General features: G+C 40.8%; 1 protein-coding gene across 5 annotated transcripts; it reads right to left on the reverse strand.

The window, feature by feature from the left end:
* Positions 1–6,073: 6,073 nt before the first annotated feature.
* On the reverse strand, positions 6,074–56,675 carry epb41l2 (erythrocyte membrane protein band 4.1 like 2). 5 transcript variants are annotated; one of them, XM_084560111.1, is made up of 23 exons: positions 56,650–56,675; positions 39,374–39,612; positions 39,065–39,250; positions 38,062–38,316; positions 34,209–34,313; positions 34,004–34,046; positions 30,385–30,460; positions 28,939–29,035; positions 28,700–28,824; positions 28,002–28,089; positions 25,457–25,609; positions 25,183–25,280; positions 24,616–24,788; positions 23,516–23,589; positions 18,567–18,626; positions 16,802–16,969; positions 15,143–15,211; positions 14,091–14,765; positions 12,882–13,010; positions 12,540–12,638; positions 12,256–12,336; positions 10,863–10,977; positions 6,074–9,958 (listed from the first exon to the last, which is right to left on the reverse strand). In XM_084560111.1, the coding sequence occupies exons 2-22, from the start codon at positions 39,596–39,598 to the stop codon at positions 10,873–10,875; spliced, it is 3,084 nt and encodes a 1,027-aa protein (XP_084416237.1). In that variant the 5' UTR covers positions 39,599–39,612; positions 56,650–56,675; the 3' UTR covers positions 6,074–9,958; positions 10,863–10,872. The 5 variants fall into 5 exon arrangements, with proteins under 5 accessions (XP_084416237.1, XP_084416236.1, XP_084416238.1 ...); XM_084560110.1 differs by lacking the exon at positions 56,650–56,675 and adding an exon at positions 55,629–56,125; XM_084560112.1 differs by lacking the exons at positions 18,567–18,626; positions 56,650–56,675 and adding an exon at positions 55,629–56,125.
* Between the last annotated feature and the right edge of the window lie 4,273 nt (positions 56,676–60,948).

Here is a 60,948-nt window from a genome sequence, read left to right on the forward strand (position 1 = left end):
GTTTGGTCTGAAACGTTTAACTAAAGTTACAGCTGCTCAGAGGAGATTTTAAACTTTCCACAAGAAACACAAATAAATAATGTAGTTGCTTTTGAGTATTTCTTATTTATTTTCTCCATTTTATTTTGTCACTGAACATTTTCAATAACCGACAAGTATCAAGAAATCATCATTTGAATGACTTCAAACCATCCCCTAGCTAATTAGCCCTTCAAACATCAAGCAGAACATACTTTAAGGTCTGCAAACACACTTGCAGAGCGATGTGTGTGAACTTTCCAGTCGATCCGAACAAGCGCTCGGGCCACATAAACACACACACACACACATATATGCACTTATCCTCCAAAAATAGGCCCATTATGCCCTGATCAATCAGAGAAACAACAAAGCCAATCAATTGTATTGATCATGATGACAGCATCAGTCAATTAGAAAGCCCTTCTCACCAGTCCAGGCCAAACTGCAGCTGGGATTTCATCACCTAAGGCCGTCTATCTCTCCCACGAGAAAATAAAAGAGTGCTGGTTTGTTTAAATGAGCCGATGCTGAGGTCTGAGTAAACAAGTGTCAAACTGCACCGAGGGCAGGGGTACTTCCTGCTTTGCCAAGTGAGAACAAAGATGTGTTGGCTTCAGATATAAAACAAGAGTGCCTTCAATTCCCTGTGGAGACTATATCTAATAGTGACTTCTATTGATTTAATGGCAGCGTGTTAGCTTGTTAAGAAATGCTCAAATCTGATTTAGGAGGTAGCGTGCCAGCGTCTGAGGCTGAGCTGCATTTCAATATTAACATTGGGACTGGCTGCCTATGACTGGAGGAGAAGAAATGGAAGCTAAAGTTGGAAACGAATGTATCACCCTAAGCCACTTTTCTTTATTCATACGGTTCAATTGCATTTTATTTTTAGAATCAGTAACAAACCCCCAAACTCTTTTTTAACAGAAAGAAACCTAGAGCAGAACCCAGATCCTCTGGCGGGACCGGCCAGGTAGAGAAAGCAAGGAAGGGGAGGGAAGGTAAGATCGAGACACATAATGAATGACAAGCCATAGCAGCACATGAAGCCATGGATAGTGAAAGATCGGACAATAACGGATAAGTGTTCAGTGCATCATGGGAAGTCCCCCAGCAGAATAGACCTGTAGCAGCAGTTTGCTTGATAGAAATAACTGTTGTAAGAGCCAAAGACCAGGGGCCGGCTGGCTCCACCAGCTGGAGTAACACCTGGTCATAAGAGTGGACTGGATGTAAAATAGGATTTAAGCCTTAATTAATACCACCACCATGGTATAGTGCTCCTGACCAGTTTTCATGGTGAAACATTAAACCGTTCTAATATACAGACATCCCTTTCTTACAAGAATCATCAATCAACGTGCTAAATACATAGCTAGCTACCCTTACTGCTTGCTAGCTTTCACAGCTCTCAGACTGTATCCTTTTTAGTGCTCAACTACTATATCATACGGTTTGTTGATCTAATTGATTGAAGCTAGCTTGTGATAGACAAAAGTATACTGCCTACCCTATTACAGTTTCCTAGCTTCTCATACGGTTCTGTGGAACAAATATCAGGTTCTAGTGTTGGTGGAGACTAAAACAGACGATATCAGATGTTACATACACAAAATTACCAAAGAACTTCAAATAGTGTGTTCATCTTACCAAAAACAGATTGACATGTGAGTCCATCCATCAGCCAGTGTCACACTACTGTTTGGATCAAAGCGTCTGTAATAAACTGCATGTTGACTGTTGTAGGAATTCAGTTAAGGTTGATGCCGTCAGTTCTGTTTTAAAGTAATTGATACTGTCACCATTGTTGGTGAAGATAAACCAAGACTAGACTAGACGGAGAGGGAACCATCTGTTTGTGAGTTTTTTATAACACAGTGAGATAACACACACAGGTCTAAGGTTCAATGATCAAAACATTACTCAAGGTCTCAGTGCATGCACACACTACATGACAGCCATGAAATGGCTAACTATTTTTTACTAATTTTGATGCTTTGAGGACGCTGAACCTTGCAGCGCCCCCAAACACACAATCTCTCTATTAACACACACTGCTCTGGCTGGTATAGCTAATCTTCTTACTAATCACAAGGTTTGACTGTTGAAACAGAACAAAGGTCACATCGTCAACAGCGGTGGTATTTATTCCAATGAGACAGAGTCAGGAACTGACAGGAACGGAAGAGAAGACGGACATTAAAGAAGAGACAATGAGACAGAAGCTTTTCCTCTGGACTTCAGTGGTCATGTCTAACTGTGGAATTATTATCTAAAGTTTTTCCTTGCACCATCTTTCCCCAACGTCTGTCGCAGAAACTTGATGTGACAGTGAACTGAACTTGAAAGGTTCCTTTTAGTCTTCGAGCTATGTGACCGCAATCACCGGCCTTCATCCTTGACCTCCATTAAAGAATGGAGACTTTTTAACATCAGGGAGGATAACTGTCAGGACAACTATGCAGTAGTCATCGGTAATATTTGGCAGCCACCTGCAGGTTATTTCTACCTTTGAATCTGCCTGTTGGGGAACTTGAAAACGGTAAGAGGACATTCTCTACCCATAGTATCTCTGTCTGATAACTGCTGTGCATTTCTGTCTATCTGAATCATTTTCCTAGCCTTTAGCTTTTGTGATTTGTGTCAACAGCTCAGTTTTCTAGCTGCTGCTGCTGCTGCTACCTAAGGGATCACCACAGTTCTGTGTCCCTTAAACTCAACACAGTTCAAATGATACCCTAGGGCCATGGTTAGTTGAAATCACTATAATTTGCAACAACTTCAAATCAAGTTATTACGTAAATCTCACAATGGGGGGTCTTGAAACTTTCAGCCTAAATTATCAATAATGTGCTGGTCTGGGACGCAAACAAGATAAAAGTGCTGCATGTCTGGAGATTTTTTTTTATTCTAAACTGCGATTCTGAATATTTTCTATACCTACTAGGTGTGGTTCACCACAGCTCAGAACAAGTTAAATAAGACTGAATTCAATAGTAAGATGTGAGGCACATTCTCAGTATGATTTAGATCCTCATGTTATTTTAAATCACTGTTGAAAATAATGCTCATATACGGTAGGTATGTAACTTACTATTAAGAAAAGTATTGACATAGTCTGTTTTTAGAAATGTTCTATATAAAATATTTTAGTACTTTAGACCTGCTTTGCATTGAAATATAGCTTTTACAGTGCTGTTAAAGACTTTTATGCTTAACTTACACTTCGTACACTTCGGAATCTTAGCATGAAAACCTGGATGTATTTTGTCCTGCAAATACCCACATCATTTCTTATTAAATATTGGATGTGTTATCTGATCACGTCTCAGGTATAACACTGTCAAATTTGTCCTGACATCCTCTCTTCTCCGAATGTTTCCCCAGTCTAGGACCAGTATGGAAGTACTGAGCGGCCCCTGGGCTGATCTGGCACTGCTCCTGCGACAGGCTGTCACACAGTCAGGAGAGACAGACAGCTTTCTTCCTCTCTGGCTGTTCGGCCTGCTTCTGTTCCTGTCTGTCTGTCTGCTGCTGCTGCAACTGATTATTTACCTCAGCTGGAAACTCAGACAGGGTGGGCACGTCATTAACTTTTCATGTCCAGCCCATGTTGAGACTGCTTGCTACGTCCTATTTACTGGTGCCTTGTAGCCTTTCACTCAGCCCAAATGGGAGATTTTATTTTATTTTTATAACATTTGCAGCTACAAATGCCAAGAATGCAGAGGAAACTTTTCTCGTTTTGCAGTAACATCCACAGAGAAGTACAAACTAAACAGCAACAGTGTATCGGTGAAACACACACAGACCCACCAGCTGTGTCTTCATTCCCACAGTACAAGAAAACTGATGTCTCCCACAAGAAGACGGAAATGTCTTTGGGCCCAAACTAAACCACACTCTAAATAATAAAAAAAACAACTAAAATAGGCAACAAGAAAATGAAAACCTTGGCAAAGCAACGTTTTTAGGATTAATCTAACTTTGTGCGTGAAGATAGTGATCACTAAGACTATTAGTTCCACTGGCCTGCTTTGTTTGCACATGTTGAAATACGTGTGAGAAGTTCTCATGTTCCCAAAGCGAGAAAAGCGTGAAAAACCTGAAAACATGGCTCTTCTTTCATCCGTATGTGTGCTCGGGTGATCGTGACCCCTCTGTGTTGACACGCGCACACATTCTGTAGAGAACATTGGGTCCACTTTCACCATCTGCTCCCACTCCTGCTGGACATGTTTTGTGAAGATTACTTTTAGGTTACTTGAATCACGCCATCCAAATCCATTATGGATATCTATTTTGGAAATGTTTGCTTGAAGAAACGAGCCCAGCTATTTTGAGATATTTTTGAAGATGAAAATCTTATGTGATCTGTTTTTAAATATCCACGTCCCTGGTGGGAATGAATGGGCTCGAATCACTGGATGAGATAGGAAAGCCAGAATGTGTACGAGCGCGGATGCTCTGCTGTTTATTCTGAGGGCAATTATTACCAATTACAGCTAATCAAACACCTGCAGTTTTATGGTTTGTCAGTGGTACTCAAATTAAAGAAATGTCTCTGTTCAGTGCTTTTCTGGTAGTGAGAAACACATCTACCTGGCCGCATCTGTGCTCCCGAGAGTAAATCTCTAGGAGGCAGATGTTGAAGTTACTTTTTGGATAATTGATGTGTAAACTACCACAGTGTGGCACTTTTAATAGGAACTCACTCAGTGATGTGGTGGTCCCTGCTGCCTCGGCCCAGCTGGTCTCCATGAGACATCCCACTTTCAGCAAACCACAGCTTGAAAACAGTACAAGCCATTAGATGAGCTTTCTAATAAAACAAGTCTACCTCCAGCAATAGAAAGAAAACACCTACTTCTGAAGTTAAGAGCAATAGGCTTTAAATAGACAATGAACTGTTGTTTACAATGTGTTTAAAGTCAAGATTTTATTAGCTAATATAGCGGTAAGCCAGCTTTAAAAGGTAGCAAATCGATGTCTTCTAACATGTTCAACACGTCTCTGGAAACTAAACTAGCTTATTGTACTTCCTGTAGTAGCTTTCACATGTTTTCCTAAATATTTAATTCACCTAACGCAACATAAAAAAAAAGCATTAAACTAAACATTTGATTAGCTACCGTCACACCTGTAAATTGGCAAGACATCTTTAGCGGCGAATCTCACTGCGCAGGCGCACACACCTCAAAACACGGAAATAAATAAATAAATAAACAGCTTAGCAGAGCACAAACGTAACCGTTTATTCTATGACACACGCCGCTTGAATTACATAAAGTAATTAAAAACGTCAAAATTTACTGGTGAAAACAAAAAAGAAAACTTAAGAAAAATCCCGCTTAAGTTACTACGTTCCTGTTGCTTTTGTTCTCATCCTGTAACTAGACAAAAAAAAACTTAAACTTCACTATAACTTATTATCATGGAATTATATCTCTACATTGCACTTTGGTCACTTATTTTATAATTATTTTTCTGTATTATTTCCCACATCCACAGCCGAGGCTGATCTGTCGGGGGCTCCGCAGGACAGAAGCGCCATCTACAGGCAGGTGTATAGAAGTACACACCTGAGGAGGAGAAGTGTCGGGTCTCACTCACACACCTGACAGGACACAAGAGACACCGTGAATGGACACATTTAAACGCGGCTGGAACAATGTGGCCAGTGTAAACACCACTAGGACACATCTCAGGAATAACTAAATGGTCATGAAAATCGTTAGCTGTGTCATGAGATTTGTGAAAACTACTGTTGTCGGCTGTACCTCTTGAGACTGAAAGGGCTGCTTTTCTAACAGCTGTAAAAATAAAAAAATGAGCATCTATGAGTAAAGATGTGCAACAGATGTGTTTGTTTTTAACCTTCTTGTTTGAATTTGGAATAAATAAATGTTAAAAAGTGGTACTTTTGGTGAACTAATGTTTCGTTGTTAGACTACCTGGAGAGGTAGTTTATTGTAGTCATGCATATAAATTAACAATCACATTAGTCAACAAAATGAATGAAGTAAGAAATCAAGCGACCAAACACACACTCCAGAGTATAACAATCCTTTATTTAAACAGTGTTACACAGGGGGAGGAGTGGATGTGTGCGGGGAGACACAAAACATTTAAGCTGCTAGACAGCATAAACCTACCGGTGATCACTGGTTAGCCAACAGGGAGCCACGTAGCAGCTGGACGGTTTTCCAAAATGTGGTGTTTTTTTTTTTTTTTTTTCCATAAGTAATTTGTGTTTTTGTGCTGCTTTGTTAGATAAAATACAAAACTGTGCTGGTTTCTCATCTGTCCAAAGTATGGAGCCTATCCTGAGATTTAACTATAAATAGCATCCTCCAATTATATGAATTTAACGGTATAATGCTGAAATGCCTGACAGTTTTTAAAAATCAGCTGGCATTGAATCATTAGTTGCCAATGTAACCCTGAAAACTTTCAATCCAACTCTGTCTATTTTTATCTCTATAAAAGTTGTTGCTGTTTGTTTTTTTTCCTTGGGGTAACCTCACATTAAGTTTTTACGAGAAAAAGATTTACAAACATTTTGGAAAGCCCGACCATGCAGCTCAGAAGCTCCTGTGATTGGTTAAGAGAGCCCAGAACCCTGAACAGAGGCTGCACCCATGGCTAAAAGTTCAAAAAAGGAAACGGTGGCAGAAATTTTGCAGTTTGCAGTGGAGCTTCTTCAATGTCAAAAACACTGTGACGACATTACAAATATGCAAACTGAAGGGGGCACGATGCGTCCCGGCTTCAAACAACTACATCAGTTTCACAGAGAAAATACAACAAATTATGAGAGCATCTACAAGTATCTTGTGATATTACCGATGCTTTTAAAAGATTTTTTTTAATTATTATTTTTTTTTTGGAACAGCGAAAGCTTCCAAAGCTGCCTAGTTTTGCACGGTTTGCTTTTTTAAAAATGTTTTTCTGCTGCTTTGTCTCTTTGCAAGAGGGTTTGAGGTTCAAGCTTCTCCCTCGTGGAATGTCATTTAACTGCATAGTAGAGGTCCAACCAATAGAAAGCCTCTCTTTAATTTTCAGTTTACTGGAAAAGTTTTTTTAAAAAATGTGTCAAATTAAGAGGCGCTAACTAACAAACCTCGGCTGATAAAAAAGGAATTCAAAGATCTCATTATGTCCAGTCAAAGAGGAGAGTGTGGATGTATCTTGACAGGTCCAGGTGGAATGTTTGTATAGTAACCTGTGGCACTTCTTTGACTACAATCTGTTAAATTTCCAGAGATTTGTTTGTTTTGCTGCCCACGCTGAAAATCGGTGCCAGCTAAATGCATTAAACCTCCTCTCTGAAACACATTTTATGCCACCAGTATATACACAAAGTCACATTTTTGTGGAATTCTGCGCAAAAGTACACAGAAAATGAATAAAACATAATGAGATTCCATTTAGCGGGTTTCAAGAGCACTTCAAACCCTCGGATACACTTCCCTTTAAGCGGCACATCACTGTTGTGTTGTAACTGCTTTTACCCCTGTTTGTAGTGTAGTGACAGATTCAGTGTTGTTAGGAACACCTCTGAAAGTAATTTTTGAAAATGAGACTTACAGATTCACATAAATGCAGTGGAGTATTTGGTTGCGGTAAAACTGTTACGACACAGCCAGCGCCGTGTCAGATTATTTATCTAGACGTGCTGCATGAGCCGAGATAAACCGTTATCTACACACTCTCAAACCAATCAACACAGTATCTAGACTCGCTCAAGATATTCTTGCAGGATAAAAATGCGTGAAGATGTGCTGAATTCAGTCCCATAGCTTGTTACATCAAGCAGGATTTGTGGCATGGCTGGTTTGCTGACCACCAATTTAGAGGACTATGTTATTGTTGCTAGGTTACACAAGCAATAGCCATGCAGGGGTCTGTTCACATAGAAAAAACACTGAAAATCTGTAGACTTGGTGAGCTTTCGTTAGCGTAATTGTCATTCTCCAAAATGTGAAAAATATACGGTTGAGAAGTGCAGTGGAGGAAATAATCATAAATAAAAATTAAAACTGATGAAAATACTCTTATAGCCAGACTGTATTCTTATCAGAATAGGGTTTGATTATAATCAAATAACCAGTTCCCAAGTGACCACAAAACTTCTTCAGGAGGGGGCAGTCCGGCTAGCTTCCAGGCTGGAAAATACTAGTTATTTTTCCAACGTTTGCTAATGTTTGCTATTTGGCCTCAAGACTCTATTATGAAAGGTTTTCAACATTTTTCTATGGAAACAGACCCTCAAATTGCTATTGTTTGTCTAACATGGTAAATGTAGCATAGGAAGTCGGGACCTGACAAAGGGAAGGAGGCCTCTGATTGGTGGTCAGCAGACCAATCAGAAGGCCGATCAACTGGTTTCAAGTTGTCCTCAGTTTGGTACCTGTGCTAGTTGTAGAATAGAAACTTTGAATAATTTTAAAGATTTCTTTTAATAAAGCATGGTCCTTAGAATAATAAAGCAGGTTAGAAAACACATGCCGAGTCCTGCCATCCACAGAGTAAGGCCAACTTGCATTAAATTAATTTTCATTCCCAAGTTGTGAGATGGCACTCTCCCAATTATCCTTCAGTTTACTGGTCCTCTCTCCCAATCTAAAGTCTGTTAACTTCTCCCTTGCTCCCTTCAGGCCCAATAGGAATGGTTAGTGTCGTACAATAGACGGGCCCAGGGAGAGATTAGCTAATAATAAGCTGCTCCCATCTAATAACCTTCATTTTTACTGTACAGTTGTACATACCAGCTTTCAAGTCAGCTTGTTTTCAGTTCAAATTCTTAAAAAAAAATCCTTCTAAAATGTTGTAGAAAATTAAAAATATGGGAATTTGTTTCAACTGCATCATTTGGCTTCTCAAGCTTAATTAATGTCAATTAAAATCCCCTACTGTCAATGCTAATGTTTCCTTCTTAGCGTAAAAACTGAAAATGAACTTCCTCAGCTGCTAGTCACACACAAGGAATGTGGATGAATTATAACTATACTTAAAGGAAAAAAATATAGAATCATAAAAGTTAAAAAGAAATCTGGATGATTTGTTTTTTTTTTACTGCAATATTTTAAGTCACAGCTCCCACTTTTCTGTAGTTATAGGTGAGAGAAAGTAATAATGTGATATAGCTGGTTTCTATTATCCGTCTGACTAATGTGTTAGAATGAATGAGTATGTTGGACTTCAGTAAACCTTGTAAAAAGAAAACAGTTGCGTCCAAGTGTGTCCCTGTTCCCTGCAGTCCTACGTGTTATTTAAAAGCTTATTTAGAAGTAATTGAGTTACATTATATTACTCTCCATTTACAGCATCATGAAGTGAGGGGGCGAGCTGTAATTTAACCAATTACCTTTTTAAGGAATACCAAAACCACTTTTCCACTGCTCTTACAGATTCCAAGTACAAAACTTTTTTTGATTTTGCCATTTGAGTTTTGCTGTAAGTCAGTCAGTAGTGGTGGTGCTGGTAAAATAATCAGTACAAGGAGACAATAATCATTCATAGCATTGACTGTCATCAGGATTGGTTCAGTGCATCCCTAGTTTTTATCTTTGCGACACGTGAAGGACAAACTATCATCTCTCTTTAAGTGAAACAGTTAAAAGAAAAAGCACTAATAAAAAAATAAAAACGAGCTACAAATGTTAAGCTAACCAAGTGGTTCTTTTTGTTCCCTCACAAAGAGTGAGGATGGTTTTTTCTTGGTTTTTTGCAGTGAGGGATTTAGATGCACCACAGAAATGTAAGAAAGACCGACTGGGAAGAGAGCGGCAACTTCGGTCCATTTGTCTAACCCTCCTCCTCCTGTTCTGTAACTCCTCTTCTTCTCCTTCACTTCTGTCAAGGTTGGTCGTCGTAGGGTGATGAAGGTTGTTTGATGTTGAAAGAGAAAAGAGTCACGATGGGCTCTTCAACTCTGGGAAAATAGAGGTGAGAGCAATCAGTCTGGGGAACTTTGATAATTAGCACAAAATACTCCCTCTACTGTCTGCCTTCCTAAATTTAATACCCTTTCCTTTTCCTTCAAATGTTTTAGCTCATGTGCTGACTGACTGCTGGTGGTTTAAGCAGCGTCCTGTGTTTGAGTTTTTTCCAGTGGTGGGCCATCAGGGCCAGCAGAGCCTTCTCTGCTGGCTAAAGTTTGAAATACACTGTAATGATGCTGTTCCTATAACCACTCACATCTCAAGTTTGTATTTTTAGGCCTTCTCTGTGGTCTACGGTAGAGTCAGCGTTTTTGCATCCTTTGACTGGAGGGTCAGAGAGGCGCTCCGTTTAAGCCAAACTGGAGGTCCATGTTCATCTGTTGCAAGCTGCACAAGCAAATCATCCTGGATATTGTGAGGAAAGGCCACCCGATCCTGGAGCTAGCTAGCCTGACCCAGCCGGGAAAAAGTTCAGGACAGCGACTATGAGTGCTAACCTTAGTTTACAGGCTCCGACGAGAACTCTAACTTGTTTCTTAAGTTCTGGTGAGTAAATCGACATTGATGCTTCTGCTGGATTTGGTTGTAGTGAGTGAGTGGAGACTTGTTCTAAGTGAGTTTCTTGCTTTGGTAATGGCATTCATCTCGCCATGAGACAAAACGTCCTGTTTTATTGCATATCCGTATGACGTTAATGGTTTCTATAGCAGCAGCGTCATAACAATCATATTAAGAGGTGCTTTGAATAAGGTTGGAAGTCTTTGAAGGCCTAGATGGAAAATGCACGGCCCGCCACTGGTTTGTCCTCATCAAATAAACCATTATAAGCACTCCAACTGATTTTTAAAACCTTCAATAATAATAATAATAATGAGCTACTATTATTATTATTACCTGCGTTCAGTCAATCCTCCTCCTCAGCCAGTTCAGTTTCTTTATGAACCACCACTCTGGTAACAGACATGTCAGGATGTTGCTCTTTGGCCTCCTTAATGGCCTGGGCCAGTGCCTGCAGTACCAAGGGGCAACCACACAGTGGCAGCACCAAGCACAGCGGGCAGTGGAGGGGAGGGAGGGGGGAAAATGGTGGAGTTAAATGAAAAACAAAATAAGAAGCATAAAGAAAAAAAAGACAAGAAGGCTGGATTTACGCTCAGTTGCCCATTTTACTTCTTGGGTTAATTCAAGGTAAAGAAAGAGAGGTGTAAATCAGATCGGGTAAAATGGCTTCAAATGGAGATTTATTCAAACTAAACCCCATTTGCAACAGAGTGTGACACAGATCTGTTGTTTTTGTGTAAATCCAGCGAATCAGACATGACAGGCAACTTAAACAAAACTATGGTGCTCATGCAGACTCAGATATTTGAGGTATTTGAGGTTGAGGGCATTACATGCATTTTGACACCACAATTCACTGCATTCACTGACGTATGTGGCTAAATGTTCCATTAGAACAAATATCTATTGCTCATCTCTTTCAAATATCTGAAATGCTTTTAAATTGCCCAGAAACATTTTATAGATCAGACTGTATGTATCTGGACAAAGAAACACTTTCTATTACCTCAGGCCACCTTAATTTCGTTGTACCACAAAGGCAAATAAAGACATTCTATTATATTCTATTATTAGGAGATTTCAGCCATAACTAATGAACACTGTATTTTATATCTATCCTTCCAATTTTATGGCAATGTATAATTAATGATGGCTGCAAATTACCTTTGGTGAACTCATTATAAAGAAGTCAAAAATCTCATTGTCCAAATACATCAACTCTGATGAGACCTCTCTAGTGTAGCTTTAGCATGTAGCTTTCAGTACGTCTCATGTACAAGAAAGTACAGGTTTATTTTATCTAAGTGTGGAAATCTGACAATCAGAGACAAAGACAGGACATAAAATGAACCATGATGTGCAACTAAGTCTAACAGAGCGTGACAAAGAAGAGGTTAATACACCATTTTCTACATGGAAGGATGAATAAGTGAAGAGGCAACAGCCAATCCCGGCAAATACGTTAAATCTGGGTGGTGGCTGGTGGGTATGTCGATTAGTGATTCTCAGTAAAAATTAGCATTCAGAATGCAGGTAACACAATGGACATGTCACCAGGCGTTTAAGCAACCAGACAGAATAATTTCCCCTATCAATGATTTTAACCGTCTAAATATAAATCATGGAGAGTCTTTCATAACACCCACATCTGGCGAGAGAGTAAAGCGACCACCTGTTTGGAACAGCAGGTCAAGCTGAGGGACAAGCTGCGTGGCTGAACACTGACCTGGTCGTGGTCGATGTCACAGTCGCCAGTAATGACGATGCGTTTTTCAATCCTCGTCTCTGACAGACCGCCCTTTAACGTCTGTGAACAAAACATGACTTTGGTATTGGCAACAGTTGAACTAACACAAAGCAGGATACTATATAAGGCTACCGTATCACCATATGCATCGCCGACATATGTAAGATGGTAAAAGAGGTTTCACACAGCAATGAGTTTTGAATTTAAATGAGATAAGAAATGAGCCATCATGTCATTATGTGGATGTGAGCGTGTGTTTGTACCTTGGTAATGTGTGTGGTTGTAGTGGTACACAGAGATTCAGAGGTGATCGTCTGAGCAGTCATCAACACTCCGGGTTCCCCATCACCATTACCATCCAGCTGACAGCAGAGAGACAAAAAGAGAGAATGAGTTGCAAATAAGCACTAGAGTAACCCCGTTGAAATTTGGTGAGTACAATAAAGTATTTTGTAAAGAATGAACTCTTTCCCTGCAGGAAAAGGAATGAATGATGGCGTCATGCACTGTTGCTTGAAAAAAATGAAAAATCTAAACGTTTCCCCCAACATGACTCCCGACACATGCACAAAAATAAAAGCTCCCTGTTTTTCTTAAGTGTGCACCTGTGCAGCCTCGTATGTGATGGTCTTGGTTTCCGTATGTACGATGGGCACTTCTTTTGTAGCTATCTCAGTTTTCTGGGCTGCAAACGTGTCTGATATAGTCACCATTTCTGTCTTTACCACAGGCGGCTGGGGAGGGAGGAGAGAGAGGAGTGAGGGGGGAGGAAAGAGTGTTAGTATAATAAACCTGACACAAAGATATATTCATCTCTATGCATTTCCTTTAGGATCAGATTCACCTTCAACTGAATGTATAAATGGAATTCTCTAATTGTTTAACTATGAACTGAAATTTACTACACACTATATAGTAATAGTAATAGGCGTATAAATGCAGCAAGTACACGCAGTAAAATTCATGCACAAAAGCAAGAGCTTGCTGACTCATGCAAGTCAACATAATAAAAAAGATAATATGACAACTCTATTTAATGCAGTGTAATAGAAGAGTGACAGCAGCGGCACAACTACATAACCAAGTATCTTTGGTGTCAACATGCAACTCAAAATATGACACAGCACAAACATGCATAAAACATGAGCCGGTGAAACAAGCGATACTCAAATGACTGGCGAACAAAACGGCTATTGAAATGTAAACAAGATGCAAAGATGACATTCAAACGAGCGGGTAGCACTTCCAAGAGTGGTTGGCAATGATGATTTCCACAATACCGTTACCATAGTGACTGCGACGCGCCAATTAAACGCTAGCAGAACGAGAAGCATCACTGCCAAACACATGGAGGAGACACAACACACACGCAGCCAAAAGGTGAAGTACGGCATGCAGAGCAAAAACAAAACACACCTAAAAGCATCATGCATTTCCCACTTAGGCCCCATTTACTTCTCTAAAATACAATGCAGAGTAGGAGGCAACAACAGCAACACACCACACCACAATGTTCATGATGGAAGGATAGTAGATAGCTGATAGCTGAGATATAACAATGAAAGAAACAATCGTTTGTTTTTAGGTTTAACTGCTAAAAAGGTTTCAATTGGATTTTCACAGGACCAAGATGTGTGTGAAGATGTACATGGGGCTTAAATATTCACGCAAGCAGGAAGGAAACCGGCACTGTGATAAGCAGGAAGGAAACCGGCACTGTGGTAAGCAGGAAGGAAAAAAGTAGGTGTTTCTACAGTTGGTAGGAGGGATCAAAGCCCAGGGAAGCTCCGCAGTCGGCCCAGTGAAGACTTTACCTCAGAGCAACAAATAACCTGCGGCCGTGGTTCTGCTTCAGCCAATGAGGCTTCCCCGTTCATTTTCGGCTCCTCCTCTTCCTCTGCAGGGGCGGCCAACCCGGTCACGCCCTCCTCAGGCAGAGTGAGGCCGTTAGGAGCTTCTTCAGGCGTCACCATGGGATCTTCGGTGCTTTCCTCCGTCTCCTGTTCACCATCTTTCTCCTCCTCTGCACTCTTCTGCGTCTCTGCCTCTGTGTCCTCTCTCCTGGACTCCTCCTCTTCTTGACTGGTTTCTTCTGCAGGCTGGGTGACATCAGCTGGAGGGGAAGCAGCATCTGGAGCGGATATAACCTGCTCCATCCTCTGATCTTCCTCTTTCTTCTCCTGCTCTTCCTCCTCTTCCCTCTCCTCAGGTATTTGTGTATGAGAGATGGACACTGAGACATTTGGATGGTACTCGGCTTCTTCGTCACTTTCGCTCTCAGATGAAACGCTCTCCTGCTTCCTCGGCATAGGTTCTTCCACTACTACTACTGCTGCTGATTCCTCTTCAACTCTCACTTCCTGTTCCCTTGTTTCCTGCTCAGCGGGCAGGTCAGCAGGAGAACTGGTTGTGACTGTGACAAGTCCAGGTTTGGTTGCTTTGGACACCTCTTGGATGACAACGGTCTCTTCGATTTCAACTTCGGTCGTCTACACACACACACGCACATTCACAAGCACGCATGTACACGTAGTGCACAGACACACACAATGAGGTGCACACACATACACAACAAACGCATGGGGACAGAAAACAAAAGCATAACATGATCATTGAACGTAAATGAAAACAAAACTTAAATGAAAATAAATTAATCACATCAGAAGATAAAGGAGATGGAAGACGTTTAGCTGTGGACGTAAGAGCACATTTTTCAGAACAATCAGGAAGACAAATGGACAGGCAAAGAATGGACAGAAGATTTCAAACCGCCAGTAGAAAGTGAATGAAGACATGAAGGAGACGATGGATAAAAAGTGTCACGAATGGAAGACTGGAGGGATTAATAGAAGAAAGTTAGGAGCACCTTTTCAGGTTCTTTGGTATCAGAGATGGTGTTATCAGCTGGAGCGGCTTCTGATTCGGACACAGTGACCTGCATGACAGAGAGGTTACCATGACATTATCAATCACACACCAGCAGTCAGCATTGTTAGCACTTAGTGTTATCACAGCAGCACTTTGTATTCATTCTTCCTCTTCCTGCCTTTAACTTTCTCTATCTCTCTGTGTCTGGCGTCTTTCATGCACCATCAAGCTCATTTTCCAGACAGTTTTATTGCAGCAGGCACAGATAGATGGGATAACAGATTTGACTAGAAAACAAAGAGATGGATTGAAGAGAAAGTCACATCAATAACAAAGACGCTCATTTTTACTTTTTCTTAAAAAAGAAACATGGTATTAAAGTCAGCAGTGTCCTTGAGAAAAAAGCACAACAACACAACAAACTGTGATTAGTTTAGCTTCAAATGGGAAAAATATTCTTTTGGCCATTTCAAAAACTAAAAAAAAAGTAACAAAATGAACATTATGGAGTTGTATTTTTGTGTAGTTTTGCAAGATACAAACTGCTGCTGTAATACATGCTATTTTTAATATGTTTTTACTGAAGATGTTGTTGAAGTAGAAACATCATAGAATGGAGCAGATTGTTCCATTTGCATTCAATTCACACATATTTACCATCACAAACAGATGGCATCCTCGAAATCCATGGCATTCACAGCTGTTAGTTAGATTCAATTTATTATGACCATACATTTAAGTTGAATGGACCCAAACACAGCATAGAATAACTCCATTCATCCAGCATATACAGCAGGCATTAAGGAGATCTCTTCAAACACATCTGGCAAGCATCCATAATTAACTGAAGCATTACAGGGTGTCAGTTTACTTTCAACGTGACCATCTTAAACCAGCAGCACACAGACTTAACCAACAAATTCAAATCTTGAATTGGTTTGGACTGAAAGTAAACTGACTCCTAAATGTTCAGCAGTAACAGAAGCACCTCAGTGGCAGAGATTGTGGCAGTTGGGGAAATAAGAAGACTCTGTGGCGCAGAAGGACTGCACACAGCAGTGGAAGTAGCAGAAGTAGCAGCTGAACATGTGGTTACATGAGCATCTAGTGTCGGTTCGGGAATACTGCAGGCAGCCCCGGCAGCCGAATAAAACCCGCTGCCACTGTGTCTACTGAAAAGTACAGAGGCTATCTCCTCTTCGAGGCTCTAAAGCGACACACAGCAAAAACAACAGAGAAAAGACAAACACAGAAGCAGAGACAGAGCAGAATAAAACCCATGTGGTGATATTAGTCCGACTGAAAAGGAATATGAGGAAGTTAGGACAATTTTGAAGGAAGAAGTCGATCAACTGATGAGTGAGTTACAATCGACAGGTCATGAGAACCTCACATTGCTAAGGCAAAGAAAAACACACACTGAAGAGTGAGAGAAAGAAAGCTTACAAAACCAACAATTAAAAGGAATTATCCCAAAGAAATAATAAAACCTAAAGAAATGATAAGGAAATGGTGCGAACACACTGCAAACACTGCATTGTCGTTTCTTTGCAGGAAGTAAAAGTACAGTCTGGAATCACAGCAATCCTCTGCATGAAGCCATTTCACCTGAAAATTGTTTTGAGACAAATCTCTTGTCACATCCATACAGACGTACCACTTGTTGCTGTTGAATACGTATCGTTGTAGCAGGAGAGGAGGTGAGACGTTTCTCCCACTGGTTGGGCTGAGGAGGAGAGGGAGGTGGTGCTTCCATAAAGGAGCGTTTTAGCTGGCTAATGCTAGCTTGGTGTTTCAGAACCTCTTCCTGGGTCTTATCATGGTCCTAATGGTTCAGTGGAGGGGAGGGAGGATAGGGAAGGAGGGGGAAGATGGGGTAAGGAGAGGGTGGGGAGTAAACGAGGGATATCAAAGCATGATAGGGATAAACGGGTGAGTGAAAGAAAATATAGTATGGAAGGAACAAGAGGGCAAGATCAGGGTGAAAAAAGGGAAAAGATAGGGTAAGGGGTGGCAGAGAAATATAATAGGAAAAGAAATAAGGTCGAAAATTATGGAGAGGAGGGAGGTAGGGAAGGATATAGGCAGAGAGGGATGGGAAGGGAAAAAATTTGGTCACAGGAAAATTAGTCTGTCAATCTGGAGGGGAACAAGATGGATGCCGTGCCTCACTTGAGCCTTGTTTAAAGAGTCTACAACAAAATCTTATGTTTATTTTATCACCTGTGTGTTGTTCAAGTGTGCATGTGTGTGTAAGTAGGCTGCAGTGAAACAGGGCCTCCCATCTTGTTGAGAATTCTTTTTCATAAATCAGGCCAGGAACAGCAGGGCGGGCTGCAGAACATGGAGCTGGTAGTGATGGTCTTTCTTGTTCTTTGCAAGTCCTAAACAACGGTGAGAAGCAGGACGGATCAAAAATAAATTGATTTGTAACAAATTTTAAGTTAAATTTATCTCTTGAAGCGTACTTATAGAAAATATCCCTGGTTTTAGTCTTCCAACCTCTTTAGCCAAGGCTGGGAACTGAAGACTAATGTAATGCAAGCTAAAAATTGATCACTATCAGCTCCATGTTCAGCTAACAGGTGTCGTTGTTGTTTTAGTATGTTATCAAACCACACATCACTCTATGCTGGCAGCCGATCACCAGAAAACATGAAGAAAGCTCCTCATATGTGTGTGAGGGAGGCAGGATTAGTCAAGTTAGACACAGCTGCCTGGCAATAATCAAACCTTTTGACCAATGAAAGGACTGAAAATACAACGAGATAAAAACAGACACAAAACAGCATTCAACATGCACGAAGCATGCATTAAAGTCACGCTGACACGAAGCCGGTCCTATTCACAAAGCAGCCATTGTGAACACTAAGCCTGGGAAATTTTCTGAAAGAGCACATCTCTACTGTACTGTGTAGATGCGCGTCAAATAAATATTTCGCATTTTGTGAGTTCGGTGCTGACCAACCTTATTTCTAGTCAATGAAGTTAACGTTATTTGAAGTTATTTTTTTTTTGCCATCTTGGTGGAGAGCTTCCTGACACGATTTTCATCTTCATTGCACATGTCTATGACCACCTAGGGTTCTGTGAGTTTTCAATTACATTTCAGTTAAACTCCCAAGCTCAGCCGTTCAAAACAGCGGCAATGTGAATTAGGACGGTCAGAACAGAAACTGTCTTCATCCGAAACTTTTTCAATAAGACAAGAGAAGTCTGGAAGTAGCTGGAACCGAGTGTAGACTTCATGAGCAAACATCCACACACATGAAGACACGCGGGCATGCACACAGAGCCTGAGAGTGCGAGAGGGCAGCAGTCTTGTACAGTATAGTACAGAGGAAGTTGTAGTTCTGATGGCGTCAGAGTACACAGAAACATGTAAGTCTTATTTTCGGCCATCAGACGACGCCAGTACCAACCTCCAACATTAAATTACTGTGCCTCACATAAATATTGTCCCCATGCACTCTCATTGGACTCTGGAAGGCAGACATACAGCATAAAATGAAAAAAATTATTTAAAAAAAAAATAGAAATAAAAGAATGCATTGGGAAAATACACTACAAAATAAAATAATATATAAAATAAGAAAAATAAGTAACTAAATGTAACTAAAAATAAAACAAAAACATTTAAAAAAACACAAAAATAAATAAACTCAGGTGCAGGCATGTGACGACAGCCAAAATGTCCCAAACTGTAGTGAACGCTGGAAGCTGGGTACAAGCACAAATTAGTATTTTTGATAATACTCATGAATGTAACGGTGTACCCATGGCAACACATGCAAAATCCAAAGCATTCAAAAAAACCACAACACCACCAAACCCCAATGTGCTTTCAGAAACATCCAAACAATAATGTGAACCACAGATGTGAACCAAAAACCAAAGTGAAACTGTGAAACTCAGCCACAGCAGAGCATCTGAAAGTAAATATACAGGGTGAAAATGCCCATTCAGGATCAGTTTTCAAAGTCAGACGTAATCTGGAATTCAAATGGTAAGCCTAGGGTATGATTAGAAACATATTTATACCTACATATACTCAGTTGTCAGTGTAAATAGCTTTTTTTTTTTCCTTCAGACAAATTCCAGATTTGGTCTTTATTAGACACGAAACACATAATACCATATCTGGGCAACTTCACCCAAAAAGAGTGAGCCAAACCAACAACCCAACTCACGCCGGCAGAGAACAGAAACGATTGACAGACCAATACACAATCAAATAACCAATAACAGTGTATGAACCTGGGAGAGGGCATGCTCACTGCGTCCAGGCGACTGTTGGTGGGGTAAAGTCAGGGAGAGAGTAAGGACAGGTTAGGTTTACTGCCTGTTTTGCTCCACTACACCATAAAACCAGCTCTATTCAGTATCAAATTGACTTTTTCCTGAGAATTTGCAAAGCATGCTTCGTAAAGACAGGCCTTACAGACCTCGAGAGGCATGGATTCAGCATCGCCAGGGCTCAAGTCCACCTCCATAACCTTCAATGTCGTAGTCATGGTGATGGTAGTCACGACAAAATGAAGGGGGCAAGGGGCACGAAGAAAGAAAAGAGTGAAATGGATGATGGCTATTTTTTTTTCTCCGACAGCCTGGGTGTTAGGGGGTGCTGGTGGTCATGTGACCTTTGCACCAAACCCACTAGAACAGTCACATGAAAGGAGCTGAGGTGGTCGATAAATGGAGACAGCAGGTGCTGCAAACTTCTCTCACACAATAAATAAGAAACGACTTCAGTTTGTGTGCAAGTATATTTCTATCATATGATAAAACTGCATTTATACTCTTACTAAACAACTTTTTATATACAGCCAGATACTCACTATGCATCTACAACTGTATCCACAAAAATGAAAACACAACTTAGACTATTACCTCTGAAGCTTTTGGAGACTATTTCGGACTATTGATTGCTATGGTTTTCTCCACCAGATACCATCTTTTCCTTTAGTTGATTTTTTTTAAGCTTCTCTGACAGTAAACCAAACATACCAGTACTCTTTCCAACTTACTACTAATTCATATCATTTGTGTCCGTGCCTTCATTCAATCGAGAAAGTGGCCATCCCCCGAAATATTTACTTAAATTACAATGCAAACAGAAGAGAAGGGCTGAGGACACAGTCTCAGGGGATCGGGTTAAGTGTAACACTGTTTCACCTTAACATTCAGTGATAATAATATCCTTATGAAATATGCTTTAAATACTATAGGTTTGAAGGGCTTACTGTATGCATCCTGTATCTGTATTTACAATTCTAACATCTAACCAACTACTAATCTTCTAGTGCCAGCCTTTGTCTGCGACTGAAAATTAAGTCATGTGCAAGTGCAAGTGCATGTACATATATATATATTTTGTATGGCCGTCTACTATCATTATGTCTCTTCATTTGATGAATGTGACAGTAATCTTCTGGATACTACAAAGCAACCACACAGAGCTGTCCATGAGCAAGACAACTAATAAGGCAAGAAACACGCCAACTCCAAAAATACGTTCTGCACATCCATAAATGTTATCGTTGCTAAATATGCTAAATATTACAGCTCTCTCTGTTATCACGGTCTCTGTACAGTAATTAAAACTCTTAATATACCTATCTTGTCTCTATATTAACATATGTATTTCACTATTTCAGCTTCATCGTTTTATATCTCTCCTCTCAGTTTTAATACTTTGTTCTCTGTTCTTTCTAAACGATACAGTTTGGGTAGGGTACAGGGGTGGTGAGGACTCAGGTAAATGAAGTGGCAGGGATAAACAAAAGGAGGTGACATTCACAGGTGTACAATATATACGTTCACGCAAATGTCAAATGTAGGGAGTGGGGAATGGCGCAGGGTGGGAAATCTGGATACACGGATGTGTGTGAGTGTGTGTTTATGCAGCAGGATCACACATCTCTTGTGTCCATGTCGCGCCTGTGTGGTGCCTGATGCGAGGAGGCGTGTGTTCTGGAGTAAGAGGAGAAGCTTGCTTGTTAGTACCAAAGCTCAACTGGTTCTCAGACTCATTGATGAACATTGGCAAAACCGTTTTCTTTTTACTAGAGACCACATTCTCTAAGTAACACAGGGTCACGCCGAGGGGTGTGGCTAAAATCAGGGCTAAGACCAAAGACTGACTTGCTGTCAGCATGACCATCATCAGGAAGACCACTAAGAGGCAGGGCAGGAACAGAGGGGAAGGATTTAGGAGGTAGCGGTGCACGGATGCTGTGAGGTCGGAGCGAGAGAAAGTGCCGAGAGGGGGGAGGGAGGAGCGCGATGGGACGAAAAGGGGGAGAGAGGAGAAGGGGGAAAAGGTAGAGACGATTAGAGGACAGGTCAACGATGATACAGTGGGAAAGCGTAGTTGAGTTAGCTGCGGGGGAAAACCAGGAACTGAGTTGATTAATTTAGGAGGAACATAATGGGCAGAAAATGCCATAAACTGAGTCCATTTACATGCCAAACTGTTCAGAACTTGATGTAAATTAGATGTAATCATGTTGGAAATGTTACATCTAGGGGCACTGATGGTAAAAACCTTTAGTTTCATTGCCGACTTGGACATCAGCATGAACAAAGTAGGAGTAAAAATGTTCAGTTTCTTTATTAATCCTGAAAATGTCTTTGTGGTCAGACACCGGTTTGCATTCTTTCCCAACATAGAGAGAAAACTCAAGATGAAAGAGACATATTTAGCCACACCCTTCAGAGTGAACCACCTCCGCCAACTTGGTAGCGCAGCTGTTGTTTCATAAGGGCAGCCCTCCTCAAATTTCAAAAGCTCTGAAGTGTGTGTTTGGGAGGTAGCGGTTGGGGAGGAGGATGGAGGGATTTGGGTGAGGTGTTCAAGATGAGCCAGCTGCTGGTCACAGAAAAGGGAGAAGGTGTTTGAGGGAAGGCTCCACAGTGTGTGTGCAGTGTCCGAGTCGTCGATGCGGTCGTCATCTTCGGAGATGTCAGAAAGGCCGTGGTCGAGCTCGGAAATGGAGTCGAGTGAAGGGGGGATGGATGAGAGTGAGGACGACGAGGAGAAAGAGAGAGGAAACATGAAGATGGACTAAAGGGAGAGAAATGAAGGTGAGAAAAATGTACACAAGGAAAGGAGGAAGGCACAACAGGACAGAGGACAGAGCGAGAAAGGCAAAGAAAGGAGGAGAGTGGGAGGGAACAGAAACCCATAAAGTGAAGGCGCAAGCCATGAAGAAATAAAGTTAAACGACAAATAATTAAACACCATGCGCATAAAAAAATGTCATTTCATTGCCATGAAATAGCAGCAAAACGTGAGCATGCAAGAGGGATGTGACAAAATCAACAAAAAAAAAAAGAGTGAAGGAAAAAAGAGAGAGGGAAAGAGACATAACATTAGTCAGTGAACAGCACACCACAGTAGCTTCAAAGTGAACATAGCAGGGTAGAGCATAGTGCAGAATACAGTGGGCACAGGTGCTCGCGGAAACAAGTGTCAACAGGGTGTCACCACTGACAGAGGTCAAATCCAAGGTGCTGGGAGGAGTGTTAGGAGAGGAAAGAGGGCAGTGAGGAAAGGGAGGCGGAACAGGAGGCATGCACAACATAAAGTAGTACCCTGTATATAGACTGTACTAAGGACAGACGGACTTGATTAGTCCCAGGGGTTTAGTAGTACAGCAGTCAGGCCAGAGGATGTAGAATAAATGTCTATAATAGGTGATCTGGTAAAACTAGTTGTAGTTGCAAAGAAAACCATAAAAAAAAATAAAAAAAAGATCACAAGAGTCAAATGAAGACGTGAAAGGTTCTTTGTCGGTGTTTTTGTCTGCTGTACCTCTCTTACTCACACATACAGTGTAAGTACAGCTGCCTCCTGGCACTAGATGAAGCAAAGCATTTAAATGTTCCTGATTCTGTTTTTTGTAAAGTTCATTAAAGCGCTCAAGATGGACGTGGACGCTGTCAGCAAAAGCTTCAACTCTTTTTCAAACTATCGTGAGCTCTGAGTACCAGCTTTATGAGGTGTGTGGAAATAACATCTAACTTTGCTCACCATTTCTTCCCCCATCTTCAGATACTTCAAATATACAGTATACGATTAACCCCATACATCATGTTTGCGTCACATGTTATCAGCATTGTATCAAAACCAGCATAAATGAAATAACAAATTGACTGTTAAAAAAAAGCATAAGAAAAATCAAATGTACAAAATGAATGTAGCGTATTCATTGATATCACAGTCGTTCAAATGAGCAGCACAGGTTCATCTCTCCTCTAAGATGTTTTCTCCATGATTCCGTACATAAAAACAAACACGAGGACCTTCTCTCCAAGACTGATCTTATCTCCTTTTCCAATGTTACGTATGATGTATGCACATACACACCTTTGAGTCAGAGTGAAGGTCCAGGTGAGGCTCACGCCCGTTCTCAGAGGCCTCAGTTATGCTGATCATTGGCGCTGTGGGATGAGAAGCAACTTACAGTTACTGTATGTGTCAAAAAACTGTTTATATCCAAAAATATAAATCACTTTCTGACAAACAATTCAGTCAAAACCAGAATGAACCAAAAGTATTATGTATGAGACTGAACTGATTCCCTATATTAATAATTTGAAATTAATCTAATATCAACTTTCGGCACACTATTACATAAATGTTCAAACTATTTTTGTAAGTTTTCAAACAATGTGCTTGTTGTAGTAATTTTGTTTAAAAAAAGAAAAAGTGTACTGAATGAGGCTTAAGAAAGCAAACAGTGTTGGCTTGCAGTAGAACAACATGAGCACCAGGGGGTAATGTTAGCTAGTGGGATAATCTTGCACACATAAAACAGAGGTGCACAGCTGCATGATGAGGGTAAATCCGGAAAACCACAAAAAAACGGCTTAGTGCTTTCCAAAGGCAAAAAAACCCCAAAAAAATTATTTGGTGAAAATGGCTCATTTGCATCAAGAGAGAAATAAAGAAAACGTTCATCCTAGCAACATTTCTATTGGAAGATGACTGCACATTATTTATTTATAAATCAGAATCCAGTGCATACTCATGTGCTGCCCTACATTTAAATAATTAGGTGCTCTGTGGAGTAGTCTCCTAGTTTGACCCCTCTCGTTACATTTGACTGAAAGTGGTTCCAGAAAATATCCCGTATCCACATGTTGTATTTCTTCATGCTAAGGGCCTCTTTCTTTTGGACACAACATTCTTTCATTTCATATCTTTCTTTCTCCCTCTGTCTCTCACTGTGTGACAGGAAACATATGCTGCAGCTATTTCCTGTATCTGGTCAGACACCGAGCGTTTTAGATCCATATAAACACACACACGCACACACGCAACTCTGTGCAATCTCTAAATCTGCCACGCCACCTTCATTTCCCCTTCATTCCTCTTTTCATTCATCTATCCATGTATTAGATATTGCTCAGGGTGAAGCTACAACGTCAACTGTCTGCTTTGTGAGTGTTGTGTTACTGTGTTACCTCCGTCTAAACTGCGGCTGATGCGTTTCGATGAAGTGCGTTCAAAGTTGGGTGCGGGTCGGTCTATGAGGGAGCTGGCCATGCGGGTCTGGGCCTGAGTCCGTCCGCTGTAGCGGAACTTAGAGCCCAGAGTCAAGAAGCGGGCCTTGGTGGGAGGTTCCGGTGAGTTTAGCCTAGCAACAAAAGAAACGTGGAGAGATGGGGAGGTGAGGAGGAGAGAGAGGAGGATGAATTAAAAAAAATTTATAGCACTGCAATAAAATGTACATGCGCATCTGTGAAGGAGGCGAAATGCTTCTAGGAAAGTCTAACTTGTACAGGATATTAAAGTTTATCCCTCCTACGTATACACAAGCAGACACACAAATACAGCCGTCACGGGCACCTGGCTTATCTTTGTGTGTGTGTGTTAGTGTGTATCCGTTGCCTCGAGTATCAGACCAAACAACTAGGAGATATACTGTCTGCACTTATTTTCTGGCAAGAGACACTGGCTTTGGTTGAGCCAAACAAAGCATTTAAAAAGACTATTTCTGCACCCTGATCTGTGTGTGCACACATTCCTACCTGAAGAAACTGTGATTCTCCACGCAGACCTTCCACAGTCTTTTGGCAGATCGATGATTCTGGAGTTTGAATCCCACTGTACTCTCAAACTGCTCCGTCTACCAAAGAAACAAAAAGCAGTGATCACACAGGGGCTATAAGTAATAAGCTTACAAACAATGTACTGTATAGTGTTGAAGATATAGACAGAATAATTGCATCTGTTGCATTTTTCCATAGAACTCAGTAAATCTCACTATTTATAGTCAGTGTGTGCATGTGTTTGTATGCATACCTCTCCTGGTCTGATCTTAATGTAGAAGTTGTTCCTCTTGTATGAAATCTTGAGTATTTTGGGCCAAGCGAAACGATTTATCCGAAGTCTGTCTTTGTAGACCAAGAGTCCGTTGGCACACACTCCTAGCATGATGTCCACACCCTCAGAATCCTGCCATTGAAGATGAAATTGCACATTAAAGAAGTTTTATAATGCAACTATGACTTAGTCTTTGAAAAAAGACTGTACATGGCACCTATTTTTCTGAATCAGCGGCAGCATGAATTGATTGTTAAAGCAGTCTGCTTAACATCAACAGAAACTCAATTATCACACACACAAACACTGTCACAGAGTACAACTGTAACACAGTTATCTAGCAGACTAACTCACTAACAAAGCTTTTAAATCCAAGGCCATCTGGTAACGGTAAGGGCAGTATTGATTACAGTGGTGAATTAACAGGAAAAATCTGTTGGACTAATGGAAGATGCAATATGTTGATAATGGACAGTTTTACTGGGACACACACACACGCGTCACTTGGCCTTGCCATGCTATTAGCTGCTCATCGATCTCTGTCCTTGCGGTGAAACAATGGATACATTTTTAGAAGTAGACTAGATGTTAAGCGAACAATTTTCCATTTTCCGTTCTGAGAGTACACAATGTCTATTAAGTAACTGGAACAAGCCACATAGTGTTTGATGCCAAGATTATCTTTCAGTGGCTTCACATGCCATCTCATTTTTGAAATGAATGCACACAATCACTGGCTGTAGAGACTCGACATATTTCACATTTCTTGGATTAAAGATAAAACCAGATGTTGTATAACAATGAAATCTGAACAAATACAATAAAAAAATAATAGAAAAAGTGAAATAAACTAATAAAAGATCTTTTAAATTAAATTTTCAGACTCATTACTCAACACCCATTTTTATTCCCTTCACCAAACTTTTGTTTAAGAGCACATTTGTATTTAATATTTAGTGCTACGTCCTTGTGTCATCACATCTTTTCTGACAATGTTTCTCAAACTTTACTGTTTACAATCACTTGCCAGTTCACCTCTGCACTAAATCTTTGCTTCAAGAAGATAATGGTATTGAGAATAGTTTAAAATAACAGAGAGAGCTGTTTATTCAGCTGTGTTTTCATTTTGGAGGCTGTGGTTTGTAGCACTATTGAATTGCATTGTGTTGTACCAACACACATTTCTATTATTTTGTCAGTCTTATTTTATTCAGTGGGCTATGCTGAATAAGAGAAACACGTTTGTGTGTTACTTCAGTCCAGTTCAATATCACCACAAAGTACATCTTCCAAATTGATCATATAATTGAATTACCATCTTTGCTGTTTCAACATAAAATGGACATTACAGCAGTCATGAAGGAGAATTTAGTGCAGGTCTGTTATATTAGGATGCATTCAAGTGTAGCTAATTAACTGGCAAGTGAGTGTATAATCATGCTTAATTTATTTATATAAATGGTGTAATATAGAGTATTTGGCGTTTTTAAGTTACTTATCTACTGTACGGCCAAAACACTTTATGTAGGCTTGTCACCAAATTGCTCCATCTCTTATTACTTTTACAGTTTATGGCTGCTTTGCTGCTGAAACAGCACTGGGACGAATGAACATTGATCCACTGTTCAGTGCAAAATGGAAAAATGTGCTTTACTTGCAGTAAAAATCTTCCATTAAAATTGCACATAAATGTTGTGCTTTGTCACAGCTATGTCACAGCACTAACATGTAAATAACAGACAAATCCATAAGTTGCCCTAAAAACATTTGCACAAAAAAACAGAAATTCAGTAAGTAATGGGTAAGTTATCCATTTTACTATGACCGATATTAAAATATGCTTTATTTATTTATTTATTTAATTTAACATGCAAAAACACATGTGTTTGGTCTGATCATCCAGTGTTTTTAAAATTAATGAAACTGAAAATGAAACTTTCACAAAATATAAATAGCATGGGACAGAAACAGATCAACCTCATAACTTTGTCGTAAAAAAACGAAAGGATTTCCAGCATTTTAGCCCCCCTCTTCACTGCTCTCATCTCTTCCCCTGCTTCTCTCTGTGTTGCAAACAATTGGAGCGTACCGTTAAAGGGGACTCGCCTCTTTCTCTCTTTAAAGGATCTGTCCTCATCTCACTCTAACCTGATCTCTATCCCCCATTTCTTTCCCAATAGTACATTCTCTCCTTCTATTTAAAGACTCTCTTTTTCTCATGCATATTTCCCCCATTTTTTTCTGCCATCTTGGTCAAAGACGCACAAACACACACTGACACACATGGAAACATGCACATAGTCTGCTGATGACCTGCTATTCCAGTGAGAGAAAGGCTGTTCCCATAGCAATGGCCTCCCTCGGTGTTTGTACAGCTGACACACACACACACACACAGATACAGTGACACAAACATGCAGACACACCAGCATGCTCGCCACACATCAAAGAAACTGTTCTAATCCCCAGATGTCAACAACAATGGAGAGGAGAGGAGAGGAGAGGAGAGGTTATTTATTTATACCTTAGCATGATGCAGGTCAACCCCATACATGGAGAGTTTCTTGGCATTTTCTAGAAACTGGGCGTCAGCCTGTGCTGGTGTCATTCCCCTAAAAACAAAGAAAAGGCAAAATTAAACTAAAAGACAAAGTCAGATAATGATATACACTCATTTGGCGAAACTTCAGCGTCAGAAAGAGGGTAATTAAACTGAATGAACATTTTGGAGGATGAACATTTTGTGGTGCTGTTAAACTGGACTGAACTGATGTGATTCTGTTATATTAGCATGCATTAGTTTTCACTAGTGTACCTAATGAACTGACAAGTGAGTGTATTCCAGGATTTCCCATACAATGCTAATACTATAGTGGCCCGCCAGGGTCTTATTTACCATGATCTCATAATGAATTGGAAATATTTGTGCACGTCTCAGACAATGCTGTACTTGCGTTGTTTTTACTTACTCCAATATTCACGTTATTACGGTAATTTAAAGACGGGCTGATACAAAACGGATAAACGGATATTTTATGTGTAGACATTGCATATACTGTATAAATTATCTTTAATAGTTGGGAGGGATAGCATAACAATTAATGGCTTTTATAAAGATAGTAGAATAAGCACTGCCATCAGGCTCCTTAGATGACAGTGCTTAGAAACACAACTGAAGAAATCCCTGAGCACTTCCGACTACAAGACTTTGTCTTCTCTGACCTGTGGGACTTGTGGAGTTCAAGAATCTTCTCCTCCATCTCTTTGTTCTGATTGGGTGCAAAGGTCAGCTGATTGATGTAGGCCAGAGGGCGAGGCTGATCAGGTTCATAGTCACCAAATTCTGCCTGTAAACCAATAAGAATCACCCATCTCACTTATATGGACAATATTTTGGGCACTTGTCCAGTTACCACATGCAGATCAGTACAGATATGAAATAATATGTATACATCCTGTACCTGCAACGTGTATGACCCCAGCAGAGCGTGGGTGACAAATGAGCAAGGCAGCCGTCCGGAAGCTACATCTTCACGGAGCTGCAGACACAAAAGGTACCTACGAAAGAGGAACATTTTAGTTGAAAGCAACTTAACTGAAAGCAAGAAAAAAAAACATGTTCAAAGCTCTTCACTTTTCCGTGTATTGGAATCAGCGCCATTGTTCATGATAATAATAAAGCGATTTGTGTCTGTAAAGCGCAAAAACAGGGTCAGCTGTTGCAGATTAAATATCTTTATTGGAGCTGTGTTTGATGTACAATTTTCTTAGTGTGTTGGTACAGCGGTTTGTTGGGATTGCTTTATGTCTAATCCTCATCATGACATACAGTACCCTGACTCAATTGCATAACATCTGTGTTTGCAGTAAATTGTGTCACATTTGTGTGGATTTGGGACAGTGTAAAGCTGTGGGTAAATTCATGATCTGGAGGAAGCTGTCTTTTGAATGACCAATTCAAACCCCTCAGGGTGCTGGTAAAGTCTGTCAAAGACACTTCAGCAGCACATAAAATTACTAAAATGGGGGATTAAACCCTAGTCATCCTGTTACACAGCTCCCTGTTAAATAGGCTAATGTGTTGCCCTGTGACCTGTTTGGTGTTTTACTTTTTCAATTTGGGCAATTAGACAAGGGAAAATATTTATGAATGAGCATTATGGTACAGTCTGTGACCTTGCTATGGGGTTGCAATGATCATCAAATTTGTCTGTTAACAAAACATAAACGGGTAAATGTACCTATACCTACAGAGAAGAATTAGCACTTTATGTAGCATGTCAGTCGTTGGTGTGTGTGTGTGTTTGTGTGTCCCTGTTTAGCCTTTAGCTGCATCCATCAGAGAAACTGTTCGCTCCATTAGACATACACTTCACCCTAAATGCGGTGTGCTTGGAGCATGCCTCTGTGTGTGTGTGCATATGTATAAATACAAATGAATCAACAGTGTGCACAAGGCCGGCCTTAGTTTGTTTTATTCTGTGTACTGCAGCTGTTATGAAGTATATTCTTACGACACTGTAGTCATATTAAAGCAGCACTAATTTATATTTTTACATTAACAATTTGTCAAACTACTATGTGTTAAATGACGGGAACATTTGAAGTAACAAACCTACAGAATATTACCATCTACAGCTCTATGGGGCCTTTAACTGGCTTAACTCTCATTGTTTTGGAGACCAAAAACAAGACTAAAAGAAAAGTATAAATTTGTATTTTATTTGTTAAGTGGTTGAGTAAGTAGTAACAGTTGGTTAATGGGTTGACGTAACACTAAAAGGTGATAATGTGTCGATGCAGGGTTTACAGCTTGTTCCATTGCTCCAAATGGCCATAAAAACACAGTTAATGTAGGTTTAAGTAAACAGTGCTACAGTCCGATGTGTGTGTGTGTGTGTGTGTACCTTGTGATGTCTTCAGTGAGCAGTGAGGGGTCAGGAGGGTAGAACTTGACGTTGAAAGAAAACTGCCAGTTGTTACCTGGAGAAAGAGAGGTTGTTATTCAGAGAAATTTACAGCACATACATTACATACGTTGAATTAGGACATGAGAATTCAATTTTTTTATCAGTGTTATGATGACAGTGGTCTGCATGGGTCCATCATACCCATCCCTGTGTGGGCAATGGGACAATGAGAGTGAGGGCAACTAATATAGAACAGCCTTTTGACAGCACTAAGCCTGGTACATCATGCACGCATGCATATGTACAAATGAGCAGCAGATCTGATATTGCATAACCTCATTTTAGTAATGTAATCTTTATCATGATCAGAAACAGAGACACTGTCATTACCAGCAATGCCACCACTGACATATTCATCATTTTGTCATAATGTGGTTTCCTTTTAGGAAGCGCTAATTTCATTTCAATCGTTATTAGGCTCCACTATTCTATTCTCACTCTCCCACAGGAGGCCATGTTGTCATGCCTGCCATCCTATCTGTCCTGCTTGGCTCCACCCAGCAAAACACACACACACACACACGTGCACACACTCAATAAAAGATGGAGATCACGTCATCTGGAAAATTCAATCTGTGAAAACCTGACATCACAGCAAAACCATTTCCTCCTCCAAGGTCATACACGCCTGCACACATGCACAGTGCTCACACACAGACGCGCACACGTGCAAAGTGCTGAATCCCAGAGGAGCTGAAAGAACAGAGGACATTGTGAGGTGACATGAGGAAACTGAACAATGACACTGAAAAGACTGCATATGTGCAACACGTGAGGTGAAAACAGCATCGGAGATGCATGGGGCTTCTATTAGTTGTTCCACTGATGACTGTTTGCATATGTGTGTCTGCTGGCGTGTCAATATCATTATGTGTCAGTGTATGAGGAATGTCTGGAGGTGAAGCTGAGACCTTATGTCTTGTTTGCAAAGTGTTTTGGGAGTCTCTTGTGACTATTTCATCTCTGTATACAACCATGCCTCAACCATCATTTGCCATTCATCAGTCCTTATGATCCATATAATGTACTCTACCAAACACTGTCTGATACGACCTTCTCATCCTCTACTTTATTCTCACCCTTTTTAGGCAAACTGTTTATTTAAATGACCATAGCATATCATGAGAAATCATTTTCCTTGTGATTTCTTTGAAGCAGTTCCTTCATAATCAACACACAGATTTCAATAAACAAAACATCCTACAAACTCTTGTTGTGTTCCTGTTGGTTCTCATCATAGAAACGGAACTGTATTGGCTTCAAATTCACTGTGACGGAGCACCGCATCAGAGGAGAGAGGCACCCACAAACTATAAGAGGCTGGTTTGATTATGGAGAAAACCTGAGTGCCGCAGTTAAACATTAACAACAGTCACACGCACAAGAGAGATCTACTGACTGGAATAAATCCGGACTTGTGATCTCTGCTTGGCCTCATTTAGACTGACATAAGAATGTGAGGCAAAATCTTGTTATCATTATCATTATCATTATATGTCAGAGAGAAATGGGAGAAAGAGCTCGCTTCGTGGATTTAGTTTTACTTTGAGTGGTGCTTATTTTAGTCTTAGGGACAGACAGTTTTGTTGCTGAATTTCCATTCGTGCCCTCTGTTACAATGGAAATCTTTTTACTCCACACGTTCAGCCAGCTTCATTTATTTGGCAAGAAGTTTTGTTTTTATTGGCTCCCAGTTTAATTCTGATACATGATACTTATACTACTTGGAGTGAAATTTCTTTCACGGTTTTTCCCTCTTTTTTCTTTCCTTAGTTCTTAAGTGCTTTCTGAAAGCATCTTACTGGCCACCAGTCCATTAAAACATATATAATAGAAGATGGTATCATCTTCTACCTCATTCTGGTATCCATGATGTGGAGTACTTGGGTTGTGTTTGTAGCCTAGCATTAAACTAAGATGCCAGTAGCACAAAAAGCAGACAGTTTTTTTTATAGGGACCTGCATTATAGGAAGCACCCCAACACAGTTGTCATGAATGGGCAGTGAAGATGGGTATTTTTGTTGTTGGGGGTTTGAACGTGGAGATCTACGGTTTTTGGCACCTGACAAGTTGACTTCATTTCTCAAATGTTGCCACTTGAGTTTTAAACTGCCCAACAATAGCGAGAACATACTGTAGCATTTCAAGTGTCATATCATAACGTGATGTAAGACTATTTTTTTCTCAACTTACAGGTGATGATTACAACTGCTCTATATTCTTTAAATTACAGGGCATTAAAGCACAGCCGAGGCAACAGCTTTCATCTATCCAAACTAATTCAAGAACCCATAAAATAAGTTTCAAGAACAGATGTTTATGTCCCAGCCCTATATATAGTGAAGGTTTAGTGTGACGGTAGAGCGTGGACTGTTAAAAGCACAATGGTGTCTGCCCTGTCATTTGTGCAGTGCTGTGTACACACATCCACACAGCCAGTGTGAATACAACTCCAATAAAACGTGGCCCTCATTGCGCAGTCTCTCTCCGACTTTAAACATTCACACACACAGAAAAGCGAACACATACTACCAGATGCACAGCACTCATCCATGAACCACAAGCGCACACAGCAACACAGCTGCAAAACACAGGCATGTACGCTCCTCACCACTCACTCTGTGACGCTCACACATGCACATGAAACCGGACGCATTCTGCTCACGCCCAGACATAACAAGCTCATATATACGGAGTTAGAAAAAAACATTTTATAAGCCAAAATGATATGTTTTTACTTTTAAAACTGAACTTTGATGAGAGATGATGTGTTAAAGTCTGTTGTGAGAAACAAATAGCAAGAGAACAGAATTAAAGCGCTGCTAACATTCATGACTGTCAGACACCCACTGAAAAATAAATATGCAACAGGAAACAACACCAGATAACTTCTAATGAAATCACACTAATAAAATGACAAATTAAACTTAACTCTAAAAACAACCTGTTAGTACCGTAATGTGATTGAAGTACTGATGCTGCCATAAACTGAGGGACCTCTTCCACTGTTACAAACATTCTGTGAGCATTTAAAAATAAAATAAAGCTCAACCTCTAATGAAATCTTGAACAAATGCCAACGTCAAACTCTAACTCCAACCTGCTTCTCATTGTACCTTAATGTAATTAAACGTATAAAATATTGTATACTATACTATTATACTAGATTTTCATGCTTCCTTGCTCCACACTCTTAAAGGCTGTGGGTCAACAAAGATGATGAAGATGAGATGCCACACCTCATCTCCCATTTGAGGTGTGGCGGTTAATAAAAGGGTCAATAAATAATGGAGCAGAGTGATCACACCCTCGTAACCTCTTCCACGCCGTTTGACTGCTGTTGTTTGGTTTCGAGTGTCTCTGGTCTCTTTGTTTGACTTTCAAGGTGTGAAGATACTTGCCCTATTTTACTCATCCAATATTTATGTTTTATTCATTACCTTTTGGCTCAGAGCCTTTTTTAAAGAAAAACACCATGGCCCGTTGAGTCAGAGTGAAGGAGACTGGGACAGATGGAGGATAAAACAAGAATATCATTTGTTAAGTAAAACTTACTGCGTATCTGTCTCTTAATTTCCTTAGTGGGATCCAGCCAGCACTGAAGTGAGTAGATAATAGGAGGAGAGACACCAAAAAAAGATGACAGTTAACCTCTGTCAGTAACAGTGTGAAACACTATGCAGAGATCTACTTTACGTCTGGAGTTTCTGTATGTGTACATTACTCACTTAAGTCTGTCCATGTGTGTATGGATACATACCGTCTGTTCATGGTTGTCCTTGTACGTCAGACCAAAGTAGTCTTTTTCCAGTAGATTGAGGTGCTCACACACTTTAAAGAATAAGTACTGACCCTTGGCCCGTTTCTGTAAAGACACAAAGTAAAACAGAGGGAATCATTTACACCTTTATATTTATTTCACCCTAAGATGGAAAACATGTCAAACGCCATCCAAAGAAACAAAAGTGTAAGACGTCTCAAACATGATTTTAAAGCTTAAGAAATATCCAAGAGACAATACAGAACTGCCATCATTCTGCACATTCGCTAGAATCGTTCCCATTCATCTGGAAACACGTGTGTCCACATAGTTTTCAACAGTTGCTCTTTTAATCACTTCATCTCTTTGTGTCCTCTTCTTCTTCTGCAGTTTAATGATAACTGAGGTAAGAATGACTGCAACCAAACGTTTATCTGGAGGTGCTTAACTTTTAATATGCTGATGGTATATAGCCAAAACGTGCAGTCGTCTAATATGGATGGGAAACAAGAAGTTTAAAGAAATGCTGCAAAGGTCTGGCAAAGACAATTAAATCAATTATTTGAATAACAGTTAACGCTGTCAACTAAATAATCGCGACAGTCCCAGGAAAAGCTGACGTAATGAACAAGACATGAAAACATGTTTTGTATGGTCTAGTTCTTGTCCGTAGCGCTCTGTCAGAGCATCTTTGTTCCTTCCGTTTCATCTACATCTGTTTCATTATCCTTTGCTCTCTTGCTCAGTCTTTCCATCTGCCTCTGGGAGACACATTCTATCATGAGCCCAATAAGAGCTTTAGCCATAAAATCCTCCAGACCCAAGTATGACAATGACATTTAGCACACATCCATGCATGCACACACACACACACACACACACACACATAAATAATCGCATACCCTTTAGCCAGAGAGAAGGTCAGACAGAAAGAGGGAGGAAAGAAGGGAAAACAATGTGAAAGAATGAAATAATGGTCATTTCTTTTTGGTTAGTCAGCGCAGCCTCAGTGTCACCCTGGGGTGCAGACAGAGAGGCACTAAGCAGACAGACTTACAGACAAGGCAGGAGGAGTGTGGTGAAAGTGGAAGGAAGAGGATAAAAGAGTGCATTTTTCTTCTTGTCCTGGGATAGATGAAAACATCTGTGGTATTTTCCTATACTTGGCCTAGCACATGCGCAGCACATACACACTCGAGCGTAGTTGAACGCCCAAAGAATGTGAGAATGTGACCTTTTAGTTTGTGTGTCTGTGACAGTGTGCCCCCAAGCAAGGCACTACCTAGGGACAGCTGTCTAACGTCTGCTAGCAGTTACAGAGAGATAGATATTAAACTGAATTAGAGAAACACTCACACAACAGTATCACTGTGCATGACATGAGAGGCTTTTCTAAATGTGCACAAATGACAAGCTGAATGAGGAATTGTGATTGAGATTCACAAAAGACATGGTTTGATAAAAAAAAAAAAAAGATATATATTGATTAAAATAAGAGAGAGAGAGATAAAGGTCCAGACGGTGTTTTGATTTTCGGGCTAAACATAAGTTAAACACATACGGTTGAACCCAAAACAATCTGTAAATGAATGAAATTCTATGAAATGCTACTGAAATCCTGCTGAAACCAATACTAAGGAAATTCTTAGAAACAGCATTAAGACCATGTGACACTAAGTCTCTCCTTTGAAACCCACGAGAGAGTCGGAAAATGTCCACCCTATGTTTTCATTCAAAGCACAAACTAATAAAATGCGTATTAAGATATTACACTAGAACACATCTGATGTCACGGGTTAATAAATAGGACAAACGGATGATAGAAGAATGCACAGGGACTTAGAGTAGAAAGTGTGTGCGTGTGTGTGTAAGTATGTGTTTGTGTGGTTGTTTGTGTGTGTGTGTGATAATGTGTGTGCTGGAGGCCTGCTGTGCAAAACAGAAAATTTAATCTCTGGAATGCATTGTGCATCTCTCCCTCTCGCGATCCTAACTATGCCAGCGTGTGGAGGGAGGGATAGATGGATATGTGTGTGTGTGTGTGTGTGTGTGTGTGTGTGTGAGTGTGTCTCCTATAGGACAATAGCAGATAGTTGCACTTTCAGCGTTATCTGTTGTGAGACAAAGCAGCTACTGTTCAAACAACCGTAGACTCTCACAGGCGCACTGTTGGGCGTTGGCGTACTGTAGATTAGGAAGCCGTCTCGCCTCGGTAACGTTGCCGACGCAAATCATAAAATTAAATGTTAAAATTTTACGGGGTCCCTGACCTGGAGACTTAACTCTCTTAAGTTGCCAGCTCCAGTGGACCTGCGCTCTGGTTATTCTGGGAAGCTTCCGGCTGAATGGGAGCGAGTACGGGAATATGAGGAGGAGTATGGCTAAAAATGTGCATCCTACTTGGGAAACGTCTTTGTAACCACAATCTATGGCAATAATGAGAAAAACATTCATGTAGTAGGAATGTTGGATGATAATACATTTCATTTGTGGACGCCTTTCCAACACTCAAGGTCACCTTACATAAAACAACATAAGAATAAAACATGCAATGCAATAGCATAAAAGCAGATTAGAGTACATAACAATGAGTGGGTTAGATGGAGTAAGCTATTTTTAAAAGATGTTTCTGGGTTTGAAATGTGTTAGAGAGTCTATGTTTTGAATGTCAAAGAGATCATTTATACCACATTTAATTAATTCTCCTTAAAGAAAATTCTTAACATCTAATAAACAAAAGGAGATTGAAAATTTAAAGATATCAGTTTCTTTTTTTTAGGAACCTCAAAAATTTCAGGCTAATTCTGAAGAGAAGTAGATTTAATTTGCACACTTGGCACTCAATAAACTGTCACAAATGGCCTTAGGCAGATGGGTCCCTCCATATGAGCTGGGTTCTGCTCAAGGTTTCTTCCTGTTAAAAGGGAGTTTTTCCTTGCCACCATTTCCTTCAGGCTTGCTCTGGGGGTTTCAGGCCGGGTTTTTGTAAAGCGTCTTGAGACGATTTGTATTGTTATTGACGCTATATAAATAAAATTGAATTGAAATACTAACGTCCTGATTGGCATCGGGAGATCAGGGCCGATCAAGACATTTGTAAATGATCTTATTGGGGGCAGAATATATTGATCAGGATATCCCTAGTCACAAACGATCCTGTGACACCAGCATGAAGGTCATGTGATGTTGTGAGCATTTGCATGTTTAAGTGTGTGTGTATGTGTAGGGTGCCTGGAGCACGTGCTTGTTACGGAGCAACAGATGCAGAAAGCTAATCTGGTGAGACCCCCATAATCTTCTGGGTGTGTACCATATGTGTGTGTTCTAGTCAGCAGACAAGCCCCTGCAGCGTGCTCTGCTTTGCACTCCATTTATCCCCGAAACGACGCCCCGAACATTGTGAGTGGGTGCTTTTGCCATAACTATGCTGTGAGTCAGAAAGTTAACTACCCCCTTGCGTATAAACAAAGACACACTAGATTTGATCCTATTAGCCATTACATCATTGGCAGTCGCGTGTGGCCTCACTGACAAGCAAGCGAACTTAAGACGGGTCACTTCTAAAAAGTTAAGTCAAACAGAGAAATCCTGTTAATTAAAGGAACTATTTAATAGAGCAATGAAATAAAAAGCAACATTCTCCATGTTCTGTTTTGCACAGACAGGCTTATAAAAGTTGTCTTTACCCATGTAAAACTGAACTAAATATTCATAGTGCAAAAAAAATAATAAACCTCCCCTGGAAAACAGTCCTTAAAATGGCCTTTGAGACACTCAAATGAAATGGTCTAATTTGCTACGTGAAGAACAGCACAATGTTCATACGTGTATCTAAGTTTTGTCACAGTCTTACCTCCACCTCACAGGTGAAGTCGGTCCCGTCCAGGAGGGTCACGTGACACACCACCAGCTTCATCTTGGTCTTTCTCACCAGGCGAAGAGGAGACTGGAAAATGGAGGTCTGGCCTTCTCCTCCCTCACCTTCAACCTCCGCCTCTCCTTCCTGGCCCTTCTTCTCCTCCTCTGCTGCTGCCTCTCCTTCGGTTGTCTCCTTGGTCTCTTCCGGACTTTTCTCTACAGTCTCTTCCACCTTCTCTTCCTTAGCAGGCTGATGGTGTTGGTGCAGTGTGGAAGAAAAAGAAAGATGATATTATGTCAAAGCACAGTTACAAACAAAAGTTGCTCACTGTGGCTGCCATACCCAGAGCTCCCAGTCTTCTCGATATCTTTCTTCATCAGCAACTACTAGTCCGAGCTACACATGAAGACACACTGTTTTTCTCTCTTTGGCTCTACTTGTGTAATTCCCCTTGTAGTCTGATGTTGCAGGCGTTTCTCTTGGCCTGATCACTGAGATGCTGATGTCACTGGGTGGGCCTGGGTGGCTTAATGTGATCACTGGATGGAGGAGTTTGTGTGTTTGCATGTGCATGAGTTGGAGCTGCTTTGCATTAATGTGTCTTTCTTCCTTTCTCTATTGGTAGAACAACAGTTTTAAACAGTCATTTCCCCTTTACACTATTGAAACATCTAATCGCTGGGTTTCTGAGTAACAGTGGAGTCTGTGTTTACATTATGTAGCTCACTAACACAGAGGGATATTTGTTTATGCAAAGTACTTATTACCTGTGTGCTGTCAGGAGGGGACAAGTTTGGCAAGCGTGACTACTCATTAATTTATAAAGTGTATTTCCAAAAACATTGAACTGTTTCTTTAAAGGTGGACTGGTTTTCCACTCATGCATTCACTATAAGCAGCTGGATGCCTACTGTTCAGTGCTTTTAAGCATGTGCATCTGCAAGCAGGCCCCCTGTCTGCTTATCTCCCATCATGCTGTGCAACACATGACCATTACCTCAGTGTCTGCACTGGCGTTGGAGTGAGATTCTGCTTCTTTTTCCTTTACTTGCTCAGACTTTACTTCCTCCTTCTCTTCCACTTCCTCTGCGTGACCATTCACTTCTGGGGCAGGCCCCTCCTGTTCCTGTGTCACCTTGCTCCCGGGATCGTCTGTGGGTGGCACCTCCTTAGTCGGGGAGGTCTTGATGGATCAGGAAACAACACTCAACTGATTAGGCTGTTATGATGTGAATAATAAGCATTCAGTGATGAATCATTTTCTAATCGGTCATGACAACGCAACAAAAACGGGAATTTACTTTACCTGGCTTTGAGACTTCTGCTTCTTAAGCCATGTTGGCAGGTATCGAGATATTCCTTTGCCCTCCTTCCCCTCTTTGTCCTTCTCCTTCTCTTTTCCCTTCTCCTCTCCCTCAGCGTTTGCTACCTCCTGGGTTTCTTCCGCTGCCTTCTCTGATTGGTCTGGCTGAGCGGCTGACTCCTCCGCTTTCTCCTTCACCTCTGTCTCAGAGCCTGCTTCTGTTGTCATGGTGACGCGTCAACCTGTAGAGGCGGAAAGGAGCATGATGGAATAGCGTTAGATTTTAAATATAAATATACAGCAGCAAAAGCAAACTAATTATAAAAATATTCTGTGATATTCATACCCTGAACAGTGATCTGTATTTAGAGAGATGGAGGGGGAGTAAATCTGTGTTCGACAGATTTTGGCAAGAGCATGAATTTTTCATGGCAGTCGACTTTTTAGTCTGGAGTATCTTTTATAAATGAGCCACATGGCCCTGGCATTTTTTTTCTTTGAAAGGATCAATATTCCTTCCACAATGGGAGTAAGACCAAACAGTACACAAATACAAACTGAAACATGTCCTTTAGAAAAGTCAAATTAACTGTATTAGGCTTATATAAGTTGGATGACTCTGATCCTTTGGCTCACAGTCACTAGCCAATGAGCTCATAGCAGTTTGAAACATTAGCCCTTGGATTTACCAGTTCAGTAAAACACAATCGTTTGTGATATCATTACGCCAAACAGCCAGTTTCACGTGGCTCAACAGCTGGTTGAGAGCAGTCACACACATTCACACCCGCACACAAATAAACAGAGGGAAAGAGGGAGAATTACTCAATTCTTAGTCATTGGTTTTACCCTGCAGCTGTGGTCAGCATGCACACACACACACTCCTCAACCCAAATATCTTTGGCAGCACTGTCCACACACACCCTATCACAGGAACAGACACGTACATTCAGCATGACACTAATTTGTTGATAACACTGCATGACTATGACACTGGTCTTCAGGGCAAATGTGAGGTCAAGAATGTAAAAACCAAGCCTTAAAGAGTTTCTACCTGCATACACAGTCTCTTGCACTGTTTGTACACAAGCAGCTTCAGGCTGAGGGCTAAAGATGAATCACACACTATTACGTCATTGTCATTCACCGCCCTTTCATTTGTCTTTTTCCCTCCATCACCCAGACGATGTCTCTCTGTCCGCGTCCACCTGATTCTATTATTCGTTGCATCGTCCGCATGTTACTTTCCGACCATCTTACCAGTTTTCTGACTCTTTTTTTTTTTCTGTTCTGCCACCTTCAATAAGAGAGGACGCACACATCTACAGTGCAGCAGTGGTGCACAGGGAGGGGGCGGGTAAAAATAGAACAGGTCTCCTTACGCATGATCGGCTAATGAGGCAGGCTGGGGAGGAGGAGAGATGGTTAGAGGGAGAGGTGTGTATGTAGGTGTGTGCAAATCTCATAGAGGGAATATACTTTGTGTACTTGTGCGTATAACAGAACAAAAGACAAATACAACTGATAGTAAAATTGAGCACTTCTTAAGAGGGAATCCCAGTAACATTAACTGGTGTTATTTAACCATTTTCTTATACTGAATAACATTTGCAAACAAATCTACGCTGTATGTGGCACTCAACCCTAAGCTCATTGTGTGATTGAAGTGACTGATCGTGGCCTAAGGTAGAGGGAGAACCTAGAAGGAGCATAGCAGCTCTTGTTACATGTATGCATGTCTTTGAGTGATTATTTGTGGTATTTCTGTTTTGGGTCATTGAAAAATGCATGTGGTCCATAAGATCATGGTGACAGCAAAAGGAGAAAGAGACACTTCTTTGGATATGGTGAAGAAGCAAGCTGTTCAATTCAAGAGACAGCTCATTGGCTGCCATTATGACAGGGACAATGACCTCATTGCTGCTGTAGACCCCTTTTTGGAGGTGCAGGACACAGACTTCTACAAAGAGGAGGTCCTTCTGCTCCACAACCACAGAGCTAACCTTCCAAATGTAGAAAGGGAATAATCCAGAAAAATAAATGTGCAAGATTTTCTAAAATTGACTAAAACTGAATCTAGGGAACAAATTATGTACCGCAATTATGCTGTTAGCACTGCAACAGCCGTGGTATGGCATTTTTTTTTAACTCTGTAATACTGCCATTAAATTTACTAGTTATCCACTGTGCATGGAGAAGGAATCTTAATGCCTCTGGTGATCATATGTTTTCACTTATCTACTTGCTATGACTTGTTCAATGGAATATACCCCAATTAGGCATAACATTATGACCACTGACAGGAGAAGTAAATAACTTTGACCATTTTGTGACAATACAATGTTCTACTGGGAAACTGTTGGACCTGGTACTTGTATGGATGCGACTTATTTGCTACATATACCACCCACCTAGACAAGATCAGACACCCCCACTTCAAAGCAATGACAATCCTTGATGGCGGCAACCAGGAACAACTCAAAAAACATGAAAAACAGCACAATGTGTTGACCTGGCCTCCAAATTCACCAGATCCCAAACTGATCAAATATCTGTGGGATGATCCACAGAGGCCCCTCCCCTCAACCCATAGGACCCAAAGGCCCCCACTAACAACATTCTGTTGCCAGACACCACAGGACACCCTCAGAAGGCCCATGTCCATTCTCTGATGAGACACAAAGGAGACCTACACAATATTAGGATAATAATGTTATGCCTGATTGGTGTAACTTTGTATGAAAGAGATGTGCACAAAACTGCTGTACGTACAAACAAAGAGACTGGTGCTCTGAGATTTCATCCTAATGCCACCATGAGGTTCACGCTTTTTTTGAATTTGACACCTAAATCAATCTCTCCCTCAGGATAAAGGGCAATAACTGATTCCTTGTTTTCATCCACTGCCAGTATTTGCCATCCAATACACAACTACAAATCAGCCTACATTTCCAGCTATAGGTGCACTTTTTATTTTACAATGAGGCTGTAAAGATTATAAATGTGGTAAAGGTTCTACCTGCTAACACGAGGATGTTAACACTGAGTCACTGAGAGTATATTAGTTTGCTAATGTCTCATGGCTGGAGACAATTAGTCTCAGTAATTCTAATAAACAAGTAATGAGTTTGTTTAATTTATTAATGTCTGAGTAGTTAGTAAGAAGTGGTTTCTCCTACCCTTTGTAATGTCACTACTTCTTATGTTCCTGTTGCTTTTTTAATGGCTACAAAATAAAGGAAAAGATATTTCAGTGTTGATCCTCACTAAAAATAACAGATATGATCAGTGTCACTAGACTGAGCTGTGATAGCTGAGAAAAGAATGTGCCCAGTGTACATTTTAGACCAGTCAACAACATGTATTTTACAAGTATTACTGTGTACTATGTAGACATTACGACACAGTCACAAGGTTTTGAAGCACTCTTTGGTCATTGCCTGCTCGTGGATAGATTTTGTCCAAGCCTGCAGTAATGTTACTTTCTCCTAACCCTCAAGTAGAGTCATCAAAATAGGTCTGTTACTACCCAGTAACCCCAGTTCCCACTCCTCAGAGACACCGTTTCTCAATGGACTAGCACAGTGTGTGAGCTGGCATCATAGTGGAGCTTCGTCACGGCCACTTAGGCCTGCTTTAAACTCGCCCCCCGTCTGTTTAACACCAGGAACCTTGTTCTACCTCTCTTACTTACTCACTCATCTCTCTCCTCACTTTTCATCTCTCTCCTCACTTTCCGGGCCCCCCTTTCAAGCTCCTCCCATCACCCTCTTGCATTATCTTCCTCTAAACCCCTCCTCTTTCACCCATCTTCCCACAGTCCATATAAACAATACCAGTGACATTATTACAGCTTCTCTTCATATATACATATAGAGGCACACTAAACTGTTGATGAGTAAAGTATTCCTGTATATTACTGAGCTACAACTGAACCAGAAGTTTCGGGTAAATGGGTTAAATATGTTGCATCATAAACTCATCTCCCACATGTGAGCCATAATCAGGTATTTTGTTGCTTCACCAAGGACAATTGTATCTTCACACACATTTTGTCTAGAAGGACGTACTGTCCTGCTTGGGTGTTGCGGTACATTTTATTCTGCCATTACACAGATAGTTAACAGCATTCAAGTAACCCAGTTATCTAAACAGATCTGCAGGACAAAAACATCATGCAGACTGTTTGTGCACACTTACGTTTTTCGTTTTTAACTTCTCACCTCTTGTCTCATCATTATCCATAATTTTACATACAGCATTTGCTGGCTACTTGCTGTTGAAAGCATCTTCACAGTATTTATCTTTAATCTTATTTTTTGTATCACTCAACCCAATCCATTTAATGATGTTGAACAAGACTATCACAACCAGAAATGAAAGATTCACTTTTTTAGTGCTAACTATACTCCTGTACCAGAGTAAACCCATGCCGTCTCAGCTGCATGTTACACCTGTCCTGTTAGTTATTTATCAAATGAACGGCTGAATGAATGGTTAATGAACTGATGGCCTTACCTACTGTTGCTCTCTTTTTCCTTGTAACTCCTTTCCTTTAGCCTCTTCCCTTTCCTTCTTTCCACCTCCTGTTTCCCTTCTGTTCACCGTTTCTTTTAGCCTTTTTTCTTCTGTTTCTGTTCGTCTTCCTTCACTTTCACTTTCCACCTCTCAGCTAATGCCTGCCCTACAAACTGTCATTGCCATTTTCCTCTTCCATCCTGTCCCCTCCTCAGAGCGCTGCTTCCCCCGGGAACGCCGCTCAGAGAAACGAGGGCAGAAACTGAGAAAGAACATGGGACGGTGGGGGTGGTAATAGTGGAGAAAAGTGTGTGAGAGAAGAGCGGTGGCAAGAGAGAGATGGAGAGAAGCAGGAGACAGAGACGCCACTGACTGCACATCCCTATTGTTTCAGATTACTTACTGACATTAGCATACAAACAACACATCCGCACCTCATTGCTGTCCACTCCTTCTTCACATCATATCATCCTTTAGGATGTTTATCAGTTATAAGAAAAGAAGCATTTCCCTTTTTCCTCCTCAACTCCTCCCCACACACACACACACACACACACACACTCTCTCTCTCTGACTCTTCTCCAGCTCACACACAACCATAGCACAGTCACACACCCCTTGCTCCCACCCCCATACTCACATACCAGAGACCCTTGGTTGTTTATTTATTACCCATTCTACCTCGGCTATAACTTTCAAATATATAATCCCTGTAACTACTGTTTACTGTTTACATTTGCACTTTAGTCACTTTACTTATATAGTCTGTTTACATTCTCCATGGACATTTTGGATAGTTATAACATTTATGGCATGGTAACTTGTATATACTTTGTATCTTGTTCTATTTCTGTTTTTTTTTTTGCTCCTTAAAATGTCTGTACTTGCACGTTAAGCTGCTCACTTGTGCCTTGTGCCTTAAATTGCCCCCCAGGGACAAATAAAGTTTGCTGAATCTGAATAACTTTCTAAAAATCTATATGCAAGACATTACTCTAGTTTTCTTATTCATAATCCCTCAGAGAAAAGTCAGCCATTACACACAAAAGTTTACAACTGCATTTTCACACCCTACAGAAAGAAACAAGGAAAGTGCTGAGCCGACCACGTTTTTCTACTTTGGCTTAAAATACCTGTGGTTAGGACAGTAACTTTTATATACACCATTACTGTTCAGATTCCTCATTTCCACAACCAGGAAGTTGCTGTTTTTTCTCCTTTAACACCATACAGTAGTTGCATGAGTCACTCCAACACACATACAACAGCTTCTCCACTTACAACTTTATTGCTGTCTGACTGGGTTTAAGGGTTGTCATCATAGCAATGACAACTTCCTGCACTGGCCTGTGTCCAAAAGATAAAAAATTACGATATAAGCGTTAGAGCAAAAGTGTACAAACAGAAAGAAAAGCTGGTGTGACTCTACTGGCTTCAGGATATGATTAAGTAGATATGACAAGTCTCAGCCTGATATAAAAACTTATACATTCTCGCCCGCCTGATTCTATAGGACATAGCAGGCAAAAGAGAGGGAGGCACTGGTTTCTATGGTAACGGCATTCATGGACTACAACAATAAATCCCCATGGAGACAAGAGATTACCACAGCAAAAAATACAGATTAGGGGAAGAGTGCATGAATCACAATAGAGATTATTAGGGTGTCTAAACCCATTTCAGACCACATCAGAATTACACCTGATATTTCACGGTGGACCTACTGTCACTGCAGCCGCTTCTTTTTACTCCCTCCACTCATCTTCACTGATAAACCAGGGCCAACAGAAAACGGTGGTTGGTTTACAACAGATATTTGCATGTGTGTCTCTAGTTAGTGATTCTGCTACTGCTACAGTGATCCTGATATTTATATCTATCAGTCAAGCCAGAAACCATGTTAGTAGAAGGTAGAGCTGATGAGGCAAAAACATCAAAAATTAGTTTAGAGATCTGGCTCTGGCACAGGTAAAAGAGCCAAATCCAACCGGGCGGCATAATAAAATGTGAGATTTAAGCAGACGTCTCGAAGTAGGCAAACCAGCCGGCATTTAAAAGTTGTAACAGTTGTTATTATGTCATAACGTTGTAAATCTTTTTCAAATCTTTGTAGCAGAGAGCCAGAAACGGCTCAACACTCGGATGCTATAATGTTGGATGTGTGCATGGCTGTCAATGCAGACCAGCCACAGACACAAATACACGCCCTCATTCTTGAAGATGTTCTACCAATGCATACACACACACACACAAACAAACAAAACCAATACGGTTTATTTAAATTTAGCACAACTATGTTGAAGGATGTGGATGTACTGATGCACTTTACTCTAAAGTGTTAATAGTAAGAGTACCTGTTGATACTGAGATGGATCAGATTTTATTTTTTTATTTATTTTATTTTATACATTGCACACCTCATAATGTGTACATGAGAGCTAATTAATATAATCTTACTTTTAACATTGACCTGAAGATGGTCAATGGAAAGTAAAAGGAGTGCTCCTTTAGGATGCAGGCATTATTACAGGTGTAATTTATATCCATCCTAAAGTGGGAATAGATGTTGTTCAAAACTTTAAGGTAATCCATCTAATAGCCATGCAGTAACATATTTCAACACAGATAAAAACCTAACAGAGGTGGCAGACTAGAGGAATTAATTAAATTAAATTAAAGAATCACCAAGTCATTCAAATTCACACGCCTGGAATAATTCATTTCATGCCAGTCCATCAAGTCTAGATAAGTCACAGAATAATTTACAACTGCTGCCTGCTGTTGGGGCTGGAGAAAAGTTAGTGATCACCAAAATCAACAAGATTCATTATTTAGGAACCCTGAATGTCTCAGGAGTGTTATCCACCTGTAAATCTTTTACATTTATTCAAAACAACCACCTCATCCACAAAGCTGCATTGTTGACTTTATGTTTGTGTCACTTGCTCGTCATGTGGTGAGGGAAGAAATGTTTGCAGCGTTTTAAATGAGCTACAAAGGTTGCTCCTGACAGCTGGTCTGTGCTGAGTCCAACTCTGTCCAATACGCAAAAGTGCTGGAAATCGACTGGCCTTCATAAAGCTGAGTCTAATGAATTAAAAATCCAATCCTGCAGATCGCACTGGGACATCCCAAATGCTGAGCACAGAGGTAACACACTAGCAGCTTTCCACACTATACCACCGCGGCCAAACAGCCGACAGTTCCAGGGGCACACTTTGGTTTTGAAATATCCACACTCATACCGAATTCAGAATCCTAATCTGTGCTGTTCTCTTGTAATATCTGTCCATCTGTCACGCTGTGACACATGCATACACACACACACACACAGACATGCCACCACACAAATATGCTCAAACAGAAACACACACGCCCATAAACGGATTCTACAACGTATGTAAACACACTCTCGGAGTCACTAATAAACACTTAGGGGTGTGTGATCTGAACTGCACATACTGTAGATGCATCCTCACACACAAATACACCCCCCCCCCCCCCCCCACCCCACACACACACACACACTGCTGGTGTGAAGATTGTGAACATGCCCGTCCCTTTACACTGCACTCTGACCCTCAAACTGAGGATTACACAAAGGATAATCCCAGTGCATGTATGTGTGTCTCTCGATCTGCCTGCCAATCTATCCATCCATTCATCCCTTCATCTAGTTCTACTTCCATCTACACCTCATTTCAACCTTTCACTGCCCTCAAACACCAACAAAAAACAAAGGTGCTGACTCACCTGCTCCGATTTGCCTCTTTGCTTTCAGTTTGAGCAAATTCAAGTGCAGCTCCTAGGTGATTTTTAAGTGACAAATCCTATGTCATTACTTTTGTTACCGTGTTATTACTGTCAACTCATAACTACTGTTGTCTGCAAAACTACTTTTCAACAACACCAGCTCCCAGTCCTTTGCTCAGTGCTAGAAAACACCACAGGTCTGACCACATTGTAAGGATGCTATTAGTTACCGTTATATCATACTTTCAGTTGATTTGCAAGTAATGATTGCTCTCATTACTGGCTGGTCTGCTGATTAGTTTTAGATCAGATAAATGTGAGAAAAATGACAATCTCATGTTCTCAAATCCCTAGGTGACAATTTTGAAATTACAGGCTTTGTTCAAACCACCGTCCAGAATTCCTAGGCATTTATCTTAAAACTCTTTCAAACAAACAGAGGCAGCAACTTGGGAAACTGGAACCTGTGAATGTCTCGACGTTGTGCTTGTACTGTTAGCATTAAACTCAGGTTTTTACCAGCAAGGATCAACAATATTTCACCGATCAGTGTCTCACAACTTTTTGCATCTATGCCAAAGAAAAATTAACATGAGGATATATATCATTATATAGTCCGCTGGTGCTAAGTCTGTCTGTCTTTGAGTGTGTGTGGGGTTAGAGAGAATAACGGGTCAGCTCATAACTACTATTGTTAACTGCTAAACTCCCCTATTCAGCGATTAAAGCAGTCAGGCGCAAGTGCCTTGTCTGTGTGAATGTGTGTGTGCATGAGAGACAAAGAGTGGGTGGGTCACTCTAGGGCACATGAGAGGAGATACAATTCGCTGTGTGAGAGAGTGTGTGTGTGTGTGTGTGTGTGTGTGTAAGAAGGAGAGAAAAAGGTGGAAAAGAAGACGGGAAGAAAACACGAATTAGCCTGAAGGTGAGAAAGAAGAGGAGAGAAAGAAGGACAAAGAAAGAAAGAAAGCGAAACTTGTGGTGAAACTGTACAGATCAACGAGCAGAAGTGGGTGTGGCGTTACTATGGCAATGTACATCCCATAGAGCGTTATAACAACAGGTGCTTTGGCAAAACAAATGACTTCATGGGCATCGTGGATCATTATTACAGTTGCTGCAGATGGAGTTGCTGCAGATGGAGCTAAAAACATTCGACTCCTCCGGCACAGAGCTGAAAGTAGACGTGTGGGTCATTAACTATTGATTGGAATAGACTGAAAGCTTTGCAGTCTGTCAGCAAACTGTCAAAACAGTCGTAAAAAGCAAATTCAGTGCCAGACTGATTCAAATTCGCTCAGTCTGTTTTGTAATTTCCTGGTCTGATATTGTCTCCAAGACTCAACATACATATTAAAGTCCACAAATGGTGGGTTACATAGCAAAAAGAACAATATATAGGTGTGGGTGAGAAGTCATTTTGGCAGACTGAACAGTTATTCAATTAAATAATTTAATCTGACATTCCTTTTTTCGACTGCCAACCTTACACCTGAACTCTAAAATGAGACATTTCCCTTGTGAACACTGTAAGACGTCCTCATTATCAGGTTGTCATGCTGTTTTCTCAATTACCGCGAGGACGTGTTGCGCTTCGAGTCCGGATACAGACCGGCACATCATTAGGTGAAAAATGTTGCAGTGACCAGCTCTTTTGACGCAGGCAAATGACATGACCAGACAGATTATTTTGGGCGCCGTAGTATCAGCTAATCCCAGACCAGCGACCTCTGACCTCTAACCAGGAAACAGGACGTAACTCTCCTCCTGTTTTCCCCACAGTTGATCCCCTATCCCACCATCTCCATGAGTCCATCTTTATTTTCTATTGTCCTTTTTTTTTTTTTTTGCTACATGCGTCCCTGACTACAGGAGTCTTTGTGTCTTTCATTAGAAACCTGCCAACATGAAAACAGGAAATGTATGGCAGCAAAACATCTGTACAATCATTCTGTGGCTTTGTGTCAGTGATCATAAAGGAGCTCACACAAACGCTACACCAGTAGGTGATGCAAATACATTAACAATCACCAAAGTAAGAATATAAAGAGCTGAAGTCTTCCTCTAAAAGATGCCCTCTGTTTGACTAACTTTTTTAACTTTTCTAAATAAGGACAAAAACAACTTCTGTGCTGAATTATAAAAATCAATCATTGTGTCATTTAAAAGAAGATAAAAGATTAATACATTTCTTATGTGACAATTTGAAAGCATTTTATTCTGATAACTTATTTAGCTACAGTTTAAATAGTTATAAAGTGAGTTCAATGACGAAACTTAGGTTTCTTCCATCCAAAGTACCCAGAACTTTTTATCCCAGAAACTAAAAGAAACTAAAAAGTTTCCTTCAAACCACTTGTAGTATGTGCTTCCACCACAGTCTAAAAACTCTAAAAAGTTTTTGTGCTTTTGAAAGGTACAAACCTCAAGTCTGGACTTTTTGAGTGGTAAAATCACTTACCCAGAACTTAATTTAGACCCTGTTCCCTGCTATGGAAACGCACTGAGCACCTTAAAAGGTTCCTAGTCCCTGGGCCCCTTCCCATGGTGGCGTGTGGCCTTAGCTGCAGGCAGGTAGCGGGCAGAAAAGTCCGGTGCCGAGTATGCTAAACTACCAATGTATTCAGTTAAGCGCAACACTTGAATGCTAAATACTGCAAAATCGCAGTGAAGCTATGTATAAAGGAAATCTAACTATGCAATTATTTATTTCTTGCTGCATTGAGTTATAGCTTGACTTCATTCTACAACTTCCTGCCACAAATACTTTTGACCTGTGGGAAATGGTATTGACCCTGCGGTCTGTCTGTCTCAGACTCCCCCTCTCTCTCTCTCAAACACAGTTCACAGGGTTCTTCACACCCTTTCCAAAATGTTTTACAAACTTCAGAGCATCTCAATAGCAACTAATGAGACCACGTTAGCAGGGCCGCACTCCCACTCAACCTCCTTGCCCCAGACGCTCCTCCTCTCATTTCCTTTTCCTTTCAACATCCTTGTCTTTATGCTCCCCATCGTGTTCTCTTCTAAAACCATCAATGACTTCTTCCTGACAGACTGAATGAAGAATTAACACACGATGGAAGAATTAACTGAATGGCTGAATTAATTTACTGAATGAAAGTATCACACTTTAAACCTGCTCTTACTCCATAACTGAATAAGTATTTTAATTCAATTAGCATTAGTCAAAAACTAATCATTAATAAATTACATTTACTGGAGCCACTGACTATTTTTAATCAGTAATATTTGTAAACTCAGCTACAAAAATATATTCCCAATTATGTTAGACTGAGAAAAAGAATTTGGTTAACACAAACAAATTTGATAAACCCACTGGCGCCACTAAAGCATGATTTTTGCAGCCGAATGCAGACCTTTCGAGCAGAAACACAGCTATTTTATTTATTTATGCTATCTGATCTTGTGGCACCTGCACTACGAGTACAATATTATCAGTTTTTCTGACATACAAACCTCAGTGCCAAGATTTCCTCGTGCTGCTCTCCAAGTTGTGGCCTTTAAAAGATGAAGGCTCTGCCCCGTCCTGCCCTGGTCTGTTCAGCCTCTTTCTGTGAGAATGTGACCCTATGCTGATTAATCTCTTTTTAACTATGTTTGGCCTCGTGCCAAAGCCACAGGCCCACGCTCTCTCTCTCTGTTTTTTATTCTATCATTTCTTTCAGAGCTGGACACTTGCTGGGCAAGGCAGTTTGTTCTCTTTTCCCTCCCTCTTTGATGTGAAATGTTACCCTTCAGTACTTCATTCTTTCCTCTAATAGGCCCTTTCATTTGCGAAAAAACACTAATTATAATTCAAATGCGTTGTTTTATTTAACTGTGCTTTTGCCACTTAGATGGCCCCCTCTTCCATTTTGTTCTCTTCCCTACATCTCTATCCCTCTTTCACTCTTCCACACCCCCCTTTCGTCCACCCTGCTCCACTCACTGTCTCTGTAGCAGTAATAAGCTGAACACTGCATTACAGTTTCCATTCATCCATGCCTCTCTGATCTCCTCTGCGTGAATCGGAGTCCTGTGGTTGCCTGCCGGCCGCGCAACCCTGAAAGCTAGAGGCTAACACTTGCCCGTCACGGCTGACTGCCACACTGCAGAATATGTCCACCTTAATAATTGTTGTGACTGCCCCGATGTCACTACAACCACGGAGGAGATGAAAGCATCGAATTGTGCTTTGTAGTAAGCACTTTCACAGTCAGGAACTGGGGGGAAAATTGCAGTCAAGTGGATTTCTGACATTGTGTGGGATGACTGAATTTTTTAATGCATACGCTACTTTTCTAAAAACACAGTGCTATTCATCCAAAGCGATGCGAGACAGTAGGAGTATCTGTGTGTGCCTGAGTCGATGTGACGTGTTGCGCTCCTGTTGAACCCACAGGGTCAGGACGAAAACACACATAACGCTTGCAAACACACACACGAGGATGTTCCCATAGCCTTTCCGAATGGTTAAGCAATATCTCTCTCACTCTCTCTCTGTCGCTCCCACTCAGTCTCTTTCTTCTCTCGCATCTGACTCTTACTCACTTCCTCTCTACTGGGCTCTGTGTTCCTTCATTTCTCCTTTTGTCACCCCATCTCGGCTTTCCAATTTTCCTATTTTTATCTCCCTGTGTCCCTACAACTTGTCCTTGCGCTGCCACGATCTGAGAGTATGGGGAGGATAAGAAGCATCAGTAGGTGTGTGAAGTGTTGCTTCAAATAATGTGGCGTTGACAACACACCAGAAACTGACAGGAAGTAGCTGTTGCATCCTTTCACTTCAAACTATGCAAGTTTTGTGACAATGTGAAGAAGAAAGCTCCTTGCCATGTTTCTGTATGGCAATATTGAGAAGACAAATACAATCATGCACTCATTCTAGCAAGCCCAGATTAGGTTCCAGCTACACTTAATGAGCAGATTCTCCCACCAGAACAACCAATTAAGGCTTCTCATTAGTGGCTCTGACAGAGCTGCCACTGTTCTGCACATCCTGAGAGCCTGAGAGCGAACATGGCGCTGATGATTATAGAGAAACCGTACACACAGTGAGGAGCCTGACAGGAAAAACACACCCAACAGACAGACACGACAAGCCTCCCCTTATAGCTTACCAAACCGTAAATCCTTCAAGCTTAAAACCAATTTTATGAGTATTAAAATATGTTCCAGTGGATATTCCGCAAGATTCCCTGTGGGGCCCCCAATCATAAAAGCTTTAACCTATATTGCAGTGGCTTTTCTTGTACTTGACTGCAGCCACGTGTGCGGCTGTATTTGTATCAAATAACCTTATCACCTGCCACGCTACACAACTCAAAAGCCCCAATTAAACAATGCTGCTAGTTGAAGCATGTCATTTTCATTAAATTGACACTACGGCAAACGATCTGCAAACTGGTAAGAGGGAACACATTCATGCTGCCAAGAAAACAGAGGCTCTCATAAAAATTGTTGTATCGGAACCTCTAAAACTCTCTTTTGCTAATGTAGCCATGTGGAAGACAACTCTGTAATTCCACTGGGCTTCCACCCGGCTCTTGAGGTCTAGGTGTTGTCAGGTTTGTGTAGAAAGATTACAGACTTCTCCTCCATATTAAAACAAAGATAGAGGCGTGTCAACATGTGACACATAGTTCATGGAGGGATGAGATTCCCACATGCTTGTGTGGAAAATCAATTTACAGAATCTAACGGGGTCTGGGGTCTTCGGCAGCCAATGTTTTATGACCTGATGATTTCTTTTTACCGAAAACAAAGTAACATTATCAAATATCATTATTTGTGGATTACTATCCAAAACCCATCATCATGATACACCATAGAGAACGAATAGACCTAGAACAGATAAACATTGTTGCTCACAGAATGCTCGGGGAAAAAACCATTATTGCCTGACTTCTTTATTAGAAGGAAAATTGCTGGTTATGCTGCCCTGTACTATTATGTACAGGTCCTGTTATCACCAGATACAAGAGATCAACCAGGACTGAAATCTTTGACTCTTCTAGCCATCTGACTGAAAAGATATTATATCCACTAAATGATATAGTAGATTTTAACCAGTTCCGCGAATCGTGCCTCAGTCTCTGAATCCAAGCAAAGACGCCAGCCTGGGAAATGGTTAGCTCTGTGACGCAAATCTGTGCTCATACATAAGTGGCAGAAACTGGCATGAACTACTGTGCATGGCATTATCACTGTCCTGATGTCCTCCATTTCTATCTAACCTAGTTTCTTTTCAGACAAGGACACAAGAAAGCAGCTTGGTTTATATTCCCACAACGAGTCTACGCAGAGCCCACGAGGGGACTATACTTTTTCCAAACTCACTGTAACAGAGAAAATAGAAAAGATGAGTAGACGGTGTGTAGGAGACAGAAGGAGGGAGAAATGTTATAAGTACTGTGGCCTGCATCCCTGTGATGCATAATCACATTTCTGAGGAGGTGCATGTCAGACTAATGTTCAGGGGCCCAGAGCTTTGCCGTAGAAGTGAGACACAACTATAAATCAAGCTTAAGTGCTGATTAAGGCGATGTGTACTTAACACACTAAGACACATCAAGTTAGATTTAGGGTTGACTGTTAGAAACATAGGTACAATAAGTCCATCTGTCCTGTTTTGGGTAACATTACCTCTGCAACATAACTGCAAGAACGCACGTCTGCTGACTGATAAAATTGGGTACATTTGATCACAAATTCACAAATATTACAGGAATTTCTTCAGCGCAAACAACCTGCATTAGGCCTGACTGCAGCAGCACCCAAATAGTTAAAATGCAATTTAAAATAAGTGAGTTCATACAATGGATATATTTACCAAGTGCCCCTGGTTTTCACAAGTCAGCACAATCTGAGCACAGCCCAGTCTGTCTGTGAACTAGTTGAGCCCCTGCCATCTGTCAAACAAAGTATAACTTCTACGGCTCTGTCTGGGACACACACACTATTATATCACACATTACAGGACCACCTTTACTCTTACTACTACTTACTACTCCCAATTGCTATGGGAGATACAATTATACTATACACACTAAGCTATCTATTAGGCTGCTGCTTTAATCTGGTGGGACCTCTGAGTATCTCCACCAACCTTTATCACATTTTAATTTTACCACCGAGCCATAGATGGGACCCCAGCTTTTAAATTCCACAAACAAACGGCGACCATATGGGACTGCATTTCCCAGACATATTTGTGAATCACTTCTCAACTTGAACGTCCGATAAAAACAGCTACAAGACCAAATGTGCTCTGGTACTGTTAATGCTGGAAGAATCACAGTAGCCCGTGGATAACACGAGAAACAAGGAATACGGTTCTGTTAGATGTTGTTGTCAGGTTTTAAATCTCCATCTACTACTTGTTCATTGAGCGGCAGGAAGCAGCTCAACGAATTGTCCCACAAAAAAAAAAAAAAAAAAAACGAGCCGGATGTTTGAAGAGTCGCTAAACGACTAGCATGATTTTTAAAAGAGCCAGCCGCCAACATTAACTAGCCGTAAACCTAACGGTAGGATCACCTAGGCTAGCACCAGGAAATACAACCACCACGGCTCTATTCATTCGGATGCCCATTAGAACATCTAAATACGCTGTTTTACCTGAGCTCTATGCCTCCACTAAATCTTTGATGCTAGCCGCATTGAACACATCAGAGAGAGGCAGCGGGACGTGAAGGTAGTTTAGGTGATGGTAACAGGGATAACATGGAAGAAGATAGGCGCCATGGAGCGCCTTAGTTCGAAGCAACAACATTTAACAGGTTTCAATGGGAAGCATGGTGTTTGCTTAACCATTCAGTTTCTAGTTACTGGTCTTACTGACCCAGTTTTTAATTATTTACCTATATATTTACCGCAATAAAAACGGCTATAACCCACGCAACACATTCTAAAAACAGTGAACCAGCCGCATTCGCTGATGTATAAATCACGTGACTCGAAGGAGGCGAAATTAAACGTTACCTGTGATTTCCAACGATGCGTATGCTGGACTTTTCCAAGCGTGGACTCGCACTGTGTTCTCCTCCGGAAAATAACGTACGTCCCACTACCTCAGCCTCTAAAAATCTCAACTACAGTCCACACACACACACACACACTGAAGCTCTGGCCACGGCTCAAGGCAGACGTGTCCATCATCCTCCAAGACCCGCCCCATACAGTCAAAAACATCTTTTAGCTGCCTCCCATTGGCTCGGAGGGATTACTGTATTAGATCTCGAGCTGTGATTGGTCAATAGCGTTGTCCGTTCGCGTTGGAGGGACGTTCGATGCAGATGTGGCTGTGCCTGTGTAGCGAGGCAGCGCCCTCTAGAGAACTGGCGAGGTCGCTGCAATAACTTCTAGATTTACACCGATCAGCCACAACATTAAAACCACTGACAGGTAAATTGAATAACATTGACCGCCTTGTGACAATCCACCTGGCATCCATGTGGATGTTACTTAGACATGTACCACCCACCTAGACCAGACTAGCATGATAATGTAAATAGTTTTTTTTTTTTTTTAAATGACAAATTCAGTAACATTGACTGTCTGTAGACTGCATACTCTTTTGTCAAGTGCCATCTTATTTCAGTATCGTGAAAATAATTTCACTTTAGACATTCTGACATAATACTAATGTGAGGACACACCGGCCATTGCATAACATGGCCACTGCACACACACACACACCCTTATATATACACCAACACCCACACCCAGATTAAAAAAGCTAATTGGCTTATAGTGCGAGGGAGCATGTAGATTTGACATCTACCAAAGAGGAGGAGTAAACAACCACACAAGGACTACAGTAATACGGCGTACTGTAAGGAAGAGCAATGCAGACATATAGTACGATAAATATGACTGAGTGGAATACAACTGATTATTAATAATGTGGCAAAAAAATAACAGGTGACAAAGAATAACTGGATGGTAGGAAGAAAAAAAAAACCCAGTTTAGTAGAGGCAGAGTGTGTTTCAGTGGACTCACCGTTAGTGAAGCAGCATGGATCCAGCAGCACAGCAGACCAAAGCAGGCCAGAGGAGTGTGTGCATACAAAAACAGAGGAATTAAGAGCATAAGTAGAAGAAAGAAGGCATTCCCTTGAACACTAAGCCTTATTTCACATCACATTAAATGCATCTGCTGTACATAAATTAATGAAGTAATGAAGGATGATATTTAATGCATTTACAATATATAGAACAACTGATTTCATTGACAGTCTGGATAGTTCTTGTTTCAGGCTATGATGATAATGTGAAAGAGGCTCATCAACGAACATGACACAGCTGATTCGTGTACACATGACTCCATGAGAGAAAGACAGCACACAGCAGATCTCCAGCCTGGTGTGGCGGCAAACAGTCTCGTGTTAATCTAATTTTTATCGACACAATGTAAGCAAAGTGAAATGTAACACACCCACATGGGAACATTAACTCTCACGTAATAATACAGGCCTGAGCGAATTCAAGTCACCTCCCTCTGTGCCCGAAGAAAAGGCTCCGCGTCTCTGAAATACATTTGCTTAAGGGCTGTTTTTTTGTAAGTTTCTGTGCATGCTATCACAAAATGCTAAAACAAAATACACAGCACTATACTTCTCTAAATCCCTAAAGACGTACAAAAAAATCATGAACATCAGAAAGGTGTACCTGATTGTCGGATGTCCCATTATTCAGAAATAGTTCCCAAATTGAGATTAAGACAATCATAAGACTTGACTCTTCACTCATTCGTCCTGACCTGACCTATGGTGTTTCTATCGCGCTCCACTTTTTTGCTTTGTATCTTCTCCTCCTGTTTTGTTTTAAAGAAACCTCCTACCGCACTCTGTGGCTCTTTGATTTATGCTGACTAGCTTGGCTCAGTTTGTGGAGCTGACCAACCAGGGCAGCCGTGTCCTCGCTGTAAACTGACAGACTGTGCCAGTGTCCAGAAGCTAATTCAGTGTCCTGCAGCCAAGGGAGCTACAGCAAGCTACCTCATGCAGGCGTGAGATCAAGCCAGTGCAGATTCTCTGGAGGATTAGCGGCGAGCTCTTCTAAAGGGAATTACCACGACACGGCCATCTGGACAGCAAAACATTGCCCACTGGGACACTTATAGTCCAGGCAAGAATGCAAGCTATCATCCAGTCATCCTGCAACCCTGACCTGGGACACAAACCGCCACTCAAACCTGTACCTTGGCTTAAAAACAACAAATCATGACCCAAGCTGGCTAACATTTTGAACTCTGATGGCGTCTTCATTTTTGCCCATCAATAAAATCCTCATGAGCCATCAGCTGAAGAGCTGGACCGTCATTGATCCTGGGGTGCCGCAAATACACAGATGACACTACGGAAGTGCAACTAAAACATCAGCTACATCCTCAACAGCAAAACCCTTTACTTTAAAAAAAAAAGAGTTGATAATCTATAACAGTTGAACATGTAATTTAATGTTTAATCTCCAATTCAAGAGATTATTTTATACTTAATATTTAAGAACTATAGTCATATTAGAAAAGGCGTGGCAGGTGAAAACAGATGCATTCTAATGTAACACTGCTGCACTATATCGTAGCTTCATGGCAGTTATAGTATTCAGCATTTCTTTAAAATAACTGAGAGAGCTGTTGATTCAACTGTGTTTTCATTTGGGAGGCTGTGGTTTGTAGTACTGCTGAATTGTATTGTGTTGTACCGACACGTGTTCCTATTATTTTGACAGCCCCATGTTAGTCAGTGGGCTAGGATAACTAAAAGAAATACATTAGTGTACAATTCAATCCAGTTTAACAGCATCACAAACTACATCCTCCAAAATGATCATACATTGGAATTACCACCTTTCTGACGCCGCTGCAGCATAAAGTGAACAGATTTGCTGCAGGACTGTTACATTAGAATGGATTTGTTTTTACTAGTGTACCTAATAAACTGGCAAGTGAGTGTTATTCACAGATATTCTCGTTGCTCTGATTTCAGTGACAGCTTGCTGCAGAAGATACACCTGGGATGAACACACGACTGGTTATGAAATCCACTGAAACCATCACCACAAACCACCATCTGTCGGCAGTGGTGGAGAGCACACAGTCTTGTGTCTTGCCATGTCACACTTTTGCCTATGGCGTGCACAAGCGAAACTTACACATTCAAGCTAAAGTCACACAAAGCGTCTGTGCTAAACACACGATAACACAATGCATGCAATGCAAATTAACACCGAGCTGCATTTTACCTGACAAGAGGTTGATAACCGCCTGGAACAAATGGCTCGACTGGTCCGAGCGTTTCCCTGTGGGACTTCTCCTGCTCTCTCTATCTCCGCGTGTGTGTGTGTCAAACAAATACCATGGCACTGAACAAATACTTGTCTGTAAATTCACACCTGTTTGTTTTATGTAAAGTCAACCAGCGGCCCTCTCGCTCCTTCTCCCTTCCTCATACGCTTCTTTGTGTGCGTGGTAACTCTAAACACCAGGATCAGGTGTCAGATAAGGAAGGAAGGAAGGAAGGAAGAGAGAGAAACAACTCAGACAAGAGATGTACAGATAAATAGAAAAACAGATGGGCAGCCGTAACAAAAAACAAAACAAAAAAAAAGTGGGTTAATATGAAGTAGCAGAAGTGAAGGAAAGGAACTGAAAGACTTTTGCAAGAAACATCTATGGGTGGCATCATTACTTCAGAAACTGAGATGTTAGTTTACTTTGAAACTTGTTCTTCAGGTTAAAGTTTTAGCTGTGTGTACGTGTGCACTTGTATTTAGTCACCATTCAATTTTAAATAAGCTTAAGGCTTGGCTTAAGGGTACATCCTCAGGGAAGGAAGCGATTTTGTAACAAAAACAGTGTCTGATGGAATCATTGGTGTGTCTTTATTTGGACTTAAGTTTAAATAGGATTGTCTTTTTTTTAAGTGTTTGAGGACGTTTTCGGTCTGTCCTTGATGTCTCACACGCCTTTTGAAGGGCTGTTTGAGGATTAAGACATGGTTTCGGGGTAAAGATTACAATGATGTGTAGTTAAGGGTTGAGGCTAGGTGAGGTGGTTAAGGTTAGGGTAAGAGAGGACGAGATAAGCTCAATGACTCGGCTGGGCAGCTGAACTGAGGAGCCAAAGGCAATGCTCTGGCTGATTCACATCATCCAACGCTCCCATAACCTATGTTACCCATCGTATTTTTGTGTCTTCTTATGTAGAAGTTCAGTTACAGGATTTTAGAGGTCGGACTTTTCCAGAGGTAAGAGTTAAGTTTGAGATCTTGTTGCAGCTACAGTAGGTTGTAAAATTTCTGACTATACTGATTTCCTTTGTATAGTCCTACAGGAGTCATGTTCCACAATAATTCGACAGTGGTTCAACGTTCAGATTTAATGGCTGGGATGATTTGTCAGGTTAGGTTTTAAATCCTAATTCTAAACATATCATAAGTAGAGTACCCCAGCATCATAGGGTGTTTTTAAAGATTTATTTTTATTTTTATTTTTATTAACCCATTTGATTAGATTGTGTTGTCTTTATATATATATATATATATATATATATATATACGTATATATATATATAAATTTTTACCACTTCTTCAGTTTCAGTTACTAACAGTCAGTTCAGCCTCTGTGGACAATTCTCTTTAGTAAGTAAAAGGTATCTTACCTGATTTAATATAAATCTGAGCCATGAAAAACACAACTGTGCGTGTGTGTAGTGAAAGGCCAGGTGCCATAACACCGAGTCATCACTAGAGGGCAGCAGCTCCTCTTTGGATCAGCAGGGTGTGCTCTGAATCCATGACAAAAGAAGTCAAATCTTCACATTTTGACTAAATTCTTAAAAAATACAAGCTTGAAAACATAGTCTATCCTCAGAAAACAAGTTCTTTCTCTTTCAGAAATAAAGTTATAAATGAGTCTATTAGAATGACACACTGTTTCCTTAAATACCTGCAGATTTGTCATGTTTGGGTTTTTGTCTCGTTTACACTCTACACAAAGTCACACTGTCTTAGAGAAGCCTTCCCAGAAGCATGGGAAGAATTTTGTGTACTTCATGCCAAGAGAGCGGAGAAGAAACACAGTTCAGCTGATTATGTGCATGTGACACCCCGACTACTTTCCAAAGATGTTAAATTTAATATTATAAAGTTAGTTGTATTCATCATAAAACCATTTGTTAATGTAAAATATATCATTGCGTAATTGGTTAAAATGTTGTTGACTCATAACAGTTTAAATTTTATCTTTAAAGTTCCAAAATTTCTTTTAAGTTTCTTACAATTTGGATTCACAAGTGCAT

Source organism: Chelon labrosus (assembly GCF_963514085.1).
Source record: "Chelon labrosus genome assembly, chromosome: 14".
Classification (NCBI taxonomy): domain Eukaryota; kingdom Metazoa; phylum Chordata; class Actinopteri; order Mugiliformes; family Mugilidae; genus Chelon; species Chelon labrosus.

Excerpts from the sequence above, each read along its gene's own strand:
- epb41l2 (XM_084560111.1), bottom strand. The coding sequence starts at position 39,598 with ATGACAACAGAAGCAGGCTCTGAGACAGAGGTGAAGGAGAAAGCGGAG. Across the intron at positions 24,789-25,182 it reads GAGAATCACAGTTTCTTCAG|GCTAAACTCACCGGAACCTC; the intron begins GTAGGAATGTGT and ends TTTTGTTGCTAG. Across the intron at positions 14,766-15,142 it reads ATACCAAAGAACCTGAAAAG|ACGACCGAAGTTGAAATCGA; the intron begins GTGCTCCTAACT and ends GTGTGTGTGTAG.